Source organism: Cryptomeria japonica, chromosome 10 (assembly GCF_030272615.1).
Source record: "Cryptomeria japonica chromosome 10, Sugi_1.0, whole genome shotgun sequence".
NCBI lineage: Eukaryota > Viridiplantae > Streptophyta > Pinopsida > Cupressales > Cupressaceae > Cryptomeria > Cryptomeria japonica.
Window position 1 is genome coordinate 608087704 of NC_081414.1, and position 72089 is coordinate 608159792.

At 35.1% G+C, this 72089-nt stretch overlaps 2 protein-coding genes across 2 annotated transcripts; both read right to left on the minus strand.

The window, feature by feature from the left end:
• Nucleotides 1-1029: 1029 nt before the first annotated feature.
• Nucleotides 1030-32506, minus strand: LOC131859093 (subtilisin-like protease SBT3.18). The gene is made up of 2 exons (XM_059212624.1): nucleotides 32214-32506; nucleotides 1030-1576 (listed from the first exon to the last, which is right to left on the minus strand). The coding sequence occupies exons 1-2, from the start codon at nucleotides 32504-32506 to the stop codon at nucleotides 1030-1032; spliced, it is 840 nt and encodes a 279-aa protein (XP_059068607.1).
• Nucleotides 32507-37251: 4745 nt separating this feature from the next.
• On the minus strand, nucleotides 37252-39507 carry LOC131859094 (subtilisin-like protease SBT1.5). Its single transcript, XM_059212625.1, has one exon. It carries the CDS (start codon nucleotides 39505-39507, stop codon nucleotides 37252-37254), a length of 2256 nt encoding a protein of 751 aa, XP_059068608.1.
• Nucleotides 39508-72089: the final 32582 nt, after the last annotated feature.

Consider the following 72089-nt stretch of genomic DNA (forward strand, 5'->3'; position numbering starts at 1 on the left):
GAGCATTCCACTCATCCAGAACCAAGTTTAGTTTTTCGTCTAGAACAGTTTCCTCGTTACTTATTTTCGTCTTATGTTCTTTCTTCAGTTTTTGCCTTTTATTGTGTTTTTATATTCAATTATTTCTTTCACTTTGGAGCATTTTCAACCCTTGAAACTTTGATCGGTCGTTTAGAGCATTGCTGTAGGCAGGCTCTTTTAGGACTTCGCCTTCAACTCGTTGGAATGTTGTGGATTTGCTTACACAAAAATTGTTTCTGATCACATAAATATTCCTGATGTCGAAGTTCAAGAGAATTTAGAGAAGGTGAAGGGTGAAATTATCAGACAACGTAAGGTGCAGTTTCATTTGAGAGAGTTTGGGCATGCACACCTTCCCTTAATGCATTTATTTTATCCTCCTAAAAGAATTTGTGTATGAATGTGATGCAATGACCTTTTAACTAAGCTTTATGAAATCAATGTATATACACATCGAAAAGACAAATCTAAACATTATAAATAGCTGTATGTCTTCTTTCCTCATTGTAAGATAAAAACTCGATGCTTCATGCTAGTAGTTAAGTAATCATCGACTCAAGAACTAAACAAACTAAAGATATCTTATATTGTAAATTTCACGAACATATGAAACAAACAAATTATTTTGTATCTTTAGTAGAAACTAAAACTCACTAATACGATTGTAGAGCTGTACCTCATTGAAAGAGTGCAACCACTGGACTTTTCACAGCATGGCCTTTCTTATCAACCCAACCCAAATATCCGTAATTCTCTCACCACACCTTCCTCTACTTCCATAGTGACAGTGAAATTGACTTTCTCAAATTTCTCTTTAAATTCCACAGCATCAGGAACCACGTGCAATTTGAGTCCTTTGGGCACCTTAACGACTGCATTATCATCTCCCACATTTGTCAATGTTCTCTTGAATGTCGAAGAGGAGGATAAAGTGGCATTCTCGTCGAAGACTCCAATAAAGGAAGGATAATTTAGACCGTCGGAACCCAAGTCAAGGCCGGCCGGAAATTAAGCAGGTGTTCCGGTAATTGATTGAATTTGCTGGGTGGTGTAGTTGATAGTGCACAGATAATTGACATAGTCTTCCACGCCGATTTCATAGACAATTCCAGGATCAACGGCTTTATTAGGATCGACATGGCCTACACCCATATCAAATGGCGTTGGGGCGCTGCCGTTGAAACCGACGGCGATAATGGCGTTGTGGGAATTGTCGACAGTGTAAGAAGTGGTCCTTAGGGCAGACTTGATAATAGCAGGACTCCACTCGCTATGAACGGCTTTCATCAGAAACACCAGCCGAACCACATGGGGAGATGAAATGGAAGAGCCAGATTCAATGGCATAGCTGTCTCCATTAGTTGTATTTGGAAGCCACGCGGCTAAGATGTTTGCAACAAGAGGTGCTGTGACATTGGGCTTCAGTATATTTTGGCTTGGTGGATACGGCCCTCGAGAGATTACAATTTTGGCTTCATGCCTAGGAACGTCAAACCCAACTGTGTTTTCGCTACTGGATTTGACGTTGAAGACACATACTTCACTAGAGCTGCTTCTACATTCAAGATGATTTTGGTCAAAAGATTATCACGAAAAGACATGATGGGAACATTCTGCGACACCGCAAGTTTTTGGGCTATGTGTTGGAATATGTAATTTCTTTCTTCAATAAAATGTAAAAATTAAATATTGATAAGAATATTTTAGAAAGAACTAAATAAGATAAATGAAGAAAAACATTTGCATTTGGTATGTGGGTCTAATATCTAGAAAGGCATAGGATGTTTTTAGAAAGTTTTCACAATTGTTCAAAGACTTCTATATATAGAGGTATCATGTAATAGTTTTGTATCAAGCAATGATGTAAAAATTAAATATTGATAAGAATATTTAAGAAAGAATTAAATAAGATAAATGAAGAAAAACATTTGCATTTGGTATGTGGGTCTAATATCTAGAAAGGCATAGGATGTTTTTAGAAAGTTTTCACAATTGTTCAAAGACTTCTATATATAGAGGTATCATGTAATAGTTTTGTATCAAGCAATGATGCAATCAAATGATGAAATGAATGTTATAGCATTAGAAAATAATTGTATGTATTTACAATTGATGGATGAATAGAAATAGCATAATTTGATGAGTAGATTTTCTGTTTGTGTTTTTATAAGTGATGTTGATGCATGTCCATCCATCCCACACTCTCATGGCTACCAAAGCTCGAATAAGTGAAGAGTTGGTATTCTTGCACATCACCATTGTTTTGTTCACTATGGCCACATTGAACGGTCTTAGACATGTAGGATCTCCGTTTTGGTAAACGACCTTGCTCTTGGTTATGTGATAGCTTCTATTTTGGTTAGTGTAGAAGGAGGAGCCTTTGAAACACTACCGTCACCTAACTTCAAAGTAGTTTCATAATCTCTATCGATCGTGCTGACATTTATTGTGAAATACCACGGTGCTCCATTGTTTATATTTTTCCATTGCCCACTGTTTTCAGCAAAGCATACAATGACAACACCTTTCTTTATAGCTGCAAAAGCTCCTAGGGCTATAGCATCTTGGAAATAGGGAGGCCAGAGGTAGCCAAACGACATAGACATAACGTCAACTCCATCTCAAATTGCAGTCTCCATTGCAACCAATGCATCCGATCCTGGACTTCCATTTTACCATATGACCTTACATGACAACTTCCATTAGAGGAGCCACACCACATGTTTCAACAAGAGCGTAAGCATAGAAATCAACACCTTCCATGCACTTACCTCCTTCAGTAGATGATTTGTGACTTCCGTGGCCTATAGAATCCTTCATAGGAATAGGGCCATCGAGGCTAAGCTTTTCAGAAATGGCCCTAAACTCTTTGTTAAAGTAACACGCTCTTATCAACTTTCTGTTGAAGAGCGAAGAGTCATTTAGTCTGTGCCATTTTGACAAACTCCCTTCCATTTGGCTAGAACTAGTCCTATTCCATCGTCATTGAAACTTTGACTCCAACCATATTTCAGTACCCAACATGCCCATGATTATGTATTGCCCAGAACACGACTCTTTCAAATTACCTTTATCAGGATTGAGTTCCAGAAATTGTATTGAATGTGTGGTATACATGCTTCTCAATGAATCAGAAAATGATAATAGGTGACTTGACATCTCCTCTAGCATATCCTGCTGCGACTTTGGTAGTCTAGTGCTAAAGCCGTCCATTACAGTATCTTAAGTGTAAATATACAAATTATCCTCTATGTTCTACTAGTCATTTACTACTTTTAGAGATGAAAGAAGCGATGTATACCAATGAACATGAGTAGGAAATTCACTAGGCATAGAAAACTTATCCATATGCCCTATATAGACCGAGGAAGGCTTTATATTTTGTGCAGCTAGAACATAAGTAGTCATGAACAAAGATAAAAGCACAAAAGAGACGCTCCTGACATCCATCTCTATGCAAATCTAATCTCTGGTTTAGAATTGTAATCCTCCTAATTAAATAGATAAGAAGCTACCTCACTATTATGGTTTGGTCAATGGTGTTGGATGTTTGGGGAGATTGTTGGAGTATGCTGCAAATATGTGCTTTAGTGATATCTGAGAGATGTGTTGTCATTGATGTCAACATATTTTTGTTGGCAACAACAAGGAGGAAAATTGAGGGGGGAGTTGGGGGGTTAAGATGCAGGAGCATCCCCAGTTCTTGGCAATCTTGCATCAACCAAAAATATTTTCTTTCTGTTTTGCTTTCAGTTTTGCAGTTTCACCATTTCATTCTACATTTTCTAGCATTGGCTCACTAGATCTTGAGGAGTTTGAATTTGCTTGAGGACATGATCATCTTCCTTATTCTTGAACCGTGGAGCATTTGGATCATTTTCTGACAAGTTATCAATTCCGGTTTCCAAGATAGTTTTCTAGCACTGGAACCAGTTGGACCTATTTGCTTTGGTGAATTTATCGAATCTCTTTCGTAGCTTGTGGAGCCCTGAGAGTTGATTTCGACATTCCTTGGCATGTGGCCGACCTTCCCTTTGATTTGCACTTCATCCTTTGGATTTTCCAGAGGAATCTCTTTGGCTAATGCCAACCTTATTGGTTCTACACGTTTGGTCTTGTTCTTCGGCATTTGATCATTTTGAGGCCAACTAGATCCCCTTGGACTGTATAAATTATTGTAATTAAGCATTAGAAGGTAGATCAGAAGAAATATAGAGCATAGAAGCTAGATCAAAAGTTTTGAGGTCCCAATTGTCACCTATTCTGTAATTGAGCATGTTTGTGGCAGCCCAGCAAGCCTAATCTTGTATCTCATATATTATCGGTTGCTTGTAATCAATTTTCATGATTTAATTCATTCAATTCTACACTACATCCATCATATCCTTGTGGTTCTGTTGTGTTTACTCTTGCTAACTGGTTCAGACTGATATCTTTGAGGTCCCTCCTAACCGATGACGACACCAAGTGGTATCAGAGCGAGTTTTCGTTCCAGAGATTGCTTTGTTCTAAGAATTTTGTTGTAGGGTGGAGGATTGTGGATCCCACCTGCAACTGCAGAGGACTGGCGTGAAGATGGCATGAAGAGGAAATAGGAATGGTGGAGTATGTGGGAATGTGGACCCAGTTGTGATGGAAATATTGAGAGGAATTCCAGCCCAATTGGAAGCCGTTGAGACAGCCCAGTGAAGAGGCTGACATATTGAAGATGTGAGTGAAGATGAAGGAGAAGAAGCCCCAACAGAACAAGTCGACCCACCGGTGATTGATCTAGATGAAGAAAGGTTCTTAAGGGTTTTGAGTAGGGAAAATACTACACCACATTTTACCCCACCGGAATATGATGGAAAGTTGGATTCAGATGAATTGATGGATTGGATCTCGAAGATGGAGAAATATTTTAATTTTTAGAACACCATAGAGGAAAGGAAGGTGAAATATGCCTACACCCGGTTGAAAGGTCATGCATCTCTTTGGTGGGAGCATTTGTAGGTTGATAGAGAGATAAGAGGTAAAGAAAAGATCAAAACATGGGATCGGATGGTTGCTAAGTTAAAATCAAACTTATGCCAACTAATTATCAAGTGAATTTGTTTTGGAAGTTGCAGAATTTGAAGTAGAAGGAATCTAGTGTAAAGGAGTATACTGAAGCATTCTACAATTTGAATATCAGATCCAGACATGTTGATGATGAGGTTCAATAAGTTGCAAGATATTTGAATGGACTAAAGATGTCTATACAAGATGAACTCAATTTGATCAAGTTCTAGAGTGTTGAAGAAGAATACCAGTATACCTTGAAAGTAGAAGAGAAGATGAACAAAAGAAGGCAATACATACCAGAAAGATGAGAAAAAATTACTGGAGTCCAAAGAACTAGATCGCTACCGGAGTGAAAATTTTGGAAAAGATGATAGAAGACTAGATAAGAGAGTGTTTAGAGGAACTTTCTATAAGTGTGGAGGAGAAGGACATCGTGCTTTCGAATGTAAAAAGACAAAAAACACTAGGAGAACAACATTGGTGGAAGAAAACCCCATCGGATCAGTTAACAAACCAGAAGATGGAGAATTGTTGATGATGAGGAGAGCTTTCTGTCATACCAGAGAAGATGAGGAGCACTTGCAGAGGACAAATTTGTTCAAGACCAGATGTAAGGTATCCAATAAGTGTTGTAAAGTTGTTATTGATAGTGGTAGTTCAGATAACCTTGTTTCATAAGAGATAGTGATTGAGTTTAATTTGGAAAGATTGAAACACCCTAAGTCTTATCAGATAGAATGGATTCAAGATGATAATAAGTTGTAAGTGAGCAATGTTTGGTGAAATTGAAAATTGGGAATTATCATGACAAAGTCTTGTGTGATATTATGCGTATGGATGTTTCTCACCTTTTGTTGGGTAGACCTTGGCAGTTTGATAAACAGGCAATACATGATGGGAGAATGAATATATACACTATTGTGGCCAATGGGATGAAGCAAACCTTATTACCCTTGGAGGAGCCTTTCAAGAGTGAAGTTTGTACGAATTCTAGAATCTATTAGGTGGATGGAATGAGACATGAGAATGTGTGTTTTTCCTTAGTTCCTAAGAAGACTGGGCATTAGGAGCATGAAAAATAACAACTGGAAGAGATAAAGCAGTTACTGACAGAATATGAAGATGTCATTTTAGATAATTTGCCTAATGGATTACCACCTATGAGAAGTATCAGTCATTACACTGACTTGATTCCTGAAGCTATTTTTCCTAACAAAGTTGCACATTGGATGACACTGGCAGAGAACAAAGAGCTAAATAGACAAGTCCAAAAATTGTTAAGGAAAGGTTTGATCAAAGAAAGTTTGAGTCCTTGTGCAGTACCAACAATATTAGCATCTAAGAAGAATGGAGAATGGAGGATGTGTACTGATTTCAGAGCAATAAACAATATCATAGTGAAATACCGATTTCCTTTGCCTAGGATGGATGACATAATGGACTATTTGAGTGGAGCCAAATACTTCACAACGATAGACTTGAAGAGTGGATATCATCAAATCGAGATCAGAGAAGGAGATGTGTGGAAGACAACATTCATGATAAATGAAGGACTATATGAATGGTTGGTTATGCCTTTTAGGTTAACTAATGCACTGAGTACTTTGATGAGGTTGATGAATGAGGTATTGAAGAAATTCTTGGGTAAGTTTGTTATTGTATATTTGGATGACATTCTGATTTTCAGTAAGGCAAAATAGGAGCATTTTTTGCATTTAAGACAAGTTTTGCAAAGGTTGAGAGAAGAAAAGTTGTTGATAAACCTTAAGAAGTGTACTTTCATGAAGGAAGAGTTAGTCTATTTGGGATTTGTAATATCTGCAGATGGTTTGAAGATGGACCCTCATAAAGTAAAAGCGATTGTTGAATGGCCTACACCAAAAGCATTGGAGAGGTAATATCATTTCATGGATTGGCTAGTTTCTACCGGAAGTTCATCAGAAATTTCAATTCAGTTTGTAACCCTGTGACTGAGACAATGAGGGGAGATAGGAAGGAATTCAAGTAGACAACAAGACTAAACAAATTTTTTGAATTACTAAAGAAGAAAGTGACTGAGCAGCCTGTGTTATCTTTACCGGATTTCAACAAAGTATTTCAAGTAGATTGTGATGCAAGTGGAACTGTAATTGGATCTATCCAGAGTCAGGAAGGGAGGGCAGTAGCTTATTTAAGTGGGAAGTTGAATGATGCCCAAAGGAGATATTCAGTGTATGATCAGGAATTTTATTGCATAGTTCAAGCATTGAAGAAATGGAGACATTACCTGTTGCCTAAGGAGTTTGTGTTGTATACTGATCATCAAGCCTTACAATATTTGAACAGTCAGAGTAAGTAGAATCAGAGACATATGAGATGGGTAGAATTTTTGCAGAGTTACACTTGTGTGTTGAAGCATAGAAGTGGAAAGTCAAACAAAGTTGTTGTTGCATTAAGTAGAAGGAGGAATTTGCTGACAAAGATGAGAGTGATAGTATTAGGATTTGAGGAGTTGAAAACCTTGTATGATGATGACCCAAATTTTGCAGAACCTTGGAGAGAATGTACAGAACCAGTTATGGTAGATAGAAGCAAGTGGTTGGATTACTTCATTTAGGATGGGATGTTATTCAAAGGAGTTCAGTTGTGCATACATAAGAATTCTATAAGGGAGAATCTGATAAAGGAGAAACATAGTGGAGGATTAGCTGGACACTTTGGTGTTGATAAAACAGTAGCATTGGTGAGTGAGCCTTAATTTTGGCCCTAGATTCATAAGGATAATAGGAAATATGTGCTAAGTTGTAGTATTTTTCAAGTGGCAAAATGTAGTAGTCAAAATGTGGGATTGTATAAGCATTTGATAGTACTAGAGAGACCTTGGGAGGATATAAGCATGGATTTCATACTTGGATTATCTAAAACACAGAGAGGAAATGATTCTATATTGGTGGTAGTGGATAGATTCTCAAAGAGGGTTCATTTCATACCATGTAAGAAGACTTCAAATGCAGTGCATATAGATAACCTATTTTTCAAGGAAGTAGTGAGATTGCATGGGTTACCTAAGAGCATAGTTTCAAACAAAGATACTAACTTTGTTGGCTATTTTTGGAGAACACTTTGGAAAAAGATGAAGACAGATTTGAAATTCAATTCTACTTTTCACCCATAGACTTATGGACAAACATAGGTAGTTAACCAAAGCTTGGGAAATTTGTTAAGATGCTTAGTTGAAGACACAACTAGAAGTTGGGATTGGATTCTTGCACAAGAAGAGTTTCGCTACAATAATTCAGTAAACAGGAGTACCAAAAGTACACCTTTTGAGATTGTTACCTAAGCTCACCCTAGAGGTATATCAAAATTGAGAGATATCAGCAGTGAAGATAAGAGAAGTGCAGAAGCAGAAGACTATGTAGACCACATGACAGTCTTGCATATTCAAATTAAGCAACATTTGGAGGACATGAACATCAAGTATAAGGAGAAAGTAGATGAGAAGAGAAGACATAAGTAATTTAAAGTTGGTGATAAAGTGATGGTGTATCTAAGAAAAGAAAGGTTCCTGGTTGGAAATTATAACAAACTTCAGATGAGGAAGTTTGGACCTTGCAATAAATTGAGAAAGTTTAGTTTTGGAAATGCAAATGAAGTGGAGTTTCATAATAGTTTGAGTATTTCACCTATATTGAACATTGTAGATCTACATCAGTAATATGAACCGGAATTCAATGAGGATATTATTGCAGACTAGGAGAAATAGTTTCCCCAGAAGGAACCAGATCAAATTGAAGACATTTTAGACAGTAGGATTGGGTGTATTACCTAGAGCAGTCAGTACAAGGAGTATCTAGTGAAGTGGAAGGGCAGACCATTTGAAGACACATCTTGGATTTCTCAGGTAGAGGTAGACCAACTTGTTTTTCCTTTGACCCCAACCAAGTGAGGGACTCAATTTTTCAACAACCTCAGATTTCTGACGCAGGAGCATCCTCGATTCTTGGCAATCTTGCATCAACCAAAAATATTTCCTTTCTATTTTTCTTTCTGTTTTGTAGATTCAGCATTTCATTCTACATTTTCTGGCATTGGCTCATTGAATCTTGAGGATTTGTATTTTGCTTCAGGACTTGATCATCTTCCTTATTCCTAAACTGTGGAGCATTTGGATCATTTTTTGACAAGTTATATTGATTCTGGTTTCCAGGACAGTTTTCTGGCACCAGAACTAGTTGGACCTATTTTCTTTGGTGAATCTACCAGATTCCTTATGTAGCTTGTGAAGCCTTGAGAATTGATTCTAATGTTCCTTGGTGTGTGGATAACCTTCCCTTTGATATGCACTTCATCGTTTGGATTTTCCAGAGGAGTCTCTCTAGTGGAGGGCGACCTTGTTGGTTTTACACATTTGGGCTTGTTCTTTGGCATTTGATCCTTTTGGGGCCGACCAGATCCCCTTGGATTGTATAAATAATTGTAATTGAGCATTAGAAGGTAGATCAAAGGAAATATAGAGCATAGAAGCTAGATCAAAATTTTTGAGGTCCCGGTTGTGACTTGTTCTGTAATTGAGCATGTTTGTAGCAAGCTAGCGAGCCTAATCTTATATCCCGGATGTTATCGGTTGCTTGTAATCAATATTCATGATTTAATTCATTTAGTTTTGCACTGCCTCCATCATATCCTTGTGTTCCATTGTGTTTACTCCTACTGACCGGTCCGAACTGATCTCTTTGAGGTCCCTCCTAATCGGCAATGACACAAGGTGATGAATCAGTTTTCACTGGATTACACAATTTAAGCACAATCTTAGATCAGATCAACTATAGTAAAAACAAAGATAAACACAATAACACCAACACACATCACCAAGATTTTGACGTGGAAATCCCAGTTAGGAAAAAAACCATGTTGGGAACCTAACCACAATAAGATAATACTCTGCAGTAGTATGTGTGAATATTATAATGGGGAATGCACATGCATTCAGGCACACTTCCTAGAGCTCACTACTCAAATTACAATGACCTAGAAGGCTACAACCCTTAGGGAAGGTTCACTACCTTACAATGATATTCAGACTACAATCCGCCAAAGATGAACTGCAAAAATAGCATCTGCTAATGCCTGATGATAGTTTCTGTTAAGCACATAGGTCTTCCCTGCAATAATCTCTTCTCAATACACCACACTAACAGATAAATTCACTTGTTTGCACATACACCACTCTCTAATAATGTAGACTCAGCACCGATACCCAAATTACATGAATATTACACCCATTCATACAAATCATCAACCTTGACTACAAGGTCGGCCAAACTCTCAACACCTAATTATAAAATCACATCACATGATACATAAATCAACTACCAGACCAATTAAATGACATAGACAACATAGCATGGACCTAAATCAACTCCTCAAACATGCATCATCACCAGAAATCTCACCAATATCAACCGTGACATGTTACACCATCGAAAATACTACATAACACGAAGAATATCACCAAACCCAAAAGATCTTCAATAAATTGCACGAGGATCAATGCAGACCACCAAAAAAAATAGGCCATTATTAGGAAACACCAACAAGCATGTTAAAACCATCTACAATAGCTACACCAACACCACTTATTCAAATCTTCATTGATCAGCCCGCTAACACTCAAGAACACTTAACAACAACAACTCGGACAAGAAAGCTAGCTTGCAGAGCATCAAATTATGAATCATCTGAAATGAAGATACACACAAACATTCTGAAAAAATCTCCCAAATCCACAACCAAAGATTAGATCATACCATAGCACAAGTAATCAAATACCTGAACACTGCAACACTAAACATTGAAAACCAATCTTCATACCGAAATCCTCAACTTGATCTAATCATCACATAGCATCATGGAATCAACAAAGAATGAAGTATCTTTATTTGATTCAGCATAGAAAACATATAAACCAACTAGATCCACTCAGTGCAAACACCGGATCAAAAAAATAATTCTTTGCAACACTAAAACATAAGAGCATGTTGACATCAATGACAACAACATATCCTATCAGCAACAATATGCAACAATCTCCCTGCTTGGCATTGATGGTAACATATGAATGTGAAAAAAAATCAATGCAAAGGAATATCACCATCAACAAACTCCCCCTAAGATCATGCACACAAAGCTCAAAAGATAATGCATTTTTTCATATGCCTCTCTTCCCCTTTGACAATAATGCCAAAGACAAAATACAGCTCATGCTTCTTTACCTCTAAGAAGGACAATCCCTCCCCATTAGGATAAACTCACAACTGATCATCTGAACCACATACTAACTACTCTGGCTAAGTAGCAGCACCAACTCATCAACCCAAATAAGAAGATAAGGCTCTGAAGTCCATCGAATTGATGCATCTCCATGAACCTAGTTCTCATCGGGAGGGGCATAGACCCTTAACTTGTCTCTCAAATAGACAAATGTATCTGCAAGAAAAGGCTTAGTGAAAATGTCTACAATCTAATCCTATGTAGATACATACTCTAGTTTTACTTCCTCATCACTAACTTTCTCCCTCAAGAAATGATAATTGATATATGCTTTGTTTTAGAATGCAGTACCGGATTCTTGGAAATATTAATAGCACTTGAATTTTCACAATAAATAAATGTAGGCTCATCATGCACAATTCTAATTTCCTTCAACATTTGCTTCATCCAAACTACCCGAGTACAGTTGCTACCAGCAACAATTCTAATTATTTTTCTTTTTTCTGTTTTCTGCACATTTATTTTTGCAACTCTGTTTACAATTGGTATTAGAGGTAGGTGGTGTAGCTGGTTGGGAAATTGGTGAAGAATTTATTGCGTAATGGATGAAGCGAAGATAGAGAAATTCACAGGGAAAAATTTTGGTCTATGGAAAGTGCAAATGGAGTTACTATTGGTTAAGTAGGATCTCTCACTCGCACTTGAAGGGAAAGAAAAGAATCCATTTATGATGAAATATGAAGAGTGAGAGAAGTTGGACAATAAGGAAAGAGATATGATTTTCCTCTTGCTATCAAGTAACATGTTGTTCAATGCTTTAGCCTAAAAGACTTCGAAGGAGTTGTGGCAAACACTTTCTTTAACGTATGAGATGGCTTCAGCTTCAAACAAGGTATTTATCATGAAGAGGTTATACAATCTAAAAATGAAATAAGGTGGATTTGTATCAAATCACCTTAATGAGTTTAATAATTTAGTTACCGAATTGATTTCAGTGGGTATTAATTTGGATAGTGAAATAAAGAATATTTTATTATTTTTCTCTTTACCTAACAATAGAGAAGTTGTAGTAATGGTTGTTATCACTTTGGTGGCTACCAAGAGCAAGTTAAATTTTGATGATGTTGCAGATACTCTTCTTAGTGAAGACGAGAAGGAAAAACTAAGAGTCTTATTCCGGTGATGCCTTGACTTTGGTGAGTAGGGGTAGGTCTCAAGATAGAGGCAAAGATAATAACAAAAGAAGATCAAAAGTTGCAAAAATATTGAAATCAAGAGGCATAAATGGTGACTATTGGTTCTGTGCCAAAGCTGGCCACACCTAAAGGAATTGTCACTCTTACAAGAAGGTGCAAGAGATGGTTAAGGACAATGAAGTAGGTATGGTTTATGATAGAGGAAAGTGTTTTGATTCTCTCCACAATTGAAACTATTTAAGATTCATGGGTGTTAGATACCAATGCATTTTTCCATGCTACTCTATGCACTGAGGTCTTCACAAACTACCAAGAAGGTCAGTTTTGTAGTATACTTAGGTAATCATAAAGCATGTGAAATAATTGGTAAAGGTGATGTTTTGTTGCAGTTGGAAGGCAGAGATAAATTTTTGTTAAAAGATGTCCATCATGTTCCAAAATTAAAAGGAAATTTCATATCTGTTAGTCAACTCTATGCACAAGGGTGTAATTTTGATTTCTCTTTAGCTACATGGAAATTGACTAAGAGAGCCTTGGTGGTTTCAAAGAGAAACAAAGTAGGCAGTCTTTATGTCTTTGAAAGTCACACCAAAGTGGGAACTGCAATGTCAGTTGAGGACAACAGGACAAAGATTTGGCATAAAAGGCTCAGACACATGAGAAAAAGAGGACTTGAATTCATGCTCAAAAAAGAACAACTTCCAGGTCTGAAATTCATTGATTTGGAGTTTTGTGAACATTTCCTTTACAACAAACAAAAGTGGGTCAGCTTCTTGAAGATCAGTTGTGACAAGAAGATGACACCTTTTGAGCTTGTTCACTTGGATGTCTTTGGACCTATTGAGGTAACCTCTATTGAATGTGCTAATTATTTTGTCACATTACTTAATGATTGTACTAGGAAGGTCTGGATATATATGCTGAATAGGAAATCTAAAGTGTTTAGTAAATTAAAAAAAATTAAAGTTTTAGTCGAGAATAAGTTTGGCCATAACATTAAATGTTTACAAATGGCTAATGGTGGTAAATTTTATTCATTAGAATTTGATAAACATTGTGTGGATAATGGTATTCATAGAATTAAAATTGTTCCTTTTACACCTCAAGAAAATGGTGAAGCAGAGAAGTTAAATAAAATGACTTTGGAGTGAGCTAGGTGTATGCTCTCTAATGCTGGTATGGGTAAAGAATTTTGGGCAAAATATAGTAATAATGTTGTGTATTTGATTAATCAAGCACCTTCATCTCAATTAAATTTTGATATTCTGGAGGAGAGGTGGATGGGAAAACAAATTTCTTATAACCATCTATGAGTGTTTGGTTGTGAAGAATTCGCTCTTGTTCTCAAGGATAAGCGAACTAAATTAGATCCTAAATCAAAACATTGTATCTTTGTTGGGTATGACGGGGATCAATATGAATTCTGGTTGTGGAATCCAGTTGCCAAAATGATACTTTGAAGCCGAGATAGGGTGATCAATGAAAAATCATTTCCAATATTACAAAATCAGAACACACTAGTTACAAAGTATGTTCCTCTGTCACTCTTTGAGAATCATTGCTCACCAGTTCAAAATAATGGTATTTTGCAACCATCATCACATCAAGTGGAAGCTTCTTCAGTCATTACTATTTCTCCACCATCTCTTTTGTCATCTAGCAAAGTCAGAATACTACAGGATTTGATAGCCAGGCACCCTCTCATATAGTATGATCCAGGCCTAGCACAAGGCATATCATAGAGGTTTCACAACTTATCTCAGAGCCTACACGACTTAATACAACAACTCAATGGCTCATCTTAGAGCCCTTACATTCTCTACAAGGTCATTCAATGGGGCCTGCCTTAAACCACACACACTAAGCAACATATTAAGTCTAGAGAATGTTAGTCAATTTTGAGTGTTTAACACTTGTAAGTCTAGAAGTGTATTCTTAGTGTGACCACATACATTAAGGAACATATTCAGCTTAGAAAATGTCAATCAACTCTAAGTCGGGCCTAGTTCATCTTGTGTCACTTTGGCAACGACTTAAACTACACATACTAAGTTTAGAGTTATAGGTTTAAAAGTGTTAAAATACTTAGAGTTGACTGACATTTTCTAAGCTTAATATGTTCCTTAATGTATGTGGTCACACTAAGAATACACTTCTAGATTTAAAAGTGTTAAACACTCAAAATTAACTAACATTCTCTAGACTTAATATGTTGCTTAGGGTGTGTGATTTAAGGTTGGCCATCACTTTATGGTGGTGAACATGCATTCAGTTGTTGTATATCGATATTGAGCCTGGAATAAGTATCAATGTCAGTGCGTGAAGCATCTACCCCAACCCATAAAGGCTTCTCTAAGACAAACAGTGGAACTTATATTTCAATCTTAGTCCCCACCGTTGAACGACCCAGCTTAAACATCACACACTAAGCCTTTGACTGCTTAGGTGGTAGTTGTGGGCCCATCGTCTCTTTCAAGGGTTGTCCCCATTTGTTTCTCTTCCGTTAACACTCAAATTCAAAAATTTCTCTTGCCTGAGTCTCAGTGGATGTCTATAAGTATTTGATGGTAGCGTATGGTCATTGTTATTTGTTTCCTAGCATCCTCCCCTCTGTGCCAAAATGGGAGCTCCTGCCATCACATGGAATCGATGAGAAGTGGGCCAAGTCGACTCAGCGGTGACTAGGCTATGTTGTAGGATATGCACAAAATATGTTTTCAAGCAAATGCGATTGGCGAGTACAAAGCCATACTCTGTAACCTCACAATCTATGTGAAAATGGGGACTTTGGATCATGGTATGGACATCTATTGCACTATAAATAATGAGAAACAAATTTGAAATATCAAAAAAAAAATTTCATATTTTTTTTAGTTTTTTCTACATGTTAGTAATTGGGCATTTTGAAGGCCTTCAGGGCATTTTCAGCTCTTGAAAATTTGGCCCGTCCTTTAGAACATTTTTGTAGGCATGTTCTTTTAGGACTTTGCAGACCTTTCCAATGAGTTAAACGACTTGCAATTTCAAGTCCCGAGTAAAAAGTTATGTCTAGTCAAAGTTAGGACAAAATTTGATATAGTTTTTTGAAAATTTCATAGTTTTGGATTTTATTATGTAATAAACAAATATGACTGTTGAGTTTCGATTCTCAAGGGGTTTTGGTGACCCTTGGAATCTCATGAATTGTTATATGTTGGATTTTTGAATTGAATGAATTACTTTTTGACCTGCTTCAATTCTGGTTTTACCTTGTTTGTGTAAACAAATCCACAATACCGCGGGTTCTCACTCAAGTGTTGTCATGCGAATCCATAATTCAGAACAATAAACAATAAAGATATTTTGCAAATGACATAGCTGAAACTGCCCTATAGAAATGTGTAAGCATAGACAAGGAATATACATGTTTGACAGAGTTTTTGGAATAAGATTTATGTAAAGAAAGCCCTTTATTTCTTTTAAACTCAGCTTTTAATTTTTTTCATTTCTGAGATCTGCAATATTAGAGGATACTTGTTTGTGCAATTATGTAATTATAAGATATTTTTTCAACTTACAAAATTCTCATATGTATAAAGAATCTAAATATAATTTGGTATTACTAATGTTGTATTTCAGTTTATTCGAGTGAAGAAAATAGATTGCTTGTTGCCCTTGGTTCATATACTCTTATATATGAAGAAGATTTCTATAATTCATACAAAAATAAATTTATATTGTTTAAAATATGTGTGATTTATTTTTTTAAATATATATTTTTATTGTAATTAAAAATTATATATATGATTATAAATATGTATTTAAAATATTCATTTTAGTTATTAATTAAATTTATATTTAAATGATATTATTGGAAGTTAAAATAATAGTTTATTAAAAAAAAAAATTCAATATAAGAGGAAAATATTTTACACATATATGTATGCATGTTTATGTCTATGTACATTTATAGCTATGTAATGAGGCATATAACCATTTATCTATTAATTAATTATAGAAATATTGAAAGAAAAATACATTTACTTTAAAGCTACTAAATAAGCCTCTTAGATTATTATTTTTTGCAAGCAATCCAAAATAAAGGTTAAGTCTCTCACAAGAACTTGTCCTTTCTCAATTTTCTTTTTTAGGGACAAAGAGTTTTGAGAATATACATTTTTTTAATTATTTCATTTGTTGTTTGTATAGCTACGAACATACATTTTTGTTATCAATGCAAATATTTATCTAAAACTTGCTCATTCCTTATGAAAGATAATCAAGAAATTTCATGTTTTTCAATTCTATCAAAGGTTGTATGTAGTCTTTTATAGATTTTTTTGATATTTGAATAATACTTTTTATGTACAATCTATGTAAGTTCACTTTCAATCATATTTTGAATTCTTTTATTGTATTGAGTATTTACACTAAACTTTAAATCTACTTGGATTTATTCATGGTTTCAAGAAATTGGTGATCTATTGGGATGCTCCCTAATGACAAAAACAAATACATCTAATTAACACAGAAGACTTACTTGCATCCTAACTATTTTTTATATTTTGTGTGATTTTCACACTGGCATTGCTTTGAAAGAAGTAGACCACACTTGGACATAGTTTTTATTCTATTGGTATGCTCTTGTATTAATTGAAGTGTTAAAAATTATTTCATAGTGCTATAAAATGCACAAGTATAGATGAAAATTAGATAATCAAATTTTATGGGGAAAACGTATTATTCCCCAAATTGTACTATTGATGGTCCATTGATTGATTTATCTCCTTCTTTGAGTTGGTTGATTGTTTGACTGATAGCTCCATATCTCTAAACTATATGGAAAATTTGTTTAAATTTCCTAATGTAGAAGGATTCATCCCTTGTTAAATGTTAATCTGATTAACTTGCTAGGGAGGTTATTTTGGGCTACATCTCTTTGAAAGATGATGGCTCCTAACTACCTTTGTAGATCATAATGATGAATGAAGTAAAGTGCAATAGATTATAATGAAAAGAATAAAGAAAGACAACTAAATATGATTTTGATATACACAATATGTTGCATCATTCATATGTTACAATTGATTTGAATGTTTTATGGCCTATGTGTGAGGCATTACTAGTTTTCTTGCATGTCATGGTTTTATTTAGTTTAATGTCTATCTTATATAGTGTCTAGATGCTCTACATTTAATATCTTTCTTTCATTATTTAAATAAATATGTGGCTCCCTCTAACCTTATTCATTAATTAAAATAATATCTTTAGCAATATTTTTAGACTAATCACATAATTATATTTATCATAGAGAAGATTAAAAAGATAAATAATATTGTACTCTTGGAAAGGTGGTTAAAATTAGCATGGAAATAATTTATATTGGAAAACAAAAAAATGGTAGAGATTTAAAGGATGCTTGAAACTTTGATTTTGAAATAAAAAAAAAACTGGGGAACACATTTTTTTAGAAGTGAGGATGAAAGGGTAGACGATCAAGTTTGACAACTCGAATACTTGATAGAATCAACACTTAGCTATATTTTTAGCATGGTATAAATGTATTGTGTGGGAAAATTATGCTGGTAGGGGAATCTTTGACAAGTTGAAAACATACCAAAAATCCAAGAAAAACTCTAGACTATGGAATTTTATATTTAAGAAATTTTTTGGCCTTCTTAATTCACAAAGAGGATCAAAATCAATAAAAATGCAAAAAAAAACCCACACATGTTATTATTTGATTGGTTATAATTATGAGTTGAAAACCTAAGTAAACACAAGAGGAGGGACTAAACTAAAGAAAAAAAAATGACACAAAAATTTTGAGACCAAATAGGTATGATGCTCTATGCATAGTGAAATATGTAGAAATGATATTTTTGGAATTAATGTGTTAAAATATAAGCAACAAAACTTGATGAAGTTATAATCATCAGCTTTTTTGGAATCGATGGGCTTGTATGTGTTATGAACAAAGCATATGATAAAACATCATAAGATTTTTTATTCAACTGATGGGAAAGTTTGCATATTGTGAGCATTGGATTTTAATTTCTCTCACCAAATTTATAAAGTTATTTTATGAAAAGATTGGGATTATATTGGGCTATTTTTCCTAATGTCCCTTGTCTTTTTGCAAGTTGGAATATGAAGATCAAGATCCCCAAGTCAAGAATTTTATCAGGGATTTTTTTCTAGCTTTGTTGGTATGAAATGCTTGGCTAGAAAGGAATAGAATAATCTTTCTTGATAAGGAAAGGGTTGTAGGTTCTATCTAGGACTATATAGAATCATCTATCAAGGAGTTGGAAGATGTCCATAGAGATGTCCAGTAGGATTTTCATTAAGGAGAAAAGCATTGGACTCATGTAAGTGGCCTAGATTGTGTTGTATTTAGGAAAGTAAGAGTATGCTTGCCCCCTCTAGCCCTAGTTCCTCTTGGGTGTCTCTTTAGGGTGGTTTATTTTGAAGATCACTAAACATCGAAATAACAGTTCATTACTATATTACTTGCTTACATTAGCATCTAGTGAATTATTTTCTCAATCACTTATTATCTTTAATCTTTTCTATGAAATCTTAAAACAATATTCTGCTACCTTGACTAAAAAAATTCAACCAACCAATTTTACTCTTATTTTCCTAAGTATTGGATTACACTTTTCAAAACTCACAATATATTTTTCATTGAACAAATTTCAAATGAATATTTTTATTTAAATTTCATGATTGTTTTAATGCATAACTCTTAATAATCTTTAACTACATATTTATTTTTTCAATTTCTCTCATACATGTCAAATTATATCTATTCTTAAACAATGTATACTTATATTACAAAATAATAATTCAAATATATTTTTATATTTTTTAATTTAAACAACTTTTAATCTTGAAAGAAAATTATAAATAATGAATTTTAAAATTAGAATACCAAATTTAGAATAACAATTTTTAATAATGATAGTTTATTTTAATTTTTAATTTTAATTAAAAAATAATTTTTAGTTTTCAGTCTAGCATCCAAATAAAGACACATCTTTTTATTAATAAATAAAACTAAATTCAAATAATAGTAAAACTTTGAACTCGAGCTTAATCTCACTTGTAAGCCCGATTTCTTTTTGGAAAAATATTTGAGCTTCAAGTTTTGTTTAATTGATCCTTCCATTTTCACTTCCAAAGCATAGGAAAGTTAATGAGTGAATCTCATTGGCAGTGTCATCCCTATCAGCACCAAATAGAGAAGCCTCCATCTCCAACCGCCATTCTCCCTCCGCAATCACATTCTAGATCAGATCATAACAGTGTCCATGGAAAAAGACAGAAGCTATATGCTTCACGTCCCCTATCTACGCTTCCACAGTTTGCAAAAATGTGTACCGTAGCATTTTCAACTGTAATCCTCTACCATTACAATTTGAAGGCTGTCCATACTCGATTCCAGAGCTCACAATGTCAGCAATCATTTGGGTATCTCTTCTGCTTCAGATACCTTTTTGCAGAAACAAATTTCTTGTTTTATGTGATCAAAAGCATTCACCGGGTTTCTGCGCGGGAATAGTTTGGATTTGAAATTAAGGCGAGCACAATCTGAATTTGAACAGAAACAGAAACGGAATGGATGCTGATGAAAGAAACGGACCCACAGCTACCACATAAGCAGTCAATGTACCTTAGTGTGTGGTATTTAAGGGTGGCCGACGAACTACCAATTCCTTATGTGAACGCAGTCAGGGGGACTCGGTTGTTTGGCGTCTGTCCCATGCTTCACACGATGGCTCGCGTGCACAGGCTTCACGTCGTCTTGAGGGGTCCCGCCTAGACCAAGAGCCTTCCAGGCTTCGTTTCAAGTCACTATCACTCTTAACGACAATTCATTCACTCTAATACTTCCGATGCGTTCAAGTTCAATTTTGTTGATTTGATTCACGTTGAACGCTGACGCATCACCCATCAAGTTTAGTCAAATTAATCAAAGGGAATTATGAGCAAGCCAGCAGATATGATGGTTACCCATAACAGCATCTAATCCTATGTTAATCAGATTATTGCATACAAAACAATGGCCAGACACTGATTTGAAAGGCGTGCGGATAACCTGGAGCTCTCTTGACAAGGTTTTAACTCTCATTAGATTCCAACTGGAATTTTTTTTGATTACCCTGAAAATCAATTAAAATAAACATCTGGATAGCATTTTAGTATCTCAGCCGTTTCACTCCGTATGACAATTGAAGTATCGAATGAGACGGAAACCGGCTTGCTGGAGCTTTCGCTTGCATTTGACAATTCGTTTTTTTAGCGAAGCATCTTATAATATATTTGTCTATTTGATCTCTTGTCCCAATCTTACTCCACTAATCTGAAAACGAGCGCAAACGTTACGTCCATTTACAGGTTGGTGCTCTGGCACTTTATCTATCAAGGATCATTGCATACTGAAAGATACAAGGAAAAACTTGAACCTATCCATCCATAGGAGGGATATATTTATACGAAATTATAGGTAAAACTTAATTCAAGGAAGCAAACAATCAATGAATGGTACTATTGAATTCTAAATCTGGACTTCACTTTCAATTCAATCTTTTAATTATACTAAATTTCTACAAAAATATTAGAAATTTTAATTGAACTTTAATATTTACTTAAAAAAAAAAATTAATATTATAATTTATTGGATTTAATTTCATGATTTAGTATATGTATGGTCAACGTATATATGATATGAGCCTCTAATACCAATAAAGTGCTAAAGGTAATTCAAGATGTCTAGCCTGTCAACACAAAGATGAAGAAAAAACTAATGAAAGTTGTGAAGCTAATAAAAGATCGGACTTGATTAAAATGGTGATTGTATTTAACGTTTATTATAAAGTCCACGCAAGCAATTAGATTGTAAAGCTTTGAATTAGTACCAATTGTAATGATGAATAAGGTAATATAACAATTGATTTTATATTATTTATATTTGGAGATACTTTACAAATATTTCTATAGCTTTCTATAACCACAATACTATCTAGCTCATTGTGAACATCAATATTAGATATTAATTATAGTAGTCAATAATGGAAAACTAAGAGACATCACATAGACCAACACACTAACCCTTATTAATATAAATATTATATATTAACAATAGAAAACTAAAAATCACTATATAATTTGGCATTATATCTCACTTTTAAGAATTCCAATCACAGTCTATTTAAATTGGTTGATTATAATAACACTAAAACTGTAAACTTCCTATGGTGAGGAATGGGAATAGGAGGAGTGCTAGTGTTTCAGTGGGAGGAGAAGATACCAAGGAAGCAGATGAAAGAGACGGTGATGGCGAGGATTATAGCAATGGGAGGTTGGTTGTTCTTACCCTGTCTTCGAGTGGGGCTTTAGCCGTGGGAATGATTAGATCTCGGTTGGCAAATTCCCTTCTTTCCTATAGTATAGACCCATTGTGGGTTGTGTGTGTTGGATTGGTTGTCGGCGACCCTGTATCTCCTTGCTTTGCTACGTATGGGTGTTTTTTTTCTCTATATGCCATGTTTAGGTGTTGGGGTTTTCTTTTGTGGTCGCCTTTGTGGAATAGGGGTCCTTCTCTACCATGTGCTATGCTTTGGGTTGTGATAAGTTTTACTTCAGGTTCATGTTTGCTGGAACCTTGGTGTGTTGTGTGGTTAACCTAGTCTAAGTTGCCTTGCCTCAAAGTTTTTCTGGGCTCTATGGGTTTTTGGTAGGGAAGTTGTCCCCTTCCTTACCATGGGCAAAGTGTTCTTCGAGAACTTGTTCTAGATATTACCCTTTCATATGCAGCTCTGTTTATGGAATGGCTTTTGTGGACAGTCATAGGTTGTCTAAGGTGTCCTCATGAACTCTTTGGGCTGCTCTCCTAGATTTCAATTGGTTCCTGGCCTTGTTAGGCGTCAGATTCGAAGGGTTTGGTATGGAAGAAGAGTTTGACTCCCATATTATGTGTGTTGGCTTCATTTAGTACAATCTTTGTGCTTTCAATGATAAAGTCTTCTGGATAGAGGCTGTGAGTTCTTGGCCTCACCATTATGTGATGGGATATGAGGTTTTTAATCCTCTTTTGGTTTTGAGGAATCTTATTTGGGCTTGGGGTTGTTGGTGCTTGTTTTGTCTCTGGTGGGGCTCCTCATGCTTTAACCAGCGCTCCATTCTAGGTCTCCTATTGAGGTGGAGTTTGATTTTGTGTGGGTTGACATAGGTCTTTGGGGTTGTGGGGTCTAAGCATTTTTTTGAGGAAGATGGTGTTCCTAGCAGAGTTTATTTCTTATGTTTTTTTAGTTGTGGGTTGGAAGTGGTTGAGTATTGAGGGCTTTGCACCCTTGTTACCTGCTCCTGATGTGGCTTCCAACTATTTCTAAGGGTGGTCGTCTTCTTCTTGGGACCATGTTTTTGACCTCGCTAACTTTCATCCTCTGGTGTTTCCTCTTGAGGGACAGTCCATGGCTCAAAGTGGTTTATCAGATGATTCCTCTAGCATAAGTTTTCTAGATGCCTCCAAGTCTTTGTGGTCCTTGTTGGATATCATCCTTCAAGGTAGTCTTTGTAGTAAGTGGTATCAAGAAGCCTTTAAAAATCAGCTAGTGGTTTTCAATTCCCTTGGCTCCTTTATTGGCAATGTAAGGAGATATTTTAAGATGATGGTTTGAGTTTTTTCCCTGAACCCCTTTGTTTTGATTTAGATTTTTTGTTGTGTCAATAACCTTGTTCTCATAAGTTTGATGCACCAGTCTTTTCTTCTTTCCAAAAAGGGTTATGTCCTTTTTTAATCATGGTGATCTTACTTCTTGTGAGTTCCCCCTTTGTGTTCCTTCTAACGATTTTGTAAAGGTTTGGGGCTCTCCTAGTTTAATCTATTGAAAACACTAGAAATGTAAACCATTTATCTTACCTAAAAATTGAATCCTTGACTACAATAAACATGTGCATAATTTAACTCAATATCAACCTTCACTAATTGGAAGGATTAGAAATTTTTTATTTTCATGATCTAGGGTATGTGCAGGATCATGGTGTGCCAAAACAGGCCCTTAAGTGGCAATGAAATTTTAGAAAATCAGAGTTATGCAACTTGACATGAAAATTTGAATAAGTTATGAGCATTATTTTTAAAATATCTAAGAAGAGAATCTATATAAAATTGAATGTAGTTTCTAAGCTACGAGTTGTTTTTCTGAAAAAATAAATCCTATTTGATGAAAATTTCAAATTTCAATGCAGTGGTACTAAACTTTCAGGAAAAAGATAAGAAGTAGGTGTATGTCTGACCACAATAACCACAATCAAATAATAATATTTTTTAATAAGATTTATAATATAAGTAGTAGACTCATGTCTGGATGTGACACATATTTTTTTATATTTTTTTATAAAGCAAAAAATTATTTATGAATTTTTTACTACAACTTTTCACAAATTCAGAAACTCCAACATCTGAGCACCTTAACTTGGCCAAAACCATATGAATTCATTTTTTTTAATTTTTCCCTATAGTAGATGAATCATAGGATGTGGGGCATATTTCGGATTCAAAAAATGTTATATTGTTGAAAGTTATGAGTGTTTTTCAATCAGTCTACAAATTAGGGGGGAGAGAGAGAGAGAGAGAGAGAGAGAGAGAGAGAGAGAGAGAGAGAGAGAGAGAGAGAGAGAGAGAGAGAGAGAGAGAGAGAGAGAGAGAGAGAGAGAGGGGAGAGATAGAGAGATTAGGAGAGGGAGAGAGAGATTAGAGGGGAGAGAGAGAGGGGGGGAAGCAAGAGAGAGATATTAGGGGAGAGGGAGGGATAAAGGGAGCGAAGAGAGAGAGAGGGAGGGGGAAGGGGTAATATTGTGTCCTATGACCCCTTAGAACACCATATGACCCCTTAGGTGTAAATTTTTTGTAAACAGTATTGGCGCTGCTTTTTATATTATAATAATGGTTCACCTTGCCACCTTATGACACACTATGACCAATTAGGACACCATATGGTGTCGTTAAGGGTCATATGGTGTCCTAAGGGATCATGGGGTACCATATGACCCCTAAGGACAACATATGACCCTTTATGACACCATATTGGGTCGTTATGGGTCTTATGGTGTCCTAAGGGGTCATATTGTGTCTTATGACCCCATAGGACACCATATGACCCCTTACGACACCAAATTGTGTTGTTATGGGTCATATTATGTTCTAAGGGGTCATATTGTGTCATATGAGCCCTTAAGACACCATATGACCCCTGAGGACACAATATAACCCTTTACAACAATATACGATGTTGTTATGGGTCATATGACCCCTTATGACACCATATGGTGTCGTTAGGGGTCATATGATGTCCTACGGGGTCATAGAATACCATATGACCCCTAAGGACAATATATGACACCATATTGGGTTGTTATGGGTCCTATGGTGTCTTAAGGGGTCATATTGTGTCTCAAGGGGTCATATGGTGTCTTAAGGGGTCATATGACACAATATAACCCATAACGACACCAAATTATGTCGTTATGGGTCATATTGTGTCATATGATCCCTTAAGACACCATATGACCCCTTGAGACACAATATGACCCTTTACGACACTATACGGTGTTGTTGTGGGTCATATTGTGTCTAACAAAGTCATATTGGGTCCTATGTCCCCTTAAGACAACATATGATGCCTTACGACACAAAATTGTGTTGTTATGGGTCATATTGTGTCCTGAGGGGTCATATCATGTCATATGACCCCTTAAGACACCATATGACACCTAAGGACACAATATGACCCCTTATGACACTATATTAGGTCATTATGGGTCCTAAGGGGTCATATGACTAGTCTCCCCTAATATCTCTCTCTCTCTCTCCCCCTCTCCCCTAATCTTTCTCTCTCTCTCCCTTTCCCCTAATATCTCTCTCCCTCTCCCCTAATCTCTCTCTCTCTTTCCCCCCTAATCTCTCTCTCTCTCTCTCTCTCGCCCCCTCTCCCCTAATATTTCTCTCTCTCCCTTTCCCCTAATCTCTCTCTCTCTCTCTCTCTCTCTCTCCCTCTCCCCTAATCTCTCTCCCCTTCCTCGTCCCCCCTCTCTTCCCTAATCTCTCTCTCTCTCCCCCTCTCTCCTAATCTCTCTCTCTCTCTCTCTCTCTCTCTCTCTCTCTCTCTCTCTCTCTCTCTCTCTCTCTCTCTAAAATATGAGTACTCAAATCGGATATTTGATTATATCAGATATCTGATTTCTGCCACTGCCATTAATGTGGCAACAAAAAAAAATGGCGGCAATGGGAATTATTTTTGGAACCCCAAATTTATGCATTAAAATCTGATATCCGATTATATCGGATATCTAATTTCTTTAAAAAAAAAAGAGCCTTGTGGGCCATTTTGTGGAGTAAATTTTGTAAACCTTCACACACTATGTCAAGTGAATGTATTGCCATTCAGAAATGACAATATCTACCATCATCTTCAACCATGCAGAGAATGCAGTGAAAAATGCAGTGAGAAGAGCTTTAATCAATATGCGTCTTTCTTCAAAGTTATCCTTGTAGACATTGCAAAGAAACTGGTAAGTTTCATAATTAGACAATCTTGTACGTCTTAAAAATGTTTCAAATGATCTATTTATAATTTGACAAAATAATCTCTATTAAGTGTTATAATTTGTATCTTGTAGCACATTCATTTCACATAAAAAGGTTGCTTATTTTGGTCTTCATTTATACACAGGCATTGCTCTACGTAAGGTTTTCTCTTAGGATATGAGGATGTTTGATGTAGAGAAGTGGGATGTTGTATTTGTATATGGATGTGAATTGATGTAGCTTTGTTATGATGATATACAATTTCCAATGAGCAAACTGGTTTAGTTATATTGATGATATACAATGTATCTATATGTGAGTACATTGGTGTAGTTGTATTGATAATGATGAAAAATCATGTTTGCATATTCGTTCATGGATGTCACATGAAAGTGTAATCGTAATTATGTGTATACAATACATGGAAATATAAATGATCAATATGTGTCTGTAGTGTATTGCTTGTTTATCTATATTTTTTCATTGAACGAGTCTGACGATTTTTTCATCTACTAAAAAAATGTTACCCTAATAAAACTATAGGGATTCATTAAAAACCAAGATAGGCTTTTGTAGGGACCCCTCTCGTGGCCCTGTAGGTTCAAACAGATCATTTGCAAGTGCCATATATTATGAGTTAGGGCCCGTCAAAGTTTTACAATTTTTAGCACTTAGGGCACTCAAGGGACGATGGCGGTAGGGTATGACCCCGAGTGTTTGACCGAGTGGGGGGGGGGCAGAAATAGGAGCATGCATAGGGTAAGAATTCCTAACTAGACATGTCAGAACCAATGGTTCCTGATCACAATGAGAAAAATGAGAAATTAGTCATGCGACAATATTTGATTGAATGAGATTGACAATATTTTCATCAACTAAAAAAACACTTCCCTAATAAAATTGTAGTGAATTTTGAAAAACTGAGATAGACTTTTGTAGGGACCCCTCTCATGGTCACATAGGTTCAAACAGATCATTCGTAGGTGCCATGGTTTCTGAGTTAGGGTCAAACAAAGTTTGAAAATTTTTAGCACTTAAGGCACTCAAGGGACAATGTCGGTGGGGTATGACCCCAAGCGTTCGATCGAGTGGGGAGGAAAAATAGGAGAATGCATAGGGTAATAATGCCTAATTGGACATGTTGGAACCGATGGTTCATGACCATGATGAGAAAAATGAGAAATTGGTCACGCGACAACATTTGATTGAATAAGACTAACGATTTTTTCACCAATTGAAAAAAAAATTCCCTAATAAAATCATAGGGAATATTGAAACACCAAGATAGGCTTTTGTAGGGACACCTATTGTGGCCTCATAGGTGCCACAAATTCCGAGTTAGGGCCCGTCAAAGTTTGGCAATTTTTAGCACTTAGGGTGCTCAAGGGACAATGCCAATAGGGTATGACCTCGAGTGTTTGACCGAGTAGGGGGGGGAATAAGAGAATGCATAGGGAAATAATGCCTAACTGGACATGTCAGAACTGATGGTTCGTGATCATGATGAGAAAAATGAGAAATTGGCCATGTGACAACATTTGATTGAATAAGATTGACGAATTTTTCACCAACTGAAAAAATGTTGCCTTAATTAAACCATAGGGAATCTTGAAAAAACAAGATAGGATTTTGTAGGGACCCCTCTTGTGGCCCCATAGGTTCAAACAGATCTTTTGTAGGTACCGCAAATTTTGATTTAGGGCCTATCAGAGTTTGACAATTTTTAGCACTTAGGACGCTTAAGGGACGACGTGAGTAGGGTATGAACCTGAGCATTCGACCGAGTGTGGGGGGGAGGGGGGGGAATAGGAGCATCCATAGGGTAAGAATGGCTAAATAGACTTGTCAGAACTGATGGTTTGTGATGATGATGAGAAAAATGAAAAATTGGCCACGCGACAACATTTGATTGAATGAGTGATGATTTTTTCACCAACTGAAAAAAAGCTACCCTAATTAAACCGTATGAAATATTGAATTGTATTGTTCATTAAATAACCATTATTAACCATTGTTAATTATTGGATTGAAGATTAAAGTTTAAAATGATAACACCATGCACACATTAGAAACAATTTATATGATCAAATATCTTTTATATATATGAAAATGTCAAATGATTACAGGTCTATGTCCATACACAAATATGGCATGAACGCCAACTCAAATAAAATGTATGTCTATATACTTGAATGTATGTCCATATCAAAATCGATCCTCTTCACTGCACTACTCGGCTCTGAAGTCCATCATGCACAAGAAAAATTAAACCATGATTAAGGTTATTTAACATAAAAATGAACTATAATTGAACTCTTCTTCTTCTTCTTCTTCTTCTTCTTCTTCTTCTTCTTCTTATTCTTCTTCTTCTTCTTCTTTCTAGATGTGTATAATCATTTTAAGTTATTTAAGCTATTCATTCAATCATATTTGCATTCAATTACCTTTCCCTTGTCTCTAGATGCACTACCAGATCCCAAACTGCACAGCCCCACACTCACGCTACTTGTGCCCTACAAGAGTAAAATAAGATATGCATGCAAGTTACTACATAATGTAATTAATGTCAATCTAAATGATGAGCATGCATGTATAATAAAATACAAACAACTAGGTGCAATAATATATGTACTATAAAGTTATCAAGGCCAAATGAAATGGCCATCAAGGTGCCCTCCTAGATTTGCGTCAACTCCTCCTCTGTCATCAACTATTAAATAGACCATGTAAATAAACATTAGTACTTAATATTATCTAGATTATAAATATTCATTTAAAATATAAAATGAATTATGAAAATACAAATCTTACCACTACATCATCAACGTATGATGAAGGTGCCTCCTCGCCTCTAGCATGTGAGGACTCTCTAGGGTATCCTCCAGTCCGTGTTATAACATCTGGTGCATCGTGCATCTCATGCACCTCATAATCTGTAGTGTGTGCAGGAGGATCAACAGGTTGTCCAATTGGACCCAAGTGTAGGTTCCCACACATGACACAACTATGGGGCACGCAAATGTGTGGAGCCAAGGAGGACATGTTAGTGCCACTGGATGCACTGCTACCATAAAGAGAAGGATGAGCTATTGTCCCATCCTGAGAAACTAAAAGGATACTGAAAGAGTGAATAGCCGATATGGTTCGTGACACCACCTCACAGATGATATCTTGATGTTGCACTAGAGGTGGGGGATCAATAGGAGGTGGGGGGACATATGGGCCTTGGACTACTCTGACTGTCGTAGGTCTATCTTGGAGCATACCTAAACCTACACCTTGGAAAGGATGGATGTCAAAGTAGTTCACATGTTTTCCTAAAACAAACTCAGCATACAATTTTTTGATGAAGTAGAAGGGGACATCAATATTTTAGTTGGGTGGTTTATCAAAAACCATCCACCAATGATCCCAATTTTTTTTTTCACAATATCATCATTTGTGCATCATTTAATAGAAAGTTTTTTTTTTCGGGCTCTACGGGTTGACTAATGTGGGGATTCACAAACAATGCGGCAATATCGGCTTTAAATATCTCGAGATCCTTGATCTACTTATAGGACAAGCCATCTGCATATTTTTCCCTCATAGAATCTCACCACAAAAGAGCGGCATTGAGCTCCTCAGTGCTGATTTCTATACTCTTTATGGTGGACGCAAGGGGATCAAACATTGGATTCAAGCGAGGGATCCTATGATAGACATCTGCAATCCCCCTCAATTGGTTCAAATTCTGTGCAATTAAACCCTGAATTGAGGGGGGGTTTGGCAAATGAGGGTTTTGTGTAGGAGGGCTTGGTTGTTGCGGTTGTGGTTGATCAATGCTTTCACTATCATCCCCCATTTTAAACCTAATTGAATGTAAACAATTGAATTTAGTTAACAAATTTGAATAATTTTGAATTTGATTTTTAAAAACCTAGTTTTCATGAAAAAAACATATTTTGAATGAAAAAACAAATAAATATTTTTAAAAATGCAAAAATTTGAATGAAAATGATGAAAAACAATAAAAGTCCTACCTTTTATTGGATTTTTTTGCAAATTTGGGTCACAAAATTGGATATCGGGTCCAACTAGATATCAGATTTTCTTGAATTCGTGTAGCCTTTGGGTAAAAAATAACCCACGAGCTATCACAGACCTCTTTTATTGTCTGAGAAAAATCGGATATCTGATAATATCCGATTTTTATAGTTAAATTATTTTAAAATAACAATATATTATATAATATAATATTATATAATACATAATATATAATATATTATTATATTATATTATATAATATATTATTATATTATATTATATAATATATTATTATATTATATTATATAATATATAATTTATTTTTTAATTTAAAATTACTTATAAAACTCAGATATCCGATTTGCCTAGGTGTTTACCATCCCAAGGTGTACTCACACCCAGACCAAGCAAAAACTCAACATGGATTTTTTGCATTTTTAGGCAGGTGGAAAAGGCTATTTTTTTGACATCGCCAATTTTTGGCCCCCCATGATCCTGCACTAACCCTCTACAATTCCAAGAATGTAGCTTAATTAAAAGATGTTATATTATTCTTCTCAATTCAAGAGATACACTTGCAACTCATATGAAGATATAGTAGCTGAGAGTGGAGAATAGTGCCAAACAATAAAATCCTTAAAGTAGTTAGAGCTAAAACATTTTATATGAAATTTTAAACAACCACAAATGCTCATGAAATCATGAAATGAAATAGTGACCATTTTTATCATAATGGTAAAACTTACATATATTGCTTTCATTTATGTTCGAACTTGTTTTATGTATATATGTATTGATATTTTGTTGGGATTTTTGTGTTACTATAGGTCTTTACAATGATAACTGATTTGGATAAATGTTTTGAATCTCATTATATGGCTTGACTAGGCCCCATTATACCTTTGATTCATGATCATGAAATTTCTTCTAGCTTTGTAGATTCCATGTCTTATATGAAATTTAAATAGTTTTCATGATAGCCTAATTTATTGCCAAATAATGACCTTTGAATCCCTAAGAATTTTTTTGGTTATAATGTTTACTTATAAAGGCTACAACCATATTACTTAAGTTAATCATTTATACGGATACACTGAATGATTACTAATATTTTTATTTTAAACATTATCTATAGATGCATGTGAATATTATATTTTAAAGTAAACTCCAGAGACACATAAAACTAATCTAGACAATGATGTGTTTGATTAAGGAAAAAATAAGTTTTGAAGGGACCCCAAAACCCTGAGTACAAAGAGCTACAAATAAAAAATACATAGCCAACAAACATCTCAATCACAAAAAAAAAAATAAGAAGATAGAGGTCTAAAATATTGAGGAAACAAAAGAAAATATAAAACCTAACATATTATATTGAGGGCTTCAACAACCTTAGCTTCCATTTAATCCAAATTTAGAGCAATGTTCAACAAATCTTGCATTTCAAACTTTTCTTGCTCCATACTCTTCTTGAGATGTTCATAGGTTCAAGTTAATTGATCTCCACCATCATCCTTAATCTTCTTACCCTTCTCACCTAGGTTGAGATCAATTACAATGTTACCCCAAGACTTCAAAGACTACACAATTTGCCAATGATTTAGAAGAGGTTTAACCTGTTATGTACTGGTTTAAATGGTTCTATAGCTCATGTTAACCAGATTGGTGAGGTTATCATCAATTCTCTTCATCTTGGCTTCAAGAACCCCCATCCTACCTCCATAGTCTATCTTCAAGAGAGCAACATCTTTAACCACGTTTTCTAGGATAGAGAGCATTTTGTTTTTTTTCCTCATTAAAGATCACATTATCAACATGAGCCTGAGAGGTAGGTCGACCATCACCCTGATCCAAAGCCCACTTTTCTTTTGTTGGAGCACATATTGACATTAATGTGATTCATTTACAAAAACAACCATTTGGAAATCCTAAACTAGTACACTGTGACATCCCTAGAAATACCCAGAAGATAGGGGGGATTTTCAAGGTCACTCCCAAGGAAAGGGGAGTCCTTTTGTAAATTCATAGGAAAGGGAGGATGATTAATTATCTCCTCATCAGCACAATTATACAATGGAGGGGAATGAGTCGCTCCAATGCACCCTTCCCCTTCACCCATCAAATTCTCCCCTTCACCCATAAAATTTTCCCCTTTCAAATTATGGTTATCACCAGCCTCCTCAGCATCTGACTCTTCATAATCATGCACAACCTTCTTCCTTTTAACAAATATTTCTTTAACATACCTAAGAAGGGGATTCTCTTTTTTCTGCTCCTCCAAGACATACTTCATGTTATGTTCTAAGGAAGTACCACGTTCTATTTCCTGATCCCCATCCTCTAAGTCATCATTCCCCTCCCATGTATCTATCTCCATATCCTCCTTAGACTCCATGTTCATAGAGTGCGAAGGGGGAGAACCTAGATTTTTGATAAGCTAATTTGACTATTGAAGTTGTCATTTATGTTTACTCACACACATGACTTTTTTTTCTTAGAAAATAGAGGATCTCTCTTCTTTCATTGTTTCTTCTTTTATTTTCTTTATTTGATATGAGGTGTAATATTTGGTTTCCCCTTGTTAATTATTTTTATTTGTCAATTTTTTGTCATCTTGGAATAACAATAATGAAATATATAAAAATCTAACCTTTCTTATAAATAGGCGTTGTATTGGGTTTAATATATCACTCTTCTATGACTTTTGAAGTATATCATCTTGAAATTATAGTAAATTTTTTTTGAAAAATATTACACATAGCATGGGATATAATCTAACCCCAAACTACCATTACATCTACATTAATGATAGTTTTCATGCATATATGCTTGTGTGATGGTGAAAAATGGGATCGGGTAGTTTAGGACCTAACCCCACTTTCCTTTACACATTGGAATACAAAAGAGCCTAAGGAGATGATTTACTTTGACTAATTCTTGCAAGAGAGAGAGAGAGAGAGATAGAGTCAAGGAATCTCTTTAGAGTTTATATTCATTTGCTTCTTATGAAGAGGAGATATGCAAAATGTAGTGATATGATTAACTAAGCTAGAGAGATGACCTAAAGTATTGAGATGAACAAAAATATAGAAAAATGCAAAACTGAAACTAAGACACAAAGTATAGGAATGCAATCAAATTTAGATGTACACATGTCACCAAAAATTGAGCCAAAATGAGCCAAACCAAGGTGTTGGGCGCCTTGGTCCCTGATACCTAACTAAGCTAAACTTCTATAAACTAAAAAATGAGACTTTGTATTGCTAAACTAACACTGAAAACCTGAGAAATCAAAGGACTAGAGAATTGGGCACCTTGGTCCTATAAGACAAAGAGTTTCTTATGGATAGATAGTTCTGCACCTATGTGTTTTATCCTTCCCAAATATCGTGCATCCATTGGATCTTTGTACTTGCGCGTGCAACTTGGAAAATAGTGTTTGGGTGGCTATATAGGGTTTTGCCTTAGTCAAACCCCTTGTTTTGGTGTTTTCCACCTCTGAAAATAGCAAATGTAAAGTTGAAAAGTGTGTTCAAGAATCTTATGTGTGTATAAGATCCTAAATGTGCTAACATGGAAGAATTAGAGTTCTATCCTATGTTATGAGCATAAAACCCTAAATGAATGTAAATGAGAATTCTTCAAATCACAAATGCAACAATGGATCTAAAACAATAATTTAGATCTGAAAATAAGTGTTATGAAACTCATATAAAGATATGAAAATAACATGAAACCATACCAAACCCTCAGGAAGAGGTACACACCAATCGACAATTGGTTATCTACTATTATTCTTCAATATCTTCAAAGCTTCAATTGATGATGAAAATGGTTGATGAAGACTTGATAATGCTTTATTTTCTGATTGAAGACTTCATAAGAGGCTCCTTCAATTGATTGTAGATGGATCCTACAAATGAGGAAAGGAAATGTTATATGTATAAAACCCTAACTTTGTTTCTGATCATAGGCCAACCTAAAAATGATATAATTTCACACCAAGTTGGATTTAAACATTATAATACCGCCAAAACATGATCCCAAAATTTAGGGAGAAAAAGTTGTGACCATGGTGAATCACCATGGCCTGATCAACATTTTTCCAAATTTTTAGGGATGTGAGGTATCATGATTATAAATTCAACCCTAGGTGGATGAGATGATTCAAGGTGTTTAGATATGAAAAATTGAGCATTGAAAGTTGAATTAATAAAATAAAAAAGGGACACACTTAAAATTAAGGGCCCAATTTTATGATGTGTAGAGGGATGAAAGGGGACTTTATATTTAATTAAATGGATTGATTAAATTCTTAAAGAGAATTTAAAATGCAACATGCAACACATGAAGGCATGTGCTAACCTAAGCGTGGAATTGTACCACCCAATTAAGGGTGTACAATTTATGATGCTACAACTTGCATTTCAGTTTTGTTTTTGGTTATTTTCACCACTTTAGTTTCATGTCACTTCACATTCTTGACCTTTAACAAATTCCATTCTTTCTTTCCTCATGAATAAATTTATTCTCTTGTCACGGTGAGAAGGGACTATTGGTTGAGGGTGGGTTGTTAGAATATTTTCTATATATAATGCTTGTCCTTGGCATGTTCATTATGTATTTCTCATCACACCTTTCTACTAGCTAGGTAGATATTTTCCTTCCCTAGTTCGTAAATTTGATATTTCAATTTTCCCATGTTTTATTATTTGTGCTAGGGAATACTTGAATTTAGGTCATTTGGTTCATTGCTTGTTTTATTTTGATCCTTTAAATATATTTATTTTATAATTATTATATATTTTTTTTAATGCATGCCCTAGTTGTACTTTTATTTACTTATGTTTCAAATCTAAATTTTGTTCTTTTTGGCATTTTAGGAATTTTACTCTTGGTCAGGTTAGGATCTCACAATTTGTTCATTCAATGTTAGAATTTTATTGTTTTTCTTGTCGCCTTTCTTGTGGGATGTCTTCTTTAGGAATCTCAACTTCAACTTCACATACTTTGAATGTTTCAAATTTATTTTAGATTTTTTAATTGGGCCATTTATTTAGTTGAAATATTTTGGTAGTAGCTAAGATGTATCCTTGATCCCCAACTTGTAACATTTTACTTTACATATTGTTGGTTATATTTAGATACTTCTATTTAAATAACTTTTAGTATAGGTTTGATGTTATTCCCAACCTCCAATCCCCAATATCTTATATATTGTGTTATCTTTTTAAATCACATATTCAAACGTAGTATTATTTGACTATATTTTTTGTATAGACTAGGTAGTAACCCCAACTTCTTACATATTTAGTTTGGCCATATTTTGGGGGTGAAACATGTGAAAATATTTTTATTTTCCTAGTTTTGATAAAGGTTAGGGAGTACATTTGACTATCACTATCTAATATATAAGTTTTATACTCCTTTCTTTATATGACTAGTTCAATTATACTCCTTTAAAGTTCCCTTTAGTTTTGAGTTATTATATATTATTGACTATCAAACTGCAATGTTTTAAACTATTTTGACTCAATTTCTCAATCAATTTTTTCTATATTGTTCTTACATTATTGCATGTAAGGATAGGTATCTTTGATCTCTTATTCTCAACCCTCTTACATTAAATAGAAGAATATAATAGATAAAAATATTTATTTTTTAAATATGTTGGGCCTTATGGATCCAAAATACCATATGCATGATCATGATAAAGTATTGAATCCTAACTCCCTAATTTTTTTTAACTTAAACTCATGCTTAGTTGATTGTAGGAAAACTAGAAAAATTTCAATTTCATCTTAAAATGTTTCCTATTTGTTAATATATTTTAATCAAATTCCTTACACATATGATTGGTATATTTACAAATTGATTGCTCATTCAGAAATTGATTGCAATAGAACTATATGTAACAACTTTTATATTTAATTGGTGAAAAAGATGCAAGGAGTACAACCATGAAGATGAATGAAGCACAAGACCTTCTTCTATAATGTTCTCTCCATGGGATTATGTTAGAGACATTCACCTTAGACATGTGAATTTCTAGGAGCTCTAAAAAAGGGTGAACCTAGAAAGAGACAAAAGATTTGAGGTCCAGTACATAGCTTGGTTAGAATTAGTATTAGTGTCCCTTAAGTCTCCCAAGCTAGTATTGGTCAATCATCAAATTTATTATAAAAAATGGAGGAAGGTACTTGGACTCATAGGTAATTAAACTCACAAGCTAGACCATACAAGAAATCAACTTCAAATTGATCGCTAGATTATTAGGACTTCCCATAAATGTCATATGCGATGAAATTATCATGAATGAGAAATTAAATTTTTAGAAAACGCAAACAATATTAGTGAAAAACTTCATTAAAGAAAACCCATCTAAGGATTCCATCATTCTTTTGAGAATGGTTTTTGGGTTACCCCAATGTTATGGTGTTTTATCCATCGACATGCTTCTTCATGCTCTCCAGTGTGGACTTGAAATGAATTGATTTTTTAATCACTCATTAGTAATGCAATGTACGAGGAATTAGTATTTTTGTGTCGATTTCATCTACATTATTTGCTTTCTATGGAAGTTTTTTAGGCTTGACGGAGATAAGAAGATTCTATATAGTTCTAGCCATTTAAGTATGTGAACACTAATACCAATTAGAGATAAAAGAGAGCTAGAGTCATTATAATCACCTTTTCAGACAGCCTAATGTTTAAATTATCAGACAGCGTAAGGTGCAGCTTCATCGAGATAATTCGGTTTCCATGCATATATTACCTTAATGCATTTAACAGATCCTCTTTAAAGAATTTCTGTGTGAATGTGATGTAATAACCGGCTTTTAACTAAGCTTTAAGAAATTGCTGCATATAACCATCGAAAAGACGGTATAAACATCATAAATAGCTGTATGCTTTTTGTTCAAAGTGTGAGATAAAAGACACGATGCTAGTAGCTAAGCCTTACATGTTGTATCATCGACTCAAGAAATAAATACACAAACATAATCTTAAATACAAACTTTACAAACAACTTATTTGGTCTCTATTCAAAAGCATTGGCGGAAGAGATTCTGCTGCATTGAAATTTTGTCTTTAGGGGAAGCTAAAACTCACTGAATACGATCGCGGAGCTCTAAGAACTTATTGAAAGAGTGCCACCACAGGACTTTTCACCACATGCTCTTTCTTATCAACCCAACTCAAATATCCATACAAAACAAATTCGCTCACCACACCTTCCTCTACCTCCACAGTGACAGTAAAGTTGACCTTCTCAAATTTTTCTTTAAATTCCAGAACATCAGGAACCACATGTACTTTGAGTCCTTTGGGGACCTCAACGACTGCGTTATAATACGATATATCATCTCCTACATTTGTCAACGTTCTCTTGAATGTCGAAGAGGAGGAGGAAGTGGCATTCTTGTTGAATACTGCAGTGAAGGAAGGATAGTTTAGACCGTCAGAACCCAAGTCGAGGCCGCTGGAACACGAAACAGGTGCTCCAGTGATTGATTGAATTTGCTGAGTGGTGTAATTAAGACTACAGAGATAGTTGACGTAGTCCTCCACGCTCAGGTCGTAGACAAGTCCAGGATCCATGGCTTTATTAGGATCGACGTGGCCTGCACCCATATCAAAGGGCGTTGCAGCGCTGCCGTTGAAGCCGATGTCGATAATGGCATTGTTGGAATTGTCATGCGTGTAAGAAGTGGTCATTAGAGCAGACTTGATCATCGCAGGACTCCACTCACTGTGAACGGCTTTCATCAGAACCACGAGCCCGGCCACATGGGGACATGACATTGAAGTGCCAGAGACAATGGCATATTTGTCTCCAATAGTTGTGTTTGGAAGCCACGCTGCCAAAATATTTACCCCAGGAGCTGTGACATCGGGTTTCAGAATATTTTGGCTTGGTGGATACGGCCCTCGAGAGGTAAAAGACGCTATCGCAGGTGCAGGCTTCACACCTAGCAACGTCAGACCCAACTGCATTTCCACTACGGGATTTGACGTTGAAGAAACATATTTCACTAGAGCTGCTCCATCTTCCGCATTCAAGACGACTCTGGGCAAAAGGTTGGTAGGAAAAGACATAGCAGGAACATTCGGCGACACTACAACCACTCCTCGGGCTCCTGCAGCTAACAAAACTGGAATAAGCGAAAAGCTCATATTTTTGCACAACAGCACCGTCCCGTTCACTATGACAGGATCGAATGGTCTTAGACATGCAGGGTCTCCGCTTTCGTAAATGAGTTTGCTCTCAGATAGGTGATAGCTCCTATTTTGGTTAGTGTAGAAAGAGGAGCCTTTGGTGATGCTACCATCGCCCAATTTCAAAATAGCTCCAAAGTCTCTATCGATCGTGCTGGCACCTATTGTGAAAATCCATGGGGCTCCGTTGTGCATAATTCCGCGTTGCCCACTGTTGCCTGCAGAGCATACCACAACAACACCTTTCTTTATAGCCGCTAAGGCTCCAATGGCTATAGCATCTTGGAAATAGGGAGGCGAGAGGTAGCCAAATGACATAGACATTACATCAACTCCATCACTAATTGCAGTCTCCATTGCAGCCAATGCATCAGATCCTGTACTGCCGTTGATCCATATGACCTTGTACATTGCAACTCGCGCCGCGGGAGCCACACCACGTGCTTTGCCAGGAGCATAACCGTAGAAATCAACATCTTCCACATAGTTACCTCCTGCAGTAGACGACGTGTGACTTCCATGGCCTTCGAAGTCTCTTGGAGAATCGTAGTCGGCATCAAGGCTGAGCTTCCCGGACATGGCCATCAAGCCTTTGTTGAAGTAGCGCGCTCCTATCAGCTTTTTGTTGCAGAGGGAGGAGTCGAAGTCTGTACCGTTTTGGCAAATCCCCTTCCATCTCGCAGGGACTGGTCCCATTCCATCATCATGGAAACTCTGGCTCTCCGGCCAAATTCCAGTATCCAGCATTCCCACAATTATGTCTTGCCCAAATCGGGACTCTGGCAAAATACCCTTCTCAGGACTGAGTTCAAGAAATTCCGTGGAATGTGTGGTATCCATGGTTGCCAATGAATCTGGAAATGATGATAGATGACCGGGCATCTCCTCGAGCATATCCAGCTGCGACTGTGTTAGCATGGCGCTGAAGCCATGCATTACAGTATCGTAAGTGTAAAGATACAAATCCTCCTCCTCTATGTTCTGCTGGTCCTTTACTCCTTTCACAGATGAAAGAATCCATGTATACCAGTGAACATGAGTAGGGAATTCTCTAGGCATAGCAGACTTATCCATATGGACTATATAGACTGAGGAAGGTTCCATATATTCTACACCCAGAACATAACCAGCCATGAACAAGGCTAAAAGAACAAATGAAACGCTCCTAACATCCATCTCTCTGCAGATCTAGTAGATGGTTTCGAACTGTAATCCTCGTGATTAAATAGGTAACAGGCGACCTTATTGTTACGGTCTAGTGAATGGGTTACTATCATTCTAACAGCATTTCGTTCGCTGTAACACGCTAGCATTAATAATATTTCATATGCGTTCAAACTCAATTTCCTTGATTTGATTTACGTTGAATGCTGATGCATCACCCACCAATTTCAGTCCAAGTATTCCAAGACGATGAACACAAGGCCAGCTCATGTGATGGTTGCCCATATCAGCATCTAATCATAAGTTTATCAGGTTATTGCATACAAAACAACCGCTAGACATTGATTTGAAGCTCCTGCACCAGTTTTTAACTCTCATTAGATTCCAATTGGGAATATTTTTGATAACCCAGCACATCAATTGAAAGGAACATTTGGATAGCGGTTTAGTACTTCAGCCGCTTCATTTCAGAAGATACTTCGAGTATGGAATGCGACGAAAACCGGCATGCTCGAGGTTTCGCTTGCATTTGATAATTCCTTTTATTGGCGAAGCATCTTATTATATATTTGTCGATTTGCCCTTTTGTCCTAATCGCGTATTGCACTAATCTGAAAATGAGGAGAAACGGTACGTCCATTTTCATGACGGTGTGCTGGCACATTGGCTCTTAGGATCATTGCATAATATAAGATACAAGAAAATCCTTAAAATTATGAAGCTTTTAAAATTATTAAAATGTTTGATCATTTAACACGGTGATATTTAAATAGAATATTATTTTACAATCTTAATTTGTTTTAAATTTTAAATATGATTTTAATATTTTTTTTTGTCATAAAATTTTTTAATTATTTTTAAAAATTCTAATTATATATTATAATCTAGAAGATTTCAAATTTTGAATTCCATTAGTAAGAGACATTGCTTCAAAGTATTGCTTACTCTTATCTCTTTTTAATATCTTTCAATTTCTCTCACACTCATATGTATTAATTAATAACATCCACATATTTCATTGTTTATTGATTAAAGATAAATATTTTAGAAGAAAGCGTTTGGCGGAGCTCTACAACCAAGGGCACACACGAACGGTCCTTGGCTGCAGGTCGGCTCTCTGCCCGGGGGTTCCCAGACCTAGTGGGAGGCCCCCGCATTTACTCTACTCGTGCCTCCATTAATGGAGAAGGAACCTGACGACGATGGGACTAATACCTACAAGGCCTCCAACAATGGCAGAAAAACTTTCAGTCAAGCCGTTCAAGGGCTCCGCACGACCTTTCTAGACGAAGCGAGGTTCAAACCAGAGGCGACCCAAGATGCAGCAGCAACCCAAAATCACGAAGAAGGTGAGGTTGCCTCAGCTCCAAGAGTCATCATTAAACCTAATTCCTCTATGACTGAATGTATTTCTAAAGAGATTGCTAGGCTTAGGGATTCTGCGATTTTTTTAGCAGCCCTTGATGTAGATAAAATACCATCTAGACAATATCTTAATAAATGGTTTCAAGATACTTGGTGTATTAAATTTGGAATTTTGTTTTCGTTCTGTAGAATGTTGCAAAAAGGGCTATTTCTTATTTTCTTTAATGATAAAGAAATGCAGAGGAAGGTTGTAGAGAAACAATTTTGGAGTATACGTAAGGCCTATTTTAGGGCCGTTCCTTGGACCCCTCTTGCATGTTGGCACTCTCCAACCCTAAATGGGTAGTTATTAAAAATGTCCCCCCATTTTTATGGAACTGTATTTCTAAAATCACGGAACCACTTGGAAAAGTTATTAAAATTGACTCCTCGGCTGCTTTACTACCCCATATGGATGCAAGGGTTCTCATTGCCTTCAACCCTAGAGTAACCTTTCCCTCTGGAATTGACATTTGTATTGAAAACCAGCTATTCTCATCCCCCCTAAAATATTTAGGAGGGATTAATGCATGTCATAGATGTAAAAGAAGTGGCCACTACCTCAAAAACTACCCACTGATGGTGAAGAAAAATGGTACCTCCTTCAAGAAGACCTCCAGTAGAAACCGCCTTCACCCAGATTTGGAAGAAGCTAAAAAGAATGATCCTATTCCCTCTGAATCCCTACCTCTCGACCCATCCTCCCAACCTAGTGTTGTTGAATTAATACCCTCATCTGATCCTACTCCCCCTTTTTCTCAAACACAAACCCACCCCTGCCCTTCCAGTTCTCCTCCCTTAATTGTCGAATCTATACTCAAGTACTAGTTGGCATTAAAAGAAGCTAATGTGGCTACCAGTGAATCTAAATCATTGGAACCAGATAATAACAAAATCTCCACTAATACGGGTGGACCCAAGAAGCAAAATGCTCAGCAAATTGTCCTTGAAAAGTTGAAAATGGCTACAGAACATAGAAAACAGCTTGAATTAACATTAATTAACCAAAAGAAGGATATTGATTCATGTACCATACCCTTCCTCCAAGAGTTGATCGGAGGGGAAGATGGTGATACTCATGTTACCACCAGTGCTACCAAGATGGTTAATCACTCCCCTCATGGACCTAAAGATAAGATAAATGACCCCTTCAGGGATATGAGCATCCCTCATATTGAAAATACTCCATTGGAGACTAAGGATGGAGGGGATACAAAACCACACCCCAACAATCATCCTGAAAGGACCTCTGATATCACTGATGGGGAGGTGGGGCCTACCACTTCTCCTTTTGACCAAACCCTAGAGAAAGGGCATGGTACTGAACCTGGGTTGCAGTCGGATGAAACTGCGACTAGCAATAATGAAAGGGAGACTTCATTTTCCCCTGACCCTAGAACCTTTGAGGTTGGAGCTAAGGATGGGGGAGAAGAGCTAGCTGGTAATAAAACAAAAAAAAAGGAGGAAAAGATCTCCTAAGGTAAATAAAGACAATACAACTAGGAAAGAGTCTTTGGGACCTGATCAGCTCTCTGAACTCAAGAAGAAGAGAGGTAGACCAATATCAACTATGGCCTTTGATGCCAGCCATCTTTCTAAACCTGAGGAATGGCCCAAATTTAGGGGACAATCCTGAAGCAACCTCTTAATGATGAAAACCGTCTCATGGAACATCAGGGGATTAGAGGCCCCTTACAGGAAATATGTGGTCAAAAGATTTCTAAATATGCACAAGGAAATTGATTGCCTTATGCTCCAAGAACTAAAATCAGTGGGATTCTCTCTAGAAATTGGGATAAAATCCATATGGAGGGAGGCCACCCCCTTCTTCACCAATCACCCTAAGGGAAAGGGTGGAGCTGCAATATTGTTAAATCCTAAATGGACGAATAAAGTTGTCAAATGGGCGCAATCCCCTTGTGATAGGGCAGTATGGGTAATCATACAAAATGAAAGTACTACATTTGGTCTCTGCTCAAACTATGCATCTAATGACTATCAAGAAAGGGGGGAGATGTGGGAATGGATTGCTAAATTAGAAGACATCCCCTGGCTCTTGGGAGGGGACTTTAACATGGTAATCAATGCACAAGATAAAAAAGGAGGAACAAGGTGGAATGGAAAGATGCGGAGAGAATACACTAGGAGAGGATTGTTAACAAAATGAGATTGACTGACCCAATAGCAAGTAATAAAGGTGAGCACAATTCTATATGGTACACCTAGTGTAACCACCAACAGTACAATAAGAGGGTCTATTGTAGACTAGATAGATTCTACTTGAACAAGGATTTTTTTGAAATTATTAAAAATAAGGAGGGTGTTCAGTATGCTGTCATACCATATACACTATTTGATCATCACCCCATTATGATTGGGTTAAAGATAACTAATTGTAAAATGGCCCTACCAAGCCCTAGCTCGAATTTTAGAATGAACACTAGCCTGCTAAAGGATGGTGATCTAAAATGTGCAATGTACCTGGTCGAAATGTATAACAAATATGGAAACAGCCAGTTGACAAACATTGATAGATGGAATCAAAATATTACAACTTGGACCTCACTTTGTCAAGTGGTAGGTAAAAAGAAAGCTAAAGATGCCAGAGCATTTGAGATGCAATTGCACAGTGCCTTACAAATGGCAGAATCTGAACTTCAAGAGGATCCGGAAAATGTAACACTCACCAGCCAACTAATCAAGGCCAAAAATGACCTTAGAAGGCTACAAAACTAGAAAATCAAAGGATGGAGAACAAGGGCTAAGCTAAACTGGTTAGATACTGGGGATCGAGGATCTAAGTTTTTCTTCCAGATGCTCAAAATGAAACAAGCAAGAGAGAAAATAGACACCATATGGGAAGAGAATAAGAACCTCTCTAAGCCAAATGAGATTCTAGAGTGCTTTGCTCAGTTTTACAAGCAATTATTCTCTGCAGAACCAGTTAAGGAAGAGCAGGATAATGTAAGAAAATTAGTCATGTCTTTAGTCCCCAAACTCCTTGAGGAAGAAGATAGCAGGATGCTTGAAATAACTATTTCTAAAGAAGAAATCAAAGAAGCTAGAGTGGCCCTCAATAATGACAAATCCCTTGGCCCTGATGGATTCCCAGTGGAATTCTACAAAGAAAATATTGAATGGATTGTGGATGATCTTTATGCTCTATACTTTGAGGCTATTCACATTGGGTCCCTGGGAGAAAACATAAACCAAGGTCTTATCAAGCTCATTCCTAAAGAGGGTGACAAAACCCTAGTTAAGAACTGGAGACCCATTACACTGTTAAATGTGTCATACAAGATTTTAGAAAAATTGATAGCAAGCAGATTGGAAAAAATCTTACCTAAGATTATCAGTACTACACAAACACGGTTTGTCAAAGGATGATATATACTAGAGAACTTAATCACATGTTGGGAATCACACCATTGGGCAAAAGAATCAAGGTAGAATGGAGCTATGTTACTCGTAGACTTCGAGAAAGCTTATGACAGAATAGAATGGGAATATATTATTCAGATGCTCCATTCACTAGGATTCCCCCCTGGGTTCTGCAAACTGGTCAAAACACTATTATGTGATGCTCTGTTGAAGTGAATGGGATGAGATCCCCAAAATTTGCACTAACCAGATCTATAAGGCAAAGATGCCCCCTAGCCCCAGCCCTATTTGTCCTAGTTGCTGATGCATTGTTCTACCTACTTAAAGACACCTCTATCACTCCTCCTGTCAGGGGCATATCATTACCTAATAAAAAGGAAATATGTAATGTCCAATTTGCTGATGATACTGAAATTTTAATTAAACTTGATGAAGAGAACCTTGCTACTCTGCTAAAAAATATAGATATATTTTGCCTAGCCTCTGGAAGTAAGATAGCTATGCACAAATCTAACCTACTTGGCTAGGATGATAGCCCCCCAAACTGGCTCTCAAAATTCTCTCTCAACTGGTTGGGCCGTACTCATATTGTAAAATATCTAGGCATCCCATTCTTTGTCCTTCCAAATTTAAAAGAAATGTGGGAATGGGTAAGGAATAAGATAGAGAAGAAGCTCTCTAAATGGAATAGGAACTATCTGTCTCTAGCTGGAAGATTTCAAGTCTGTCAAAAGATCTTGGCATCATATAACATCTACTTCTCCTGTACCTGGCTCTTCAAAAAATATTAATTTAATCATATCCAAAAACAGATAAGGGATTTCCTTTGGTCTAATGGAAAAGGTACCAGGAAGCAACATGCAATGAAATTGGAGTGGTGTACTATGCATAAACTCTATGGTAGGATGGGTCTAAAAGATCTCAAAATACAAGGTATTGCCCTCGCATCCAAATGGATCCTCAAGGCCATGGATGGAGATGAGTCGTGGAAAATCCTAATAAGGAATGATATTTCATCCTCAATTCCTAAGAAAGCTAATAAATGGAAGGATCTACCCATGATTGACCTTCCTCTTGGATAGATAGAGGTAGCCCCAGCTAGGTCAGGGGTCTTTAAGTCCCTATGGAAAGCTTAGGAGCAGGTGAAACACTTGGTACAATACAATGTAAATGGAAATAGACAAGGGTAGATTACCAGTGACAAATCTATATGGTGGAATCTATTTCATAATGGGAAACCATTAGTAGCTCTTCAAGGCTACTCTGCACTAAAATGGCATAATATGGGAATCAAGTATTTTGACCAGATTTTGGAGATTGACCATTTGAGAACATGGGAGGACCTGAAACTTACCTTCTCTATCCCATTTTCCCAGAGCAGAACCTATAACATCCTTAAGTCGGCCTTAGCTACTACTCTTCCCCCACCTCACCCTCCTCTCCCCCACTCTTCCATTTCTACACTTTGCTGGGTTGATGGCACACCTCTCCCCTCCCTTAAAGCCAAATGCATGTATGCATCACTCACTGAGGCAGATGCCATTTTTCTTCACCTAAACAGATGCTGGGAACTAAAATGGGAACCAAAGGAATGGAAAGATAGGTTAGGTAAATTTTGGATGACTCAAAATGAACCTAAAAAATAATTCTTTGGCTAGAGACTGTTGTTAAATAAACTCCTCATTAAAGACAAGGAGGGTAACTACCTAAATTGCAAAATTTGTAGAGTACCAGAAACTGTGAAACATATCTGTTTTGATTGTCACTTTGCAAAGGAAATATGGAACTTGTTCGGTCTTAATTTGGAAACTAATTGTGTTGAAATCATAAATGTTGTTTTAGGCTACATTAAGGGTTGTAGGAAAACTGCAAATATCTTATGGTCCTGTTTATATTTAGAAGTTCTTTGGCTCATTTGGAAATACCATAATGATTATGTCTTTAATAACAGCACCAGGCACCTTACTGAGTCTCTTAGGAGACTCATTTTTTATACTGTTTCAATGTAGGTCACTATGGTTATAAAGTTAGACTCAGAAAAGTTTGATAGATGGATAAAGGAAGGTGCCACCACTGTTTACATCAGAGAGTTGTCCCACGACTTCACATGGGAGAGAGATGAACTAGGAAAGGCCGCATTTGAGAAAGCACTCATGGCCTTCATGAGATAGATGGACCGAAGACACCTACGCATGGAGTTTTCTCGGGAGGAAGCTGACTTGTTTCATGAGCGCACCTCACACCCCCACAAGAAGGACATACTTGATGGCTGCATGGAAGTATGGAAGGATGGAAACATGGGCTGGGTGGCCTGGATCCCACCAGTGGAGGCTCTAGAATCTAAAATCTCTTTTTCATAGTCCTTTAGAACTCTCCTTTTTGGTCTTTTTTGCTCATATAATTATGATATAATTATTGTAATCATCTTCCCATAAGTGGAGGTGTTCGTGAAACTGTATATTTTTTGTGTATGCACCCTCCTACGGTGCCTTGATGTGGCTAAACTCAGACATTCCTAATGATATGTAATGACTATTTGATATCTAATCCAAAAAAAAAGAAAATTAAAAGGAATCTTGGATCTTCATGTTACTTAAAAAATCCATTTGAAAATTCTTGGTATTGTACAAATTACTTGAATGCCACTTCAAATCTTCAAAGAATATATTTTCAACACAAGCCATAAAATTTCATGTCAACATTTTGGTTCAAATCAAAAGTTAGGATTTCGAAGCTATCACTTATAGGATTGATCAAGGTGTAGTGACAAAGATTAGTTACCACAAAGAAAGCTAGACAATAACACAAACAATCATCTAATCAAGGAAATTTTTTGAGATTTAACCCATTAGTATATATTCTTAAGAAAAATTCACTAAAATTGTCCATTGTCTTCTTTGTAGATAGAACATAATGTATAAAGTTTTAAACAATTAAAAAAGCTTTTTATTATAATAGGACCACCAACCCCTACAAATCTAAGCATAATAGCTTTGCAACATAACGACTAACAAACAAGACTACCAAAATAATCTATTTGGAAAAAAAGAGGAATTAAGCACAATAAAACATCAAAGAAACAACAAAGTAGCCTCGAAAATAGATCAAGATTAGAACCAACATGGAAGATCGACAAAAAAAACATCATAAGGGAAACAACAGGCCCAAACCAAATAGTAGAAAACTTTAGTAAAGACTATTTGAATTTTCAAGCATTAAATTTAGATTTTCTTCCCATTTAGACAAACTATGAGCATGACTTTTCTTCTTTTCCTTGTTCAAAGCTTCAAAGGACCCTTTTAACATTTCAACTTTTGTTTTACCAGCTTAGTCTAGATTGTCACCATTCCCACTATATTTTTTGTTATTAGACCATTAATGGATTTAACCATTCTTCTCACAACATTTTCTAGGGTATCAATCTTTTGTTGAAATAAGCTCAAACAATCTTGCAGACTAGACAATTTCTCCTAATAGATTCCAGGCAGTCAGTAAAGTCCTAAGGAATTTCTAAAATTTCCAACCTAACTTGGAGATCTTCAATTTAAGCCACATATATTTACAATATATCATCTTTGATGGTAATATCCTCATTAGTCACTTTGTCCTAATTGCCCTCTCTTTCCTCTTTCAGACATAAGTTTTAATATTATTCAAACCTTCAAGAGCATCAAAACTAGTCTCTAAGTACATAACATATAAAGAGAAATGAAAAAAGAGAATAATTAGGTTTAATATCTAGTGGCTTGCCAAAATACTCCACCCTTTCCTCCTCGCTAGACAAAGGGCCACTAGAGTCTTCCTCCATTACCTCATTGTCAGTGCTTTTTTGGGTAGATTTAAGAGAAAAATAAATCTTAGTAGAAAGATAAATTTTAACTATCCTTGCTGATCTCCACTCTCTTCAAGTGTTAATGACCTCATCTACATTAACTCTTGATTGTTCAAAACATTGACTATTGAGTATTTTAATTATAGCATTTGGTAAAAACAACATATTTATATTAAATTTTTGTTTATATTTGGATTGTGTTTTTTATTATTAAGAAACTAGAAACATAGTAGAAATAGAAAAACAAGAAAAATAGATAGAACATCCACCCCAACTAGTTTTTGATATAGTTTTACATAACTTTGCATCTGAATGCTTGGCATGCAAAAGAGAAATTAACTTAGGATGACATTTTTTCCTCCTTTGTATAATTGTATAAGGGACAACATCAAAAATATGAATTTTTAGGAGAAGAGGGGAGACAAAACCCCTTACAATATTTCACATCACCATCTACAAAAAAAGAGGAGAAACCTACTTAATAGGATCTTTACAAACTAAAGGCAAAATAGAATTATGAGCAATAGTGTTGTTAGTCAATAAAATGGTAGGACACACACTATAACTAAGAAGAGATGACTTTGGAATGGAAGAGGGTGACACAAAGTAGTTAAAATTTGTAGGAAAATCATCAAGATCAACCATAAGGTGATTAGGACACACATTCTATCATCAAGAAGAAGAAAACAACTCGTGAGAGCCTATATGAAATATAAAGGCCAATTTTGTAGTAGAAAAAAAAATCTAAAATAAAATGAAATTCCTTCCTAATTCATCATTTGGGACCAAGATTGTCCATCTACTTCCACAAAAGTATGAGCAACAGAAAAAGTATGGGTAATTTTATTTGAAGCAATGTCAACTTTCAGGAAACTACCAAGAACAAAACTAATGGCCTCATAGGAAGAGGAACACCAAAATTCCAAGGGAAGATAAGGCACAATATCAATATATTTCTTCAAAGGATTGTAGGTAGGTGCAGTGGGGAAAAAGCAAGGCCGGGTAACTAGGACCTAATCCCACCTTAGCCAACACATTGGGAATATGAAAGAGCCTAGGGAGATAGCTCACTTTGGCTACTTCATGTGAGAAAGAGAGAGCCAAGGATTATCTCTTAGGGTTTCTATTCCTCTTGTTGTAAATGAAGATAAGATATGAAAGATTGATCAACTAGACTAGGAGATAAACAATGAAGGGTACATAAACTAAAATTGTGGAAACTTGTAGAACTAGAACTGAGATACTTGAAAGCAAAGAAGGGGAAAGAATTTGAATGTGTACCTAGTATTGAAAAATGAGTCAAAGAAAGCTGCAATTGAAGACCTACAAATCTAATGTTATGATCTTCCACCTTGCCAAATTTCACCTAAAACTGGGTAGACCAGGGTGCAGGACTAGGGTGCCCAGAGAGGACTAGTGCACCCAAAGAGGACCAATGTGCCCAGAGAGGACCAAGTTGCAGGACCAGGGCACTCAGAGAGGACTAGGGTTCTTAGGTAGGACTAGGTCATAGGACTAGGGAACCACACCCCTATCCTGATGATTTCTGCTCAAATTTAATCTTTAGAATTGTGTTTGTGTGCTCGGTCGAACCTAAAATTCACAGCGACGATCGGATCCTGTACCTACACCTGCAACTAAAAATAGGGTTCTAGGTGGCTATATAGGATTTTGCCTTAGTCAAACCCTTGTGTTGGTGATTTCCATCTTCATAGATAGTCAATTTGTATAGTGAAACAATGTGTGCAGGAATCTTGTGTGTGCAAGACCCTAGGATGAATGCAAACAATCTAGAGTAAACCCTAAATTCTTGTAATTGACAAAGTAAATTCTCTAAATCAATGATGCAAAGTGATATAAAGCATGAATGTAAATATGTAAATTGATGTAATGAATCTCATGGAAAGACATGAAAATAACATGAAACCATACCCAACCCCTGAGGGAGGGGTACAAGACAATCATCAGTCGGTGATCTCCTATAGTTCTTCAATGTCTTCAGGGCTCCTAATTGATGATTAATTCTTGATGAAATGTTGATGAATGCTTGATTATGTTGTTGAAGACTCCACATAGGCTTCTCTTTCACTACATAGAAGTCTCCTTGTGCTCCAAAAAATTGCTCTTAGATTTTTCGATCCGATTAGATCTTAGTTACATTCAAATGAAGAAAGAGAGCTCTTATGTATGAAACCCTAGATTTTAATTTTGACTTAATTTTGTCTTTAGGTCGACCTAGGAATTGAATTCCCTTCCAACCTTTTGGGGCTAACCATTATAATATCATAGAATTAATGTCTTTAGGGTCATTAGATATGATGGTATTAGAGAAAATCCCAAAGTTACAACTGATTTTGAGGTTTTTTGATATGCGAAATTGGGCCTTAAAGGTTGAAATAGGACATAATTAGGGTTTATGATTTAATGATTTATTGTATGAAGTGATGAAATATAAATTTAAATTTAATTAAATTAATTAATTAAATGCTTAAAAGAAAATTACAATGCAAGATGCAAACACACTAAGGTGGGTGCTAAACTAAGTGTAGAATTGTACCGCCCTAGGAAGGGTGTACAATTTATGACACTACAATAGGAAACAAAGGTCACATCAAAAGAGGATGTGTAACCCACATCCAGACCCCACCATCAAACATGAAATTTCTATTCTTAAAGAAGAATTAAACAAAATCACAAGAAACCCCTTGTATAGTGATAACTCTGTATCTTACCCTCAACCAAAGGAGGCCTATGTAAAAATAAAGTATTTAGATCAAAGTGAGAAGGCCATAGACAAAAAATCCTACAAATAAAACCATTAATTTGAGATAAGTTATGGCAGTCCATAAAATATTCCCAAGGATATCATAGGGGCAACAATAGAATAGGGAAGAGGCAATTAGGGACTAGGATAAAACCTCTTCTCCATAATAGAATACAAAACCTTTGTAGGATCATCCATTGCAGAACCCTTTACCATAGAAGCGAAGGATCTAGGGGAAGAATTAGCTCCAAGAAGATCCCCAATAATAGGAACAATAAAACTAGAACTAGGAAGAGAGTTAGGGGTGATCACATGCATAGTAGCCATAAAACCCCTATCCAAAATTAGAAGATCCAAATGCATTGATATGATTGGGGTGGATAGCAAAAAGCGACAAAAAGCCTAAAGTATGAATAAAATTGACCACCATAAAAATAAAAAATAGGCATTGAGCATGAAAAACCCCATGAGGAAGCCCTGATTTTACTACCAAATTTCATCTTGGGGAAGGGTCATTTGAAATGGTCTCCTGGGAAGCATAATAGGAAAGCAAGAAAGCCATGTTTTAAAAGTTTCCAACACCACATAAATAATAGGGAGGCATTGAGCATGATAAACTCCATCAAGAAGCCTCAAATTAGCCACCAAATATTAATCTAGGGAAGATCTATTTGAAATGGTCTCATGGGTAGGAGAGTAGTAAGATGAAGATATCAAGAGTGGGAGAGGGCTACTTTAAAAAATTTACATATTTGCAGTTGTGTTATGCATTATTTTGTAACTGTATTTTCTTGGTATTGTAGTATTACTATAGGTCTTTAGAGAGATAACTTACTTGAATTTATTTTGGGTCTCATTATATAGCTCTACTAAGCCCCAGTAATTTTCATGATGGCCTAAGACACTATTAAATCCTCTCCCTTTAATTCTCAAGTAAAACTTATTTAATTTTGAATATCCTAATTAAGTGAATCATTTATATTTGTGCTCTAAATGGTAGATAATTTTTTATTAAGTAGTAAACTAAAGTTATAGCAAATGCAAAGTATATAGGAATTCTTTAGTTTTAACTTTTACCATACATATTGGATCAATGAGCAACCCTCGTGAGAGTTTGTCTTTGATCTTCGCAACGATATATAGTGGGTTGTCAGGTGCAATAATAGTCTCACTATGATAAAAGGTAATGCATAGGTCCTTAGGAGGTGTAGGTAAATCAAAAAGATTCACAACATTGTTGGAATCAACACCAAGGTCATTAAGAAAATATGCAAGAGACTTAGACTCAACCACATTAGTAGAATGGGAAGGCAAAGGATTAGTCAGTTTTGGAGGTTTTGATTAGTAGGAGCTAAAAATTTGCTTCTTTTGTCATTCACACTAGCTACATATATGGTACTGTTATCAGTGAAGTCTTGAATCTTACTCCTTATTAAGGTATAACTCTTCTCAGCATCATGACTGGGTTGGCAGTAATATTGGGAAAACACTTTGGGATCATGATAAGATGGCAAAGGTTTGGAGGTATCAATTGTCTTGATGGGAGGAAGTTTAAACATATTATTATTGATTAGTTTTGACATTATGCTATGCAAAGACTCAGAAAGAGGAGTAAATTATTTTTTAAAGTGTTTGCATAAAGGGGCCACACCTAATGTCATGTATGCCACTTGAGTATTTATTTTTTCATTTATCTCGATGTATCCCTTGTTTCATTTAAACTTTGCAAAAGATTGTTGAGCACTTTCATTCTTATAAATCAAAGTCATTGAAGGAGATGATTCAAATTGACTCACTTGAAGCTAATAATTATGAAGCATTGCACACAACTGTATAGAGGAAGTAAACTCGGAAAAGAGAATCTTATCCCTAATGTCTTTTGGTAAATTAGCAATAATTATTTTTTAACATCATGATTAGGCATAGGATAAGCAATTTGAGAATACAAATGTTTATATCTACTAATAAAATCAATCACTTTTTCTTTAACACCTTGCTTACAATGAATCAAATTAGGCAAAGTAATCTTAGGACCATATTATTGTAAAATTGTTAAATGAAAGAATTAGCTAATTGTTGAAATAATGTAATAGAATAAGGAGGCAAAGAACAATACCATTGCAAAGATTTATCCCTAAAGGTTCGAGTAAACAATTTAGCCATAATTATTTGGTCATGAGCAAAGTCAGTACACAAAGTTTGGAATATTTTCACAAGTCAAGGAGTCACTTTTTCCATTGTAAAGCTCCAATTAAGGGACTTCCATATTTTTAAGAGGAACAACACAGACAATGTCATCAGATAATAGGCTAGCTATATAAGATGTGGGCATATTAAACTTAGATTAGGTAAGTGAAGCCAATTGTTGTTGTAGGCATGAATTAGTTTAGGCTAAGTTATTGATGGTTGCTTTGGTGGATATATTAAAATTGGACATATTAGATTGTGATAGATGAGTAACTTTGTTGTATGTGGGTGGAGATTCAGAATAAGGAGGTGGAACACTATGATTTGTGGGTATGGGAGATGATTTGGATACAAATGGAAGACTCATAAAAAGAGATATAAAAGAATTTTGATTAAAAGGGTTGCCCCCTTGACTAACTTATGTAATATTAAGATTTTTGTGTGGAAGTAGTCATGATAGAAGATGTAAATGTAGGCACACTAAACAAGGATGTAGGCACAGGAATAGAACGATTGACTTGACTAGTGGGTTGAAGTAACCAAGGAATTTGGTATAACTTTTGATAGGAATGATAATAGTGTAAAAAATATTAGCAAGGTCATGCAAAAAATCAACACCAATTTTATCACTTTGCACCATTTCTTTTGGGTATGTGCAAGCTAATGAGTCACAAATTCGCGGAAGTCTGCGCGTTGGAAAACGCGCTCCGCAAAACGGGCCCCCGTTTTTAAAAAACGGGGGCCCGTTATAAAAAATGGGGGCCCGTTAATGGTTCGGCCTCCCGAGCCGAAAGGTCACGGGGTGCCGAAGCCAAATAAAACGGGCCCCCGTTTTCAAACAAAACGGGCCCCCGTTTCTAAACAAAACGGGGGCCCGTTTTTAAAAGCTATTTTTACCCTTTTTTTTGGATAATTTTTCATTTTTACTGTTACACAAAAGGATATCGAAAACGGGCCCCCGTGCTGTGGTTTCCACTTCAAGCCTCCACCACTATCCCAGGTACACATTCTGTCATCTATTTTTACATTTCATAATTTTCTTGTGTATTTTTCTCTTTTTTTTGTGTATTATTTAGTTTTTTTTTTATTATTTTAGTTTTTTTTAATAGTAGCATATAAATAAATTATTTTTTATATTTGGAAATTCTTGATTTTGATATAAAATATTTTTGAACAGTTAACCCTAAACCGTAATCAACAAATTTAGAAACCAAAACCAAACCTAGATAATTAACAAAATGAAATCGACACAAACAAAAAACCGAAAATGAAATGGGAACAAAAACAAAAACGTTCGAAAATGAAATCGACACAAACAAAAAACCAAAAATGAAATGGAAACAAAAACAAAAACGTTCGAAAATGAAATCGACACAAACAAAAAACAAAAAATGAAATGGAAACAAAAACAAAAATGTTCGAAAATGAAATTGAAATAAAACCGAACATATTATAATAATTATGCATTTATGAAATATATAGAAATTGAGATTTTTTTATTGAGGCTAATTAATTTTAAAACTCAATGGTTATATCCATATTATAATAATTTATTTAGAAAATATGTGACAACATGCTTAGTGTTAGACCATTTTGTCTTATATTGGCCTAGACATTCACTAGCGTTTAAAATATAATCTTTTTCTTGGTTTATTGGTTAAAAATTACATTTTATTAGTTAATTATATTAAAATTATTTTAGAGGAACCCTTTGAAACCTTCAATATAAAATTTGGAGTTAAAAATAAGATGATCTTGGCATTTTTTTTACTTCTCACCTACTTAGTTAAACTATCATGCTACAAAAGGGTGAATATCATAAACCATGCGGAAAATAACATTTTGGACCATTGGGTAATTTTGGTAAGGTGTGAAATATTTTAAAAGGGGAAAGTGCCAATAGTAAATAGTAGATGCATTTTTAAGAAAAAAATTCTAAAGCAAGGTTGACTATTAGAATGTACCTTGATGTATTATTTTCCTATTTTATTAGATTATAATTTTATCTTCTTTGTTACTTACTTTTCCATTTGTTTCATAATTCATGTCTCAAGAGTAAATAAATAATTTTTTGTAGGACTAGATTGAGAAATTGATTATCTCCATTGTTCATTCTTCTATTATACATTCCTTGAGGTTTGAATATTGTTTCCACGTCATTTTGGATGTATAAGTTTTTTTTGGGCTATGTATATAGTGATAATGTCTGAGTTCTTTTGTATTAGAAAATGATGATAACCTATTCTCATTCATTCCTTATTTTCTTACAAGGATTATGTAACCTTTCAAATTGTTAAGTTAAAATCTATCATCTTATATGGTCATCATGGTGATTCATTACATGAACATGTTGATCCTTGTAATTGTCCTCTTTTGCTTAATGCATTGATGTTGTATGTATTATGTGAAAAATTATAATTACAATGACTACACCATTATTATAGATGAATATCTTAATTTAAATTATGAAAACTAAGATATTTAAATTTAATCTAGATCACAACTTGATTTGAACATTACATCATGTCCTTATTTTTGGACATGAACCAACTAACCTATGGGAATGCAACTTCCCAATCAATAACTAATTTACTAATTACTAACTATTAACTAACCTATAATTCAACATCTAAATATTAATTTATTTTATATTTTATTATAATCTAAAACTATATAATGATGTAATATATCCAATGTTCTCCCCTTCTTACATATATTTGAACAAGAGATGGAATATTTCAAGACTTGAATGCAACCCTTATGTAAACTTTAATGATGTACATCTACTGATCCTCCTCACTAACCAAGAAACACTAGACTAACTCCATTAATGAATATTTCAAATTTAAAACCTATCAAATGTCTATAAAACATGAGAGAACCTAAAGGGTCTATATCCTCCTTGCCTAATGAGAGAGCAACATTTCTTTGAAAGTCCCAATGAGCCTCAAATGATCCTAATGAATGTAGGGTAGTCTTAATGAACCTAAGAAAGTCCTAATGAGCCTAAGAAAGCAATAATGAACTTGGGACAATCCTAATGAACCTAGGATAGTCCTAATGAACCTACGATAGTGTAAACAAGCCTAGTATAGTGTAAGAAAAAAACACTACAAAAAAGACCTCAAATGTGTTAAATGAATTTCCCAATAACGCACTCGTGTTTATCTTTTTTTGGTCATTTGGCTACCTTTTTTTACAACATCTTGGTGTATACGCCCCTAAGAAGACCTTTTCCTCAAAACTTTCTTGGATCATGAACTCCTCATGTGCACCAAACATTTAAGTTGCCACTTGGAAGCTTCTAATGCACACAATCCTTTCAATCAATCTACTCCATTGATCTCTCAAAACAATCTTAGTATTTAATCCTCTATCCTTCATTTCTTATTCAACTTTGTAAGAGAATTTGTGTATGGATTGATATCTTAAATTTTATAGAAAGATTATATATGAAAACAAATGATTGCGGAGTTTTATAATAAATGATTTATAGGAAATAATATTTTTTGAAGACCTTTTGTAAATTATAATCTTGTGTAGATTTGATTATGGGAGAAATTTAATGGTGAAATATGCTTAACTCTTCAAAAGTTTTGATGTTTTGTCTTTACATGACAACCACTTAGAATATAATATGTTTTAAGTATGTCATTTATAGTCATGGGAGATTAGTTTTTTTTTAAGATTGTTTGAAGACTAATCAATGTAATATGAATTGATGACAATTATCTCAAAACTACGTAATTGAATTCTAATAGATTTATGATGTTTCATTGAAAGTTTTTATTAAGTTTTGTGTGCAAATTTTATATTTCAAGATTCAATAGTATGTACATGTATATTTTTTTAAGTTCAATATTATATTATATATTTAATGTGTATCTCATTCAACAACATAGAAATGTTACTATTTATAAATGTTTTTTTTTAATTTAGTAAAATAGATTCTTCTTTGACATAGAGTTGTATATAATTCATGTATATCTTTATATATGCAGGAGTTCTTTGCCATCATGGATGTTTTTGACATAGATGAACTATTAGGTGAAAATCCCCCACCACAACCCCCTCCTCCTCCTCCTCCACCACCACCACCACCACCACCACCACCACCACCACAACCCCCTAGATTGGATGAAATTCGTTTAAGAGAACGAATTAATGAAAACCTACAAGTGATTGAACAAAACATTGCTGCTATCCAAAATGAGCAAGTCACGCCACCCCATCTTGTAGAGTTTGCAAAATCAATGCAAACTGTTGTCGAGTCAGTTAGATCTGTTGATTCTCAATTAGATCAATTTCATAGACGACGACAAGAGTTGCGTGATTTTTATGCCGATGGTTTAACTTATAGACAAATCACAGATTTGAAAATAACCAAAGCTCATTTATGTCCATATTTTACCAACCCAAAAACAAGAGAACCAATGCAACCTAACCAGAAAAGAATTTCAATTAGGTGGTGTGTGCATCCAGAAATGGCTAGATACTTTTGGGATAGATGGTGGATGGTTTTTGATTATCCACCACATCGTAATTATGAGGTCCCTTTTTATTTTTTGAAGAAATTATACTGTGAGTTTGTAATGAACCAAAAACCAAATTATTTTGATATTAAGTCATTCCAGGGTGTTGGTCGTGGAATGCCACAGCATAGATTAGGGGCACGGAGTAATAATCCCCTACCGGATCCACCCATAGTTCCACTTGTTGCTCCATCGATTCCTGCAGATGTCCAAAATACATCATTCATTTCGACATTAGATGCTTTGACTTCCCTCACAGGGAACCTGAGTGAGCAAGCTGCTCACATGGCATCTGCTCCTCGATGGATGCCACATATGTGTTCGAGTTGTCATGAGACGTGTGTAGGTCCTACTACTGCTGCAGGATCTACTTCAGTTCTAGATGAGCATGATGCAGCAGATGATAGTATGATGACATCTTATATGGATTTTCTTTGCTCGGATGTTCATCTTGACCAGGTATAGATATATATACATGTACATGTCAATGTTTTTATGTACTTCATTAAATATAGGTATAAACTAAGTGCATCTCTTTTTTTATACAATCTAATACTTCATTAAATAAATTTTGTTTATGTAGATAAGGACTACGCCTAATATTAGAGTCAATATTGCATCTACTGGAAGACAACTCGGCACACCTTATGGGGTATAGTATAAATTTCTATCTAGACATTGTACTAGATCTTTTTAAGTTAATATGCTATCGTCGTATATTATATAAATTTTCATGTTGATACATTGAATGCTTCTTTCTCCAGGATTCAGGTCATGAGGGACCCTCTACATCACATCGAGAAGAGGGTCTGACTATTGTGACACCATCTATGGTATGTATCTTATAATTCTTAACTTAAATATGAACTCTTACAATATTTTAACTTTACTTGAAATTATTTAGTACACATATATATGTTCACTAAATATGATTTCATTAAATGCATGTATGCAGGTGGACACTACCATTAGGATAGGTTATCCTCATAATTTTGATCAGAGCCAATTTGAACGCACATCGACATCCTTTGAGGTATTAATATGTAATACTTAATTTGATCTTATTTTGACTCTTAATTTAAGATTTAATTGGACACTTTGAATTTGACCTTGTACAGGAGTTAGCTAGCACTGCATTTGGTGTTGATACTGCACAAGATACTGCTAGAGGAGATACTGCTACAGGATCTGATGAGCATATGGTAAGTTTGTAACTTAATTTATGAATTCTACTATATTTGATAAATGATTCTTTTAATAGTTAATTTCAAGTAATATTTTAATATTATTTTTTTATTGTACAGCATGAGACAGGTGGATCTGGACCACGTCCCGGGGACAAGAGAGATACTGCTACAGGATCTGATGAGCATATGGTAAGTTTGTAACTTAATTTACGAATTCTACTATATTTGATAAATGATTCTTTTAATAGTTAATTTCAAGTAATATTTTAATATTATTTTTTTATTGTACAGCATGAGACAGGTGGATCTGGACCACGTCCTGGGGACAAGAGACCACGAGATGTTATTGATGATAGCACTTAGATTTTACTATTTATTTGGCTTTGATATGTACTTTTTTATGGACTTTACACATTTGTTTACACGTGCACATACTTTATATATATGGATAGTTGCATAATAGGATTAGATCATATATATTTTGTGCATACTTTATATATTTTGTGCACATTAGATATTATGTGGAGTGAACATCATGTTACCATCTAGACATATATATGGATTAGATATTATATGGATTATGTGGACTTGAAATTTTACTGTTTATTTGGCTCTGATATGTACTATTTTACGGGCTTTACATATTTGTTTACACGTGCACACACATACTTTATATATATGGATAGTTTCATAATAGGATTAGATCATATATATTATGTGCATACTTTATGTGTATTGTGCGCATTAGATATTATGTGGACTTGAAATTATGTGCACATTAGATCATATATATTGACTTGAAATTATGTGGACTTGAAATTTTGCACATACTTTGTATATTATGTGGACTTGAAATTTTATTTATGGAAGTTGTGCTTAAACAACTTTATAGGCATTATGTGGACTTGTAATTTTATTTTTGGAATTTTATTTAAATAGTTCTTGTGATTAGATAAACTACATGTGCATACATCATGAACTAAGTATCGAAACATATCTTATAATTATAACATATTCTAAATCAAAAAGTATCATTTAACAAATATAATGAATAGAACATGATTAAAACATAATTATCTCATTCATAAATTTGACCAGTAGTCTCTCATTTATGTATATTGTACACAAAATGTAATCAAGAAGACATATCTAAAATAAAATAAACAGTCTATTTAAATTATAATAATAAGGATTTATATCTCTCAAAATACAACATAAAGTATGCACAAACAATAGTAGTCATTCAGGGCAAGTCTACTCTGAGAGACCTAGAAAAAAAAATACATATGATTAGTTTTTATAATCAGGATGCATTGAATTTAAAATACAACATAAAGTATGCACAAACAATATAGTAGTCATTGAGGCCAAGTCTACTCTGAGAGACCTAGAAAAAGTAAATACATATGATTAGTTTTTATAATCAGAATACATTGAATTTAAAATACAAATGGATTTGCCTTAAGGGTACAAAAATTTAACTTACTTGTAATTATTCAAAATGAAACATAAAGTATGCACAAATAACTTTGTTTTCATTGATGCCTTCTACTTGTGGTAGACCTGAAACAAAATTTTAGTAGATTAGATTTTGTAATTATGATTCATGATTTAAAATACTATATATAATATGCATCGCGACTTTTAAAAGGGAGGTGGATTAAGGGTTCAAATTATAACTTACTTGATATTCATTCTATTATACCATCTGCATCCTCTCTCTTTTGCAAAGCATCTATAATTGTCTCATGCTCTTCCATAGAGAGAGTCCATAATTGTTTATTAGCAGGCCTGCCACGATATCTATCCAATTTTATATTAGTTGCCACTACCAAATGTGAGTAATGTATAATCTTTTTCTCTAATTCATAATCTTCAAATGTGGGCAATCCATTCTTTCTTGTTAGATATTTGCGTAGCCAAGTGCCAACAACAACCACAATCCTATTGGATAGTCATAACCATCATCATCTACTCGAGGAGTAGTTAGCTTATGTTTTGGCTCTACACATCGAGCCAACCAATACTCTGTCCCCTCTTCATTGTCCTCTGGTGCAACAACAGCATAGACATGTCCTGTGCACAAAACAATTTTATTTTAATATTTAATGAGAAATAAAAACAAAAATATACACTGTAAGATTTCATAAATTTATGTACTATTTAATAAATCAAAACAAATTTCAAAAATAATTTTACCTTGTTGTATAAGATCTGAAATGCGATCATAGTCATTTGATGCAAACATTTGATCCATATCTTCATCAGTTCTTTCATGCGGATCATTTGCATCTATGGGTGTCAATGATCTTTGTTGCCATTCTTCAACCCATTCTTTATTCTCACAAAATTCCCAATCTCCAAAAACACAAAACTGACAAAAGCAAGCAAGTTGCCTTGTGAATATAGTCCATGTGTTTGAATTAGAAATCTTAAACGAATGCCATTTAGCTGATCCAATGATGGTATTACAATCATGCCGAATAGGAATACTATCTTCCTCTATCAACCAGAAGAAACGTCGAATTGCAGAGTTTTCAGTTGATCCTTTTGACAACTTTGAATTGCACCAATCTACAACTGCACGAGCATCTCTGAATTTCACTGCATCCTCGAATTTCAATTGTTCTCTAGCAAGAGCTCTTTTTATACAGGCACCGGCTCCATCGTGTTCCCCCTTACCATGTCCCGCTTCAAAAAAACTCCATAAATGTTGGACATTGGTTATCTTGTGAACTTTGCATAGCCAATAAAACATTCTTGCATTTTTGAATTGTCCAGTGCAGTTATCTGACCATATCATATGTTGTTTCATGTCAATTTCTCTTTCCTTAAGATTATCATAAAATACCTCGAAACAATGTTGGACAAACTCTGAAGAGTGTAATCGATTATCACTAACATAGAAATGATACTCCCTCAAAAAAAATTTGTTATCTTCTGTACTGTCATGGTCATGTCTATATATAATGTGCACAAATATGGCCACTTGCACTGAGTTGTAGTATTGTGATTGAGTTTCCTCTTGTGGTTTTAGAGTATAATTTTCTGCAAAATCCACAACTGATACTATTGTTCCAATTGGAAATGTGTTCTTGCATATGCGAAACTGTCCATCAAGCCATCGGGCATGTTGGGAATGTTTCACATATTTTGGAACAATATGAGTTTTAAACTCACTAATAAATGCATTCACACTATTATGTTCTGTAATCAATTCTAAACGTTTCCCCATCTTTCCATCCTTTAGAGGGTATTCTATATTTTTAAATCTCCTAACATCAACCATTTTTTGTCCAAACTCAGATGAAACATGTTCATGCAAACATTCACCTATCGAAGAATAGTTCCCACATAAATTGCAAAGACCATAAATGCATGAACTGGAAAGAAATAATTGTTCATTAGGTGGTTTACAAAATAAACTTCCAATAAAATCTTTTATAGTTTCAGGTGGAACATAAACACCACAATCCTGCACAAGATCATTACCATGCAACATACAACGAATATATCGAAAAACATCATAATAGTAACGAAACTGGACATGAGTTTTACAACAACAAGATATTCTTTGTTTATTGATTTTAACATACCAGGGTTTGCATTTTTCAAATGATCTTTGACTAATTCGTAAATTCATTAACACAGATTCATCACTAAATTTTTTAAATAATTCAGTTTGAGTCATGTCAAGAAGATGTTTTGGATGAGGATCACGAATTTTTGATCCCACCCTTAACTTTAAAACATCTCTAACATTTGATGAAACTCTAGTGTTATCATGCCAAAATTTTGTAATTAATTGTTTAGTTTCATCATTTAATTTCATGTCCGACCTTTGAAGTCTACCACTAAAACTCCAACAATGGTTTAGTGGATCAATTTCAATTGTGTCTCTTCTTTTGGCCGCTCTTGACAAGGTTCTACGATGTAAGTTCAAATAGCCACTTATATCACTTAACATTCTTTTATTAACAATCATTTTGTCAACTATAGCAGTCGTTATAACTCTACGTGCTGCATTCTTATCTTTAGATCGACTTGTTTTTCCTATAGAATCGATGGCACTGGCAACAGTAGATACAACTTGCTTATATGATTCATCTTTTCTTTTTGGTTTTGCATAAATACCTATTTTTTTCATGACTTTACGCATTTTTAACATTTTTATTAATTGTAGCATTAATTGACATTGGAATCCTAACTTTTTATTATAGAAAAATTGTTTATATAATCTGTTTGCATGTGTTCTGATTTGTCTCCAAGAAACTAACCCATTAAGATTATCTAGCACATTGCTATCAATAGTAAACAAATTACATTCATTTTCTTTTAGAGATGGTGGTGTAATATTTTCAATTTTTATTTCTTTTCGTATTGGTGTATGAAATTTATATCCAGCTTCATTTAAATCAGCAATTTGATTGGCATCATAGTCATCAGGATTTAAAAACATACCAGGATTCGCATCCACATCAACATTTGCATCAACAGTCATACCCGTGTGTGGTTCTATATTTCTTGCATCCATCATGATGTCTTCAATGGTCTCATCTACAACGGGCACTGAACTAGATGCTTCAAAAGTGTTATTCAATTGCCGTTGTTGTGATCTTCGATCTCTTTGGCGTTTTGCCTCCTTCTCTCTTTGTGCTTGAATTTCGTCCACTGTCATTGTCCTCTTTTTTTTCTTTTGACGTTCCTTACAACCCATTTTTACAAACTTGTCTTCAAAAAATCATGTAAAAAATATTAAAAAGTACTGCCAAATGATGTAAAAAATCTTTGTCAATACGGATTTCAATGATAGTGTAGTAAATCGATGCAATCTGTTTTTTACAGCAACGGTTATTTTAATAACGGGCCCCCGTTATTTTAACAACGGGCCCCCGTTTTAAAAACGGGGGCCCGTTATTTAAATAACGGGGGCCCGTTATGAAAACGGCGGCCCGTTGTTAAATCCAACGGGCAGAAAATGAAACGGGCCCCCGTTTATAAAACGGGGGCCCGTTATGTAAAATTTGAATTCACAACCCGCCACTTGCCTCGGGATTAGGCTCGGGATAGGCCTGGGATGGCCACACCTGAGACATGAACCTGCAAATTCAAAGCTCCATGAATGAAAGCACAAATATGATGAAATGAAATAGTTTACGTGCCTCTAATCAAAGAATTTTTATACGAAATTGAAACCCATTTCAGATTATACTGTCTAGATTCTAAATATGTAAATTAATTTAAAAATTGATTATTTTAACTATTTTTCATTTAATTTATACTAAATCAGGGTCATAAATTTGAAATATTAACTAATTTTCTTAATTTAATAACTTATTTATTTTAATGAATTTTGAAAAAAAAATTATATGTCATCAATCTACACAAAATTCTTTTCAATTTAAAAAAAAAAAAATTCAAAAAATACTAAGTTTACGTCAAATTATGTGGGTCGTACACGTCAAATTTTTAAAAAGATAATTACGGTCATTAAAAAATTAATTAAAAAAAAATATTTGAAAAAAAAATACAGAAAAATATGCTCATCAATCTTCAGTGTGTTACAAACCATTTCCCAAAACGGTTTGAGAAAATAATTTTAATTGTGTCAAAAAGTGTGGGTCGTACACATGCATGGTATGGTCCTGAAACAGGCATTTTTAAAACATAGTTTTTAGAACTTCATTCAAAAAGTTATTTTTTATTATGTGGGTATTAAAATAAATTACATATTTGAAAAGTACACTCAGAGAGCTATCTTTTATATTACTGACTTTTTTCAAGATTCAATCTCTAAGTGTTTCAAAATTTAAGTTCAAGTGAGACAAAATCTGAAAAACAGGGAAAACACTTCCACTTTTTGGCCAAAAAGTGGACTCATCTTCTTGCACTAACCCTTTTAATCTTTCATTCAATGGGACTGCCTCTCTTTTTGGGTATTGTTGACTCATCCATTTTTTAAAATTTTCAAATTTATTGCTAGTCTTCTCTAATTGGTCATTGTTAAAGTGATTTTATTAACCAATTAATTAAGGAATTTGATTTGTGAATTTGAAAGATAAACACCTCTAAATCATAGCATAACATATCATAAACATCAGATCTAGAAATAGATTTGAAAACTTGTGCAATCCACAAGTAAATTTCAGAATGATAAATTAGGGTTTATAAACTTAACCTCTAAATTTATGTAATTTAATTGAAAATAAAACTTGAAAGTGTAAATTTGAATTTTAAAATGCATAAACAATCAAATCTAAGATCATAAATAAAAATTAAAGCATGCAAGATGTCAAGTTCACCAAAATGCCTTGCTATAAAATTAGGATTAGGGTTAAATTAATATAATAAAACCTTTAAATGACCCAATTTACTAAAACATTGAGGAAAGATGAAATCTCATAGATCTAGGCATGATAGACCAAGATTTTGATTAGATTCCAAGCCTCCTAAATGGGCTCTTTCTTCCCTAGGTTGGATTGAATTTGAATTGTTAAAGATTAGGGGAAAATAGTGAATTATTGAGGCAATTTGATAGAGATAGTGAGATATAGATGTCATACAGAGCTACCAACCTATATCTGAGCAAAAGAGGATGGTTTAGATTACTTCCTATAACTTTGGCTTGATTTTTCGAGACCATGTTGCTCCTCGCCCTAGTCCCCCAAATTTTTCACCATCAAAAGGTGAATTGATCATCTCTACAAATCATATCAATCCTTCTAAATCTAGCTTTGTACCTATTCAATGCACACAAAAAGAAGGGGGAAATTGTTTGGAGTAGGGGTTTGTCTTAGGTCAAACCTCAGTTTTGGAATTAACTATGAAATTGAATTAAAAATATAAATGAAGTATTGTAGTAAAATAGTTTACGTTTGAGGGAAAGGCTAAGAATAAATGAAAACCTAGTGATATACCTTTAATGCACTTGTGTTTGTCTTCACAAGGAATTAGGGTTTTATGTAGATAGTCTTCATAAAAAATAGAACATGAATGTCATCTCCAATGGTCGAATCTTGATTTGACTTCTGCTCCAATGCTTGATTAGAAGATTGATTACTTGGTAACCTAAATGTAAGATCTTAATTTTTCTCTCTTGAGTCATTTATAAATTCAAATTTTTAGGTTTTAAATGAGAGGGGTATACCTCCTTTTATACTTTCTAGTCGAAAAAAAAAAAAAAATTCTAACATAAGACAACACGGGATCTAGGTCCCCGCCCAAATAAAGTGATGGTTATGAGGCCCCAAGATGGTCCCTTTGTTGAGATGACCATGGTTCTGGTCACCACGATCTTGAAAATCAACATTCCAGGATCATGGGGAGATAGTGTAGATAGAGAAAAATTGTGTTTGATAGTTGGTTTGTGCATAATTAATACTTTAGTAAGGCCTTAGAGGATGAGTTCCAAAGTGAAGCCTAAGTGAGCACAAAATTGTAGGTGAGTACAATTTAGGATGCTACACTTATAAGTGTATCCATGAGAATAAAATTGTTCCATATGCTCTCTTCATTGATAGAATTCATGTAATTCCTTATCAACAAATCTAACAGAGTCTACAATATCTTCCTTGAAATTGGACACTATAGAAGATGAGGGGGGTGATAGACTCATTTTGGATTGAATTAATATTTTGTTGTATGATATCAAGGTTTTCATTTATTTGTGCTCTCAGTCAATCCTCATCTAATCCATGGGGTAGAGGTGGGGGGTTTTGATCTATTAGATTATCTATGTAAAAGTCATCCATGATAAAGATAGCACCTACATAAATATATATAGATAAATTATATAGAAAATTACAAGTTCAAGAATCTATTTACATATTACAAAAAGGTATTTATAAGTAAAAACATGGACAATTTATTACAACACATGTGATCAAAGTTGACTACATAAATTTACTACTACATTTAATTTTAAGGATTTAAAATGCAAATCACTTGAAGTTAAATTAAAAAGTCAATTTATAAGGATAGAGAATATAGGAGAATATAGACTCTGTTTTTTATACTCATCATGATTTTTCTCAAATTTCAAGTAAAAAATTTCACCATGGCTCTTGTGGACTATCCCACCAGGTATTCACATTTGTCTCTTTATCATTGCAGACGTCTCAAATTAATTAAATTATATATTTAATTAATTTATCTTTTCTACATAATTAATTTATTTAATTATGTTACCCTTATTCCTCTCAAAATTAATTAATTTTGTCACTATAGTGCAATAATTAATTAACCAAATCAATTAATTATTTCTCTATTCCTCTAAGGTAAATCAAATCATTAATTATTCTAAATCTCATTTGGTTAAAATTAATTTTAATTACTTAACCTCACTAAAGTGAATCCTACAAATCACTTGTCTCAATCTTCACTTAATCTAATTAATTCTTCTAGAAGCCTAATTATCAGTATTCCTCAATTTTAAATCCCTCCACTCATTCTCTCTCCTCATGTCACATCATCCTAACATATCCACTTGCTCTCTAATCTCTCATTAATCCACCTAATCTCCCCTCTTAATCATTTGCACAATCCTAATCACTATGATTAGGAGCATGTCAACTCCTTGTCATAAATGGCTTTCCCCTCTCACCTTCCAAACCTTAAATACACAAACTTTGGTCATTTCAAGGATTTAAAATTCTTCCATTTCCCCATGCTCTCTCACTTCCCAAGGAATTCTAAATTCTTTTTTCTCTCCTCTTTTTCCCATGCAATCCATTATTTGATAATTTTTAATTCTCTTGTCCTCTCCCAAGGAATTTTAAATTCCTTTTATTCTTCCAATGTACTTGGGGATTTCTTCCCCATGTACCTCAAGGTGTGTGGAGACAAGAAATGCCTTTATGGTAAATCTCTTGAATCCCACACCTTGTCCTCTCAATCCCTTCCATCTCTTTCTTTCAATCCTCACCCTTAATTCCAAATTGATCTTGGCCCTCCATTTTCGCCTCTTAAAATCTATAAATTGGAGTCTCCTCCCCTCATTTCCATATCTCAATCTTGTGAAATCTTATGCTACTAATTTGTTCTTAGAATCATCATCCTAGCTATAGCCATTTTTCTCCATAACAAGTCACTTAGTCCAATTCATTCATCCACTATGATATGTATCACCATTGTTGTTGTGTAGTAGAGAGAATTCCATAGCTCTAGGAGCCAATCCATACAATTTGAGGAGGGGTGCATCCTTGACTTCACTGAAGGCTCAATCAGAGTAACAAGAGAGACTACTACTTGAAGCTATAAAGGAATTTGTTTGATTTTTATTCTTATTTTGATTTAATCTAACCTTACATATCTTCATGTTAAGTTTTCCCTTGCTTCGTTTTGGCATGCCTAGTGTGATCCATGTCCCTTGATTCTAATGTTTTGTGATTTTTTCTTGAATTTTTAGTCGTAGATTCTGGTTCAGCGTCTACGTCTGTATTTTGGCATCTCTGCCTAGTTACATCAATGTTTGTGTTTAAATTCAAAATTTATCACCTTCTTTTCTTTTATTCTCTGGATTGGCATCTGTGTTTCTCAATGCTTTGACGTCTCCACCTTGAGAATAGAACTAATTAGTTTTAGTTTCTATTTTATTTCTTTCTCTTTCAAATAAACTAAAAATCACAAAAATATTTAAATATTGGTTAAAAAGAAAAAAAACATTTAGGTTAATAAGTTTTTCTTCTTTACTATTCGGGAATTCATTAGTAATTTAGATTTTTAGGAAAATTAGGCAATCCTTTCAGATAGTTGTGCTTCGACATCTACGTAGATGGCTAGCATCATTTCCTAGTTTGACATCTCTACGAGACCCATTTTTTTTTCCCGCTTAAATTCAAATTTCAATTTTTTTATTTTTTGTTGACTAACTATTTTCTGAAGTGGTCTATTTCAATGCCTGTGTAGACGAGTGATATCTGCATTTTTAATCAGCATCTCTACAGGTGAATATTTCCACCCAAATTCAAATTTTGAAGATTGAAAATTTTTTTTCTCACTTTCTATCCTTTCTGTGAGTTTAGACCCTACTTCGGAACCTACGGAGATGTTTGGTGTCTGTGTTGTACTTTGGCGTCTAACTAAGGTTTTGTGTTACTAATCAAATTTCAAGTTTTATAGATTTTTTCCATGTGTCCAAACAGTAATGGGCTTAGCCGAGTCATGTCTCAGCCAAAACATGTGGGATGAAAGTCCTCACGTCGGGAGCCAATAGCCTACCTACGCCAACCTCCTCAGTACCTATGTTCTGCAGGAAGGAGGCCTCCTGAGGGAGAGAGTGTACATCGATGACTGAAAGAGTCTTGTACTAGGAGCCTTATTATAGTGTGACCAAAATCCCACATTCATGGTGCAGGGGATGCGGATCGTACCCTGAAGTTACCTCTCATGTACCCACTCAAGATGAGATAGGAATCCCTCATATGATCACTAGATCTTTGGAGTAATAAAATCTAATATGCCCAAGAAGTGAGTGCACTGTAAGGGGGATCCACTGCTACCAGAATCTCTATCTATCTTCTTGTTTGAGGTAACAATTGTGCAAGAGGCGCATTGAATGGTTTTCGTTTGAAGAACACAAATAGAAACTGAGAGGGAGGTTGAATTGGTGTATTTCAAAAACTTTAAGTTTAGTGTGCAAATTTTAAGGATGTAATGCAAACATAAACACACAGACACACAAGAGCACATCACATAACACTAGATATATGAGGAAAACCCAAAGTGGGAAAAACCTTCGTCAGAATAGTTGTTGGAGTCTACTATGTTAGACACAATGTACCACTGAGAGGGGGGTGAATCAGTGGTTCACAAACTTTTCCCTTTATCTATCCTATGTGTGTATACCGGTTATCATACTTAATCAAAAAGAAGACTTACTGGTTTGATGGAAGACTATAAAAAATGCACTCACACATGAAGGGGACATCACATAACACCAACATATACGAGGAAAACCCAAGATGGCAAAACCTTGGTGAGAAATTTTGTTGGGGTCTACTACTCCAATCCAGCCTCACAATGAATCTCTGATTACAATGTTTAGGGCACCAACTCAAGGAGTACCGACCCCTAATTTAGGGCACCAACCCAAGGAGATACAACCCCTGCACCGAGCTCCAAATCAGTGATACAAAATCATATTTGTATACCAAATTTATCTTCTTGTTACAAAAAAACTTTGTAACTCTCAAGCATGTCTCTCCAATGATTCTCCTCTCTACTGATCTTTGTTGGTTCTCTATTCACATTTTTCTCTACAACAACCTTATCTCCTACTGCAACCCACTCTCTGTTGCACCCTTTCCAGTTCAACCTCTTCTCCTTCTCTGTTGGTTCTTCTCTCAGTCGGTTCTCTCTTCTCTTAGCTACTCTTCTTCTCTCTACCATCACTACACTCTGTCGGTTCTATGGTTGCCTTCCCTAGAGTCTTCTCCAACTCTTCTCTACTGGTATGGTCACTATCGGTTCTCTTTTTTGTCAGACCCAGTGGCTGACTATCGGTTACCTCACTGTTGCCGGTTGAACACTTCAACCTTGTTCTTTATCACACTCAGTCTCTTCTTCTTCTTCTTGGTGAGAAATTGACTAATTTCTTCTCACATGTAGACACACTCTCTCATTTAGTGGCAACCTTCATCGATTTGGGCTTGCATATTTATAAACTAGTTTTCCTGCCAAAAGCCAATTCAAATTTCAAGTGGTTAGGGTTTCCTCATCAACCTTGAGGCAAACCAAATCCAATTAGATCTCATCAAATCTGAGCTCCTTGATTTATGAACTATAGCTCATCAATCAATCTTGCCATTGTCGTGACTTCCTGATCACACCTTCTATTTTTAGCAACCTGCATTTAACCTGTCAGTGATTCTCTTGGTTGATCAACAAGAATGGTTTTGCATTCTCCTTCACCTACCTTGATCTGCTCAATCAGTCTATGTTGGATCCCTATTGTCCATCTAAATTCAAGATTCAAACCTTTGTTGCACGTCTCGTGAATCACGCAGTCGATATAAATATCGACCTGTCACCATCTACCTCGTCGCCTATTACTTCACCGACTCAACATGCCTACTTTTGCATGCATTCCACTTCACCTCCATGTGGCCTCTATGTCGGCATCCACCTTTGTTGGATCATCTGCATCAGTATGGATGGGATTACCTACCAACTCCATTATTGGGTTCTTTTGTCGGTTCTTTAAACCTGTTGGTTATACCCTAACTGGTCTTCCTTCACCTTGCACTTAGATTCTCTTCCGGTGAAAAAATCAATTGGTCAACACTCTTTCTAACCTACCTTATGAACATCCTCATCAGATGGGAGTCATCTGCATCTGTACTTTGTCAGCATTACCGGTGGACATACTTACTCGTAATAACCTTGATGACACCATGTCATCAACCTTCAACAAACTCCATCTTCAATCCGACAATGTCCTCTATCTATAGCTACTCAGCCTTGCCTTCTTCTTCATCATCCCGGACATCATCTTAGCTGGTTTATCAAAGTGATAAACCCATCACTTATTTACTCTTCCTTTATGTCCTAGTAGCTAATCCGGTGCACATCTCTGATTTCATGCACCAAAGGCATTCTTTAGTTTTACTGGTTGATATAGTGTGACCCTTCAATTATCTACCTTCTACTCTTTTGTCTTATCTCATAGAACTATGATGCACACTTTTCATAATAGGAGATAAGCTCCACTTACCAGTGGGAGTGGATCCTTGTCATCTGCATCCTGCAATGCACCAATGTGGCTTCCCTATTTGAGAAGCATATCTTCAAATAGGCACATGTGATCTGGTTGGGGCACATTCACTGTCAGTCATCATTTACTGGTTGTTATATCATATCGGTCTGCTATCCACATCTTCCACACAAGTCAAACTAACTTGTGTACCAATGACTACAATGGTCATTATACTGAATGACATTCTCTCCCTTACCAATGACCAGCAACACTAAGTGACAATAAAGATATCACATCTGGTATGCAACCATGACAATGCTACACATACATCTCTTATACTGGTAGCCATCTTATACTAGTTGACATCAATGACAACACAGTGCCAACAATCTCCCCCTTTGGCATTGATTTCAATACATGTAGTATCCGACATGCTACATATTCTTTCTCCTCCTTTGTGTGATCCATGAATTCTCACACATGTACTATGTGGTATACTACAAAATCTTTCTCCCCCTTTGACAACAATGGCAAAGGGCACTATCAAGGATTTACTCCTCCTTGAGTCTACCGAGCACTGATAGTTTTCTCTCTCCCTTTTTCTTTACTAGAT

What these genes read in the sequence shown, in the direction of transcription:
- LOC131859093 (XM_059212624.1), bottom strand. Translation starts at nt 32,506, where the DNA reads ATGGAGTCTAAGGAGGATATGGAGATAGATACATGGGAGGGGAATGAT. An exon ending in TTGATGGGTGAAGGGGAAGG is followed by an intron (nt 1,577 to 32,213) that starts GTGCATTGGAGC and finishes TCTTGAATGTAG; the next exon opens with AAGCAGCTCTAGTGAAGTAT.
- LOC131859094 (XM_059212625.1), bottom strand. Translation starts at nt 39,507, where the DNA reads ATGGATGTTAGGAGCGTTTCATTTGTTCTTTTAGCCTTGTTCATGGCT.